Source organism: Amphiprion ocellaris, chromosome 19 (assembly GCF_022539595.1).
Source record: "Amphiprion ocellaris isolate individual 3 ecotype Okinawa chromosome 19, ASM2253959v1, whole genome shotgun sequence".
Taxonomy (NCBI): Eukaryota; Metazoa; Chordata; class Actinopteri; family Pomacentridae; genus Amphiprion; species Amphiprion ocellaris.
This window is the reverse complement of record NC_072784.1, coordinates 25,290,568-25,362,656: the sequence shown is the minus strand read 5'-3', so window position 1 is coordinate 25,362,656 and position 72,089 is coordinate 25,290,568. Positions and strand designations below refer to the sequence as shown.

The following is a 72,089-nucleotide window of genomic DNA, read 5'->3' as shown; positions in this document are numbered from 1 at the left end:
AGTTTTCAAGCACAGTGTCACTATGGTACTGTAACATGAAAGACGTAGTTTACATAAACAGAGTTTGCTGTTGGTTTGGTCTCACTTCATTGTTCTTGTTTCTTGTATTTTCCACTGACAGCTCATTCAAGCGTCCCTCCATCCATCCATGTGGAGACTCCCAGCTTCAAGACTGTAATTTCAACATCTGAGGTGACAGCAACATGTTTGGTTCACACTGTTTTTGATGCCAAGGTCACCTGGATGTTGGATGGAAGAGCCTCAAGTAGCAACACAGTGAGCAAGGACAGAAACACAACTCATGTCACCAGTAATGTGAGGGTTTCCTCCAATCAGTGGAAGCAACTGAGGCATGTGACCTGCAAAGCAGAACATAAGTGCTTCTCTCCCACTGAGAAGACAGTAAATGTTGCAGGTAGGACAACTATATGACTTGACAATCACACACCTTGTGTGCACAAAGGACATAAATGAATGAACTGTGTTGTGTTTCCTGCTGTGATCATCCAGGACCTGAAGTTGCAACTCCATCTGTGGAGATCAGGAGATCTCTTCCAGATTTGTTGAAGGGAGACGGTGCTGTTCTCCAGTGTGACATCACAAATCTCTCCTCACGTGACCTCTACGTCACCTTTCAGGCCAATGATGTCGACATCTCTGACAAACAATATGTAGAACTTCCTGAAGGCCCAGGCCTCCAGTCAGTCAGCAGACGCTTCACTGTCCCTCAGAGTCACCAGAGGAAAGACAAAAGTTTCACCTGCAAAGTCAATCAAGGCTTCGTCAGAAGCTTTAAGTCTGATTCCACTGGCAATATTTTTGGTGAGAGGACAAACTCTTCTGTCTCTGATGTTTCAACCTTTATTTTACTGTTAAAAATCAAGCTAATGTTTCACTGATGCACTGATTCATCTCTCTTCAGTGGACCCATCAGTGGAACTTCTTCTGGCTCCCAGTGAAGATTCAGAACCTCAGACACTCTTGTGCTCTGGATGGGGCTTCAACCCTCAAATTAAATGGGTTTCTGAATCACGGCAAAGATCTCCATCAACTCATGATATCAGCATGTCTGCAGATGGACGTGTGGCAGTAACCAGTCAACTCCACATCCCTCAGGCAGAGTGGACATCAGGGAAGGTCTTCACTTGTGAAGTGTCTGACAGGTCTCTGAACAAAAAAGTCCAAAAGGAAATCAACTTCTGCTCAGGTAAGTTTCTAACAAAACAACAACAAAACAAACATCTGCTTTCAAAATACTAAATTTACTTGTTGAACCACAAGTTACTCTGTTTGAATTTAAAGTCATATTAGTCAGTTTATGTCAACTAGGAGGCTACTTAAAATTGTGTTTCTGTCCACCTGGTGAATGTAAATCCTTTATTCATGGTCCAACTAATCATAGAATGATTTCAATCTTTTGCTAGATCTTTCACTGTTCCCCAGACACTCAGTAACATCGTCTCTCTCTGACGTTTATTTCTGGGTTTGGTCAGATGTGCCTTCACTCACCTGTATAATGGATGTGCATGTTGTACAGGCTACTCTATCAATAAGTGGACAAAAACCTCTGTAGAAACCCAAAGTAATATTCCTCCATGATGTTGTCATAAGTGACTCTAAATTAATCTGATTCAGGTTGAAGACAGAAACTATTGAATGATGCAGTTTTCAAGCACAGTGTCACTATGGTACTGTAACATGAAAGACGTAGTTTACATAAACAGAGTTTGCTGTTGGTTTGGTCTCACTTCATTGTTCTTGTTTCTTGTATTTTCCACTGACAGCTCATTCAAGCGTCCCTCCATCCATCCATGTGGAGACTCCCAGCTTCAAGACTGTAATTTCAACATCTGAGGTGACAGCAACATGTTTGGTTCACACTGTTTTTGATGCCAAGGTCACCTGGATGTTGGATGGAAGAGCCTCAAGTAGCAACACAGTGAGCAAGGACAGAAACACAACTCATATCACCAGTAATGTGAGGGTTTCCTCCAATCAGTGGAAGCAACTGAGGCATGTGACCTGCAAAGCAGAACATAAGTGCTTCTCTCCCACTGAGAAGACAGTAAATGTTGCAGGTAGGACAACTATATGACTTGACAATCACACACCTTGTGTGCACAAAGGACATAAATGAATGAACTGTGTTGTGTTTCCTGCTGTGATCATCCAGGACCTGAAGTTGCAACTCCATCTGTGGAGATCAGGAGATCTCTTCCAGATTTGTTGAAGGGAGACGGTGCTGTTCTCCAGTGTGACATCACAAATCTCTCCTCACGTGACCTCTACGTCACCTTTCAGGCCAATGATGTCGACATCTCTGACAAACAATATGTAGAACTTCCTGAAGGCCCAGGCCTCCAGTCAGTCAGCAGACGCTTCACTGTCCCTCAGAATCACCAGAAGAAAGACAAAAGTTTCACCTGCAAAGTCAATCAAGGCTTCGTCAGAAGCTTTAAGTCTGATTCCACTGGCAATATTTTTGGTGAGAGGACAAACTCTTCTGTCTCTGATGTTTCAACCTTTATTTTACTGTTAAAAATCAAGCTAATGTTTCACTGATGCACTGATTCATCTCTCTTCAGTGGACCCATCAGTGGAACTTCTTCTGGCTCCCAGTGAAGATTCAGGACCTCAGACACTCTTGTGCTCTGGATGGGGCTTCAACCCTCAAATTAAATGGGTTTCTGAATCACGGCAAAGATCTCCATCAACTCATGATATCAGCATGTCTGCAGATGGACGTGTGGCAGTAACCAGTCAACTCCACATCCCTCAGGCAGAGTGGACATCAGGGAAGGTCTTCACTTGTGAAGTGTCTGACAGGTCTCTGAACAAAAAAGTCCAAAAGGAAATCAACTTCTGCTCAGGTAAAAGAAAAACACAATCCATCATGAAATATCAATAGATGTGGAATAAATGTATTAAATGAGTATTTTTCATTCTTTTACTGTTGTGTTTGTTCCTCAGTAACACCAGCATCCTCTCAGATAGTTGGCGTCTATGTTCAGGGACCAACACTACAGCAGCTTCTAAACAAGGCACAGGTGACTGTTACCTGTCTCCTGGTCGGCTCTCGTCTTAATGATTTCTCTGTCACCTGGAAAGTAGGTGGTAATAAAAACTTCCCCCATAAAGTCCATACGGAGTCACCGGTGAGTCACAGCAATGGAACAGAGACTTTGCAGAGCTTCCTCAACGTGTCAGCAGAGGACTGGCATGCATATAAACAAGTTTCTTGTGAAGGAAAGCATCAATGTGCCAACCAGGGCTATGAAGACCATATCAGCAAAAGCAGAGGTAATGTTAAAAATAAAAGTTGTCCACTCAGAAACTCACTCTTCCAACATTATTATTCTGCATAATGGCTGTTTGCCAAAATGGTAGGATAATATGAACCTTTGTTTAATGTTTTCTTCTCTGTCTGTTCTTCCAGACATGTTTCCGCCAACGGTGAAAATAGTGCAACCAACTGCATCTGAGCTGTCCATGTCTGACGTCCTCACACTGGTTTGCCTGGTTTCTGGATTTTTCCCATCTAACATCATAGTGTATTGGGTGGAGGATGGTCAGAAACTCCTGTCGTCTCGTTACATCAACAGTCCTGCCTGGAAACACACAGAGAGCAACTCTTATTCAATGAGCAGCCGACTGAATGTACCCAGAAGTGTGGACAAAAGGTCGACGTATTCTTGTGTTGTCAGACATGAGTCATCTGAATCAGCGTTTGAAAGCACTATAGATGATGTGTTTGGTGAGTTGATTTGCCTTTTCTTTCTTCTCAAATTCATAAAATTCACCAAAAAATTTACTTTAATGACTTTTTCTGCAGCCTCAGTGACCTACAGCGAACCTTCAGCCTTTTTGCTCCAGGGCTCCAATGAACTCGTGTGCCTGGTCTCTGGCTTCAGCCCAGCGTCCATTAACATCACCTGGTTACGTGATAATAACACAGAGCTGTGGAACTATGACACCAGCGAGCCCCACAGAGGCCCAGATGGAAAGTTCAGCGTCCAAAGCCACCTTCGTCTGTCCCAAGTCGACTCCTTACCTGGAGTGGTTCTCACCTGCAGGGTGACACATGGAAACACCAGCCTGTCCCTGAATATATCCAAACCAGGTACCACAGCATCCATATTCTCTTGCATATTAAAGATTGTGCATGAAATGTTTACAAATTTTACACAATAAGTCAATTTAGTTACCTCATCATTTTTTTAAAATTCAAATCTTTGCAATTCCTCTCGGTGTAGCAAAGTCAGTGTAATAAATGACTGAATTCTACTTCTTTCACAGACACATTGGAACACAATGATTTCTTAGATGACGCCCTGCGTGGTGATATATACGATGGTACTGGTGTGGAAAGCTGGTATATGGCTTTTATTTTCAGTCTTTTATTCCTCCTCTCCGTCATCTATGGTGTCATAGTGACCTTAATTAAGGTAAGATACAGCATTAATCATTCTGCAGTTTTAACATAATCTTCCAGGCCAGTTTATCATGTCACTTGTTTGGTTTTATTATATATCTACAGCTTAATATTAACAATATTCTAAAATAATATAATCATTTGGGATTACATTAATTTAATCATATTTTTATGTTTTTACTTGACACAACAATGTCAACTAACGCTGACACATTCTCTGTTTTTTTTTCCCTTTTAGACAAAATGATGATGACCACAGGAAAGATCCCATTTTACGACCCAAATACTGGCTTTTAATGATTTATTTTAAAGCATAATGACTTGCATTATTATGTTTTATGTTACAGGTTTATAATATCCATTTCTTTTGGGGGTTTATTTCTGCATTTTGTGTGTATGTAAGAGGAAGTGCAACAAAAATAAATTTAAAAAAATGAATAAATATAAGAATTAAAATTGTAATTCTGTGTAATGACTGTATTTTATCTCACTACACTGATTGTTGCTGCAAAAACATACATAAAAATTGAAATGAGGTAAACAAACAAAGGTTGTCATAATTTGACTCACTGATTATGATTTATTTGAAGATGATATAATGTATGGATTCTTCCTGAATAAACTCAACACTCCTGCATTACTCTGATTGTCCATAAGAGTGAGACGTAGCTCCATGTGCAGCAGCTGTAGCACCACCTCCATGTGAAATACTACCTATACAGTCATTTAAAGATCTTATTGTTGAAGAAACAAACAGGATTAACAGCAATAAATCCACCAATATATAGTCTTCAAACACCATAATGACTAGAAACCCCCCATGAAGAGACCAAACACACGGTCCAACCATGACAGCTACATCCCTCCAGAGACTGTCCTTGGAAAAGGTTATTTGAGGAAACGGCTTACTGCGGCTCATGTTGTTTCATTGTAACAGCGCCCTCTAGTGGCTGCAGTAATTATTAGAGAAGGACAGCAGCAGATAGAGGAGCAAAGTGAGGAGATGCTGCAAGGAGCCACCATGTCCACATAGGGAGGAGGTCAGGGTGGATGGTGGGTGTCAACAAAACATACTTTGGATTTTAACACAGGAGACAACGGTTAATTCTTCTTTTTGATATAATAATAGCTTTGAAACAGAACTGTTCCATAACTTTAAGCTCGTTTTAACCTCAACCCTGAAACAGCTCTTAACCAAATATGGTCGACTCCTGGATAGTACAGAGACCAAAAAAATGTACATGTTTCATACTGCGAGTCGACTGATGCTCTGATGAATCTGTATACGTCACGATCAAATCAGTGCTTAGAAATATCAGCTCTGACATCAAGCAGATATGCAGAGGATGAAAGTGAAAAGACACAGACACAAAACACACGCATTGCTTTAGCATATGACCTCAAAGACATGACAAATAAGATCTCAGAGGAACATTTCGGCCTACAGAGTCCTTTCTGGCAAAAAAACAAAAAAACATGTCTGAAGGAGAACAAAAATGATTCTAAATGGGGGGGACAAAATCACAAATGCATCATAAATACTTACAGAGAAAAACATGAAGAATCAGAGTATGAAATCAACCATTTTCTGCCATTTATGCTGTGAATTTTTATATTGAGGTAATTTTTGAGAGCTTTGGAATCCCTGATTATATATTAATTATAAAATTAGTTGTTGTATATCAGATATTGGTGTGTTGCCTCAGGGCTGTAAGGACACAAAAACACCAATGTCTTCTATAGAATATATGGTAAATGGAACACGTTGAAAACATACAGTATATACTTTAAAAACATACATAACAAACAAACTACAACTATCACTTGACATATACTTTTGTTTTTTTACACATTTCATTTAAACATGTAAACAGGTGGAAGGATAATAGACCAAGCTTTTCAAAAATATTTAACCATACAAAATGAGAGTTGCAGTATTTGTTTTTATGGTTTGCATCACAACTTTTACAGAATTTCTCCAGAATTTAAGAGAAGGCATAAATTCATGTATGTATGTATGTATGTGTGTATGTATGTATGTATGTATGTATGTATGTATGTATGTATGTATGTATGTATGTGTTCATGCATGTATGTATATTTTTGTAATGTCCAATAATCAATAACATCCATCTAACAGTAGTGTAGCACTAAAGGCACTGATGTTACTTAGTTCCATCTAATCATGCAGATATTACTAAATGATAAACCAGGGAAGCTTCTTGAACTGTGGGAATGAATAATTTCACATCACTGCTCTTCTTGACGCTGCAGGAGGCAAATCATGGCAGCACATGTGGTGTCTTTGGTGACCTTAAAATTATAGAATAAATCCTAATTCCTCTTTCCAGACAGTCGCTGTAGCTGCTTGACTAATGATGCTTGTTGGGTTTGTTTTGCATTTTCTGGTGAGATAGTTAAACTTAGGCAGGTTGTGATACTGAAATTCAGTACAGGCTGAATCTCTGAATAATTTATCATTGCTTTGCTCAGAAAAATATTACCAACTAGTGAGTAAAACAATCTAAAATCATTTGAATTGTTTAATGTTCTTGCACTGTGAATCATTTGATGTGCAGCTCTTTATTATATTTCTGATCTCCTACTGCCCCCTGGTGATTTCTGTGAAAATAAGTAGCTGTTGTAGTGTTATTTTAAAGCTAATAAATGAATGAATGAATGAATTACAACAACAAGAAACAGGATTCTGGATCCTTTTTCTCTTGCGGAACACCTGGTTGGATTCTTGGTCAACATAAAAATATGTATGTACATGATTATTTCTCAAAACTTTCTTACATATCATTCAATTACAAACATATTGTGAACAATCACCTTAAATCTGTCTAATTGTACATCATTAACAATAGATTAGTTACATATCAAGTTTTCTTTGGTCTCTTTAAAGCAGTTTCAAATCAGTTCGTATTACTCCTTCGTCATATGCAGAGAAATATAGAAATTTGCATGAGAAAAGTCTCAAGCAGTTGTGAACCACCAGCTGGATTTCAGTATCACAACCTGCTTAAGTTGAACTATCTCACCAGAAAATGCAAAACAAACCCAACAGGCATCATTAGTCAAGCAGCTACAGCGACTGTCTGGAAAGAGGAATTAGGATTTATTCTATAATTCTAAGGTCACCAAAGACACCACATGTGCTGCCATGATTTGCCTCCTGCAGCGTCAAGAAGAGCAGTGATGTGAAATTATTCATTCCCACAGTTCAAGAAGCTTCCCTGGTTTATCATTTAGTAATAGCTGCATGATTAGATGGAACTCTTAACCTGTAAATTGGGGTTTCAGGCTCATCATTGTTCAGTTGTTACCAAAAACAAATGTTAAGACCAACACCGAAGCATAAATGTTCACAAAAAATCCAAGTTCAATGTTGATCAACTTAAAACCTGCAGTATTATTTTATGTGTAAACAGGTGGTAAACAAAGGTTATTAAATAAACTGAAAACCACTGAAATACCTGTTTGTAGCTCTTGTGGTGATTTTCATTTTCGACAGCAGGGGGCGTAATGTTGTTGTTGTATTGATACTGTAGTGTTGAGGTGTGTTTTGGGGTCAAAGTGCAAAATACAGGAAGTTGTTCTAATGGAGATGGTAAGAGAATGCAATTAATTCTATGCTATGAAAGGCTTGATTTATGGAATATAGTGTCAGAGTGGTAAATGTTTATATTATTTGCATTAAAACTCACTTTTTGTTTGTTTGCTATGCTTAGGAGTGCAGATGGTCAGAGAATGACAACACTGCACGTGTGCCAGGTATGAGACTTCCGGTCATTGATTTTACGTTTTTATTTCCATGAAATATGAATGTATGCATTCAGTTTTTTTCTTCAGTTAAAGATGAGATATTTGTAACAGTTTTTTTTTTTTTTTGGTTACTGCAGTATGTGTTTAGCACAGAAGATTATACAAGGCAGTGTGGTGATTGTGTGTTTTATTTGCCTGCTAGGTGCCACTGCTGTATGTTTGTTGTACTTATTACTCCGCCAAGGAGCACAGCAGAGTTATGTGATGATCAGTGCTGGTTTGTCTGTCTGTCTGTCTGTCTGTCTGTTTGCAGCATTACTCCAAAATTGACTAACAGTTGTGTTGTAGGCAGTACTGAAGCAAATGTGCAGCCAAAATGACAATCTCATACAATTATTGTTATTATTGTTATTATTGTTGTTGTTGTTGTTATGTGGTGTCTTGTATGGCCTGAAATTCTGACTTTTACATGACGATTAATAAAATATTTTATTTTGCTTTTATTTTGAAAGTAACTCACAGGATGTGTTCGTATACGAGTGTAACGGTGACGTGACAGATGTGTGTCATAGTAAATCTAAATTAAGTGTGAAGTCGGTGGAAAGAAATACCTATAAAATGACACTAAATGAAGACTAGGAATTAAATGTAACAGCGGTTATTAACGATTTCTCTCAGTTTGTTTCTCATTGTCACATTTTATTAGTCTATTTCAGAAACTGTTTAAAGTGCTAGCATGCTAATGTTTGTCTTCATGTTAGCATGAATGTCTACGAGGAACAGCAGCCTCACCTCCTGAAAACTTTTACTAAAACACATTTTAATTTACAATATTCAGCAAAGATGATCAATGCAAATGTTGACTGCATCATTTTAGCTCATAATGAGTTTTGAACATTGATGTTAATAACGATCTATACTGACGATTAATAATGAGTGTTGTACTCGAACTTAATGTAGTGCTGCAGTTCCTCACTGTGGTCACGGGAGGGCAGCAAAGCTCGTTATTGTAAATACACTCGGGTCAATTCGTATTAGAAATAATAACATCAGGACAACACTTCCTGCCTGAGAAAATAAAGCTGAGCTGACAATAGAGAACTGACAACGGAAAATAATATTTTAAATGGATATAGACTGAAAAGTGAAAATTTAATAATAACAGACTGTTCCTGATTGGTTATGAAAACGTCCTCCTTCATTATTTCATTATTTTACTGTCCAACAGGGATGACAAGCATATAAATGTTCAGTTCATTCTGCATTTTTCATCTTTTGAATAGTTTTTTTAGGGAAGCCAAGCTAATATTATGAATTCATAATCACAGATTAAAAACACAAAGGAGCAGAAAATACATGACATGATGGAGGCAGAGAGAATCAAGCTGTAGCTGGAAGCATTTTAAAGATGTAATAATTCCAGTACTGTTGAAGGCAATACTAAAATCAAATCTACAGCCAAAATGACAATCTCATACAACCAGCCTTATTATTATTATTATTATTATTATTATTATTATTATTTTATGTGGTGTTTTGTATGGCCTCAAATTCTTACTTTTTCATAACGATGAATAAAATATTTTATTTTGCTGTTTTTCTTTTGAAAGTGACTGACAGGATGACGTAGTATACAATTGTGGCAGTGACTTGACAGATGTGTGTTGCAGTTCCCCACTGTGGCCACCAGAGGGCACCAGAGCTCTTTATTGTAAAAGCATTCGTGTCGACTCAAGTTAGAAGTAATAACGTCAGGATAACACTTCCGGTCTGAGCTGTAAAAATAAAGCTGAACTGAGTTCACAAATGACGATGGAAATCACTGTTTTTAAAATAGATATTCCTGCTGTTCCTTATTGGTTTTGAAAATGTCCTCCTTGATTGTTTCAATATTTTACTGTCCAACAGGGATGACAAGCATAGAAATGTTCGATGTTGAGTTCATTCTACACTTTTCTTTTATTCAATAGATGTTTTGAGGGAAACCAAGCCAATATTATGAATTTGTAGTCCCACATTAAAAACACAAAGGAGCACAAAATACATGACATGATGGAGGCACTGTTGCTTTTAATGTAATAATGTGGTGTTTTGTGTGGCCTGAAATTCTAGTTACTACGTAACGATTAATAGAATATTTTGTTTTGTTTTTATTTTGAAAGTAACTCACAGGATGAGTCAGTACATGATTGTGACGGTGACTTGACGGAAGTATAAAGTCGGTTGGTAGAAATATCTATAAAATGACATTAATTGAAGTAACTACTAGGAATTAAATATAACAGCGGTTGTTGACGATTTCTCTCAGTTTGTTTCTCATTGTCACATTTTATTAGTCTATTTCAGAAACTGTTTAAAGTGCTAGCATGCTAATGTCTGTCTTGATGTTAGCATGAATGTGTCTAGGAGGAACAGCAGCCTCACCGCCTGAAAACTTTTACCAAAACACATTTAATTTACAGTATTCAGCAAAGATAATCAATGCAAATGTTGACTGAATCATTTTAGCTAATTACGAGTTTTGAAACTTTATGTTAATGATCTATACTGACGATTAATGACGAGTGTTGAACCTGAATTTAATGTAGTGCTGTACTTCTTCACTGTGGCCACCGGAGGGCAGCAAAGGTCGTTATTGTAAATACACTCGGATTAAGTAAAGTTAGAAATGACAATGTCAGGATAACACTTCCGGTCTGAACTGTAAAAATAAAGCTGAGCTGAGTGACTGCAGAAGAGATAGAAATGATTGTTTTTAAATGAATGTAAAGATAGTTCATAATTGTCTGTACTTGATTGATTTAAAAAAATACAATCCTTTATGACTTCATTTTATTGTACGACAGTAACAATAGGCAAAGAGACATTAAGTTTACTCCACATTTCATCATTTCAATAGTTTTCTCGGGTGTTATCACCTTTACATCCTCACACACCAAAGACATGGCTGCAGACTTTTAATTTCTCTCATGACAGTGATTCTTAATTTCCTTTCTGCCCTTACCCTCCCCTCCTCTCCTCTCAGCCTTTGTCCCATAGATCTGGATGAACGGTGGGCCCAGCGCTTCTTGACCACCATAGACAAGTTTTCCTGACCCTCATGTGGGACTTGATGCTGTTGGACAGCTAGGAGGTGAGATCTGAATGAGGACGACTGACGAAGGAGGAGGAAGTCTGGACAGGAGGTTTGATGGGTCAAAGTGCCCTGATGTGATTCAGATGAACTGACAGTGCTGGACGCTGGCAGAGAAACTGACAATCACTTCATTTGAAATGTTTCCTTCTAACTGCAGTCGGTCTCTAAATGTTCCGAGACAGACCACACACACAAGAGGAAGACGTCTTAAAGTTGAGGTTTCTCTCATATTTGGTCCTCACAGCAGAGATGTTCCTTTGAAATGCAGTAAATTGTATTTTTCAAGAACTTCTGGATTTACCTTTTTTTTCTAAACACGGGGATGAATCCTTTTAACACAGGGATGAATCTTATTTGCTTTAATATCAGGCCAGCAGCTCCACAAATGTTTAGACTGAATTTAAAATAATTTCACATTATATTCCTCAAAACCTGAATGAAGACAGTAAATATGGACACTTTTCAGGTTATTAGTGAACAGAAAATATTAAATAATAGAACAAAGATGAAAAATCAGGGAGGGTACATGAAAAAATGAAGTGGGACAGGGATGGTTTTATTTAGCATCCTGGTGTTTTCCATTTCTAACTGAAGCACAAACTTTCTCTGACGCTTCAACTCTCCGATGCACCGGACTCATCTATTGTTTGCTGTTCCAACAGGAAAAAGAAAACTTTGATGCAACCGATGTTTTCAGGTGGTCACTGAGCCTGACTATTTATTTTGGACGAACAGGTCTTAAGCTAAATGTTGTTTTGCATTTGCTGAAACTGAAATCCAGCTGGTGGTTCACAACTGCTTGAGACTTTTCTCATGCAAATTTCTGTATTACTCTGTATTTGACGACAGAGTAACAAGAACTGGTTTGAAACTGCTGTAAAGAGGAAACAAAAATGCTGAAAATGTCACTAATCTATTGTTAATAATACACTATTAGACAGATTGAAGGTAATTGTTCACAATATCTCAATAATTTAATGATATGTAAGAAGCTTTTGAGACATAATCATGCATTTATTTTTATGTTGACCAAGAATCCAACCAGGTGACACGACAGGAGAATAAACTGGCTGAAATTTTACATCCAAAAACTCATCAAAAATTAAAATCCACCATAACTCAATTCAGAATTGTGCTCCAGAAGAAGAAAAAAAGATCCAGAATCCTGCTTCTTGCTGTTTTTATTCATTCATTAGCTTTACAAAAAGCTGCAGCAGCTACTTATATTCACAGAAATCACCAGGAGGCAGTAGGAGATCAGAAATATGAAGAGCTGGACAGTGCAACAACATTATACAATGCAAATGATTTTGTCTTGTTTTACTCCCTGGTTGTAATATTACTCTGAGCAAAGCAACAGTAAATTACTCAGAAAATTTCCCCCCTACATGTATTTGTCTTTCTACAGGTTCCCACACCTTGTAAAAGATATTATTTGAAATATTTATCACATTCTTCCCATTCGGTAGTAACTGATAAAAGGGTTTTTGATATCAAATAGGAAATTAAAGTCAGTGTCCAAACTGAAGTGCTGCAGTAAAGAATATAAATCAACCTTTCTGACCGATAGGCTCAGACCTGAATTTTTGCACCCAGACTAAAAATCACAAAATCTACCCAAAAGGAACAATTACATATTTTACCTTCCAAAGAAACAAATCCTTCAGTGATGAAGTAGGACTCCAGATCTGAGCCAAACACATGTCTGAAACTCACCAGTCAAAGCGTTTATCGTCTGTAACTGGCACACTGCCGGCTTGGGTTTACCATTACCTGCACACCGTCTATTCTTACCTTTAAAAGCAAAGCAGTCCCTCCTCCACTGCCCTCGTCTGTGACAGTAATTACAAGTTTTGTCAGACTCATGAGCACCCTGTTCATATTTTTGCTGATTCTAAAGACGTCCTCCTTGACGACCAGAGGATGAACTCAGAATAGTTATCCCTGTATCCCCTGCCACCATGGACACCACCAGACCAACTATCTTCACCATGAGTCAACCCATAATCGTGAGCAAGTGCAGCAGCTTCTGATAGGCGGTAATGTGCTCTGGAACACAATTTTTAAATTGTTCCCAAATCATCAGGTCATGCAGAGCTTCAAATCTGTCAACCTCAGCTGCAGCACACCAGCGATCAAACTGAGCTGATATATCACGAGCAAACTCCAAATGTGACTTGTTGCCTTTCCTCCACCTCCTAAACCGCTGACGATAAACTTCAGGGACAAACTCATACGCTATAAGAACATCATCTCATATGATAAACCATCCCTTTTTGTCAACGAGGAATAAGCCTTTGCAACATTACCGTGCAAAGTGGAGTCAGACCACCCACATGTCTCAGCTAGACGCTCAAACAGGAGGAAAAAAAAGACGAAACTTCAGGATGTTTCATCCACTCTTTCTGGGGAACAGCTTGGACCAGAGATATCATCAGTCAGCAGAACATCAGCTGCAACCTTTCCCTCTGAATGGAGACTGATTTTGTCTTTCAAGATCAAGCTTTGCATTTTCACCTTCCTGGCTCAACTTCTTAATTGACAGTGCTTTTTCTAACTCAACACCTCGCCTCATTTTCTCCACTGCAAATCCCCTCTGTTTCCAATTCCATCCATAACAAAAGCAACTCTTTCTGTTGTTCAAAGGTTCATCTGACACTAGGAGTCATTGATGATGGTGAAGAAACTCTCAGAGACAGGAACAACTTTTTCTGTGTTCAACACTTTCGTTTTCATTAAATTTCCCTTTACAGTTTATTTCTTTTATCACCAACATCAACATTACAGTAATCAGCATATTTTTTAAATCAACTGATCCTTTGTACACTCATTTATAAAATGCCTCCACAAAAGCTTTTATGTCCTCCATGCTTCAGATTAGCGTCACCACATGAGGCAGCAAGATAAAGTGCTGAGGCCTAACTGTGCACCAAGGCCTAAACAGCCACTACAAAGGAAAGTTCCCTTCTATCAAACTGCTAATTAACTCACCCTAGTCTTCATGAGGCGTGGCGATGGGTATTTAAGCACCAACAGCCCCTTGAGAAAGGCGACCAGAAAACTGACAACCCTCCCATAACCACCGATGTGCTCCTGAGCAGCTTTAGGGAAGGGAAAAGGGATGCTCCAACCACTGTAGCTCAACACTACAAGTCACCCCCTCAGCAAAACCCAAAGGGGAAACGCTGCTAAACCGCTTCTACAATTATGCACACCTGACTCAACACTTACCTCTTTATGCCTGTGATCCAAAACTATCAAAGGACACTCAAACAGTCTCCTCAGCCACCAACAACAAGAAAACCTGCACTGAAACACAAACACCTCGAAGTACAATTCCAAGAGCACAATCAAATAACTTTCTAAGGTTTCCCAAAAGCTGAGACAAAAGAGATACTCACATGTATCATTATGCTGAATTTACCTGTCCACAGTCCACAAACTGCAACAGTCCATGCTGCTGTGCTCACAAAGTGCTCAATTCAAATTAGGTTTCTTACAAAACTTACTCCCAGAGAAAGAAGCATACCAAACAGCAGGCCATACCTCACAACGGACGAGATTCCAGTTTGTTACAACTGGCTCTTAGGCTGCAACAAAAGATTATTTATTAAGAAAAACATGATAATGAGGTGCGGTTGTAGCATCAGTAGTGTGTGAGGGTGCATGTTGTCAGTGTAAAAAAGAACAAAACACAACAAAGGACAGCATGGGTGGCTCATTGTGAGGTGGAATGGAGAGAGCAGAGCAGAGAGAAGGAGCTCTGGCTCAGCAGGTTGGCTTATATAGCCAGGTACACTCGCCAGGTGTACCAGGTCAGGAGATTACAGGCTCCGCCCAGCCAGAGACCTGCAACAGAAGAGCAACAGGGAAGACAAAGGCTCTGGGGCCGTAACATGGTAAACATACTTACTGCATAAAAATACATTTTCCTTTACCTTAATATAAAAATTAAACCAGAAAGAGACAGGTGATAATCCTTTTACAGCCCGTCAGACTTCTTTTCATGCAAAGTGAACTCCCTCAAACTGATATAAAAACTTGAGCATCATGCAGTCAGTGCGATCAGATCAGCTTCAGGACCAACATGTTCTCTGAAGCTCTGCTGCTGGATCCTGTGAGTCTCACTGACTGTAAGATCACAACACACTGACTGTTCACTGTGATCACACTGATCCAATGTTCAACATGTTTCCTTTAAGTTACGCCCCTGAAAAAGGGGACAAATGATCACAGCAGTGATTCAGTGTCAAGTTTCCTCAACACGCACGTCACTGTGATGAAATTATACACACAAATTCAAACATTCTTAGAGACACATTCTCAATACTCACATTTTACATCTGCATCATAAAAGTATTTAAACTCAAGCAACACAAAAACAACTGTACTAAAATATCATTCATAAATGTCCACATATATGTTCACCAGACACAAAAACACGTGGCGGCTAAGTGCTGCACTTGCTAGCTACCAAGGCTATGTTCGCACATGCGCTCAATTTCACTCAACAAAACTGGAATTTCATTTATTCGGAATACAACAAAAACACGTTCCTGATACTCTAAACATATTAGCAATGCACCATGAAAACACTACTTTAGTCCTGAACCTTACCAACCTGAAAAAGGGGAGAAATGATCACAGCAGTGATTCAGTATGTAGTTTCCTGAACACTAACTTTACTGTAATGAGGAAAATTCTGATTCCTGGGAAAGTTCGAGGAGACAAAAGCAATCGATCTCAGACTAAGCCATTGAGGTGCGTGTGTAGAGCCTAGATGTCCTGATCATGGCATAACTTAAACAATAAAGCACACAATGTGAAATTCAACAATGCTCTTGATTAAAACTGCTTAAGTTTAACTATCTCACCGACAAATGCAAAACAAACCCAACAAGCATCATTAGTCAAGCAGCTACCACTGAAATACCTGTTTGTAGCTCTTGTGCTGATTTTCATTTTAGACAGCAGGGGGCGTAATGTTGTTGTTGTATTGATACTGTAGTGTTGAGGTGTGTTTTGGGGTCAAAGTGCAAAATACAAGAAGCTGTTCTAATAGAGATGATAAGAGAATGTAATTAATTCCATGCTATGAAAGGCTTGATTTATGAAATATAGTGACAGAGTGGTCTGTTATTTGCTTTAAAAACCCACTTTCTGTTTGTTTACAGTAACCCTGTGTTTGCATGTGCATGTCTGGAAAAGGGAAGATATACAGAAACAGTCTCTGTGCTGTCAAGTCAGTGCACCTCTGTATTCTACCTCCACCATAGTGAATCCAGTGCACATCTGTCAGCATCTTTAAGTGACTGTATAGGTAGTATTTAACATGGAGGTGGTGCTACAGCTGCTGCACATGGAGCTTTGTCTCACTCTTACGGACAATCAGAGTAATGCAGGAGTGTTGAGTATATTCAGGAAGAATCCATACACTATATCGTCTTCAAATAAATCATAATCAATGAGGCAAGTTATGACAACCTTTGTTTTGTTTACCATATTTTTATTTTTATGTATGTTTTTACAGCAAGAATCAGTGAAGTGAGACAAAATTCAGTCATTACATGGAATTCCAGTTATATTTCTTATATTTACTGTTTTTTTAAATTTATTTTTGTTACATTTCCTCTTACATGCACACTAAATATGGAACTTAAACCCCAAAAATAAATGGTTATTATAAACCTATTACATAAAACATTATAATGCAAGTCATTATACTTTCAAAAATCCTTAAAAGTCGATATTTGGTTTGTAAATTGGGCTCTTTCCTGTGGTCATCATCATTTAGTCTAAAAGGGGGGAAGAAAAAGAGAATGAGTCAGCATCAGTTGACAGTTTTGTGTAGTGTAAAAATATAGAAAAATATGATTCAATAATCCCAAATGATTATATTATTTTAGAATATTCTTAATATTAAGCTGTAGATATATAATAAAACCAAACAAGTGACATGATAAACCGGACTGGAAGATTATGTTAAAACTGCAAAATGATTAATGCTGTATCTTACCTTAATTATGGTTGCTATGACACCATAGATGACGGAGAGGAGGAATAAAAGACTGAAAATAAAAGCCATATACCAGCTTTCCACAACAGTACCGTCGTATATATCACCACGCAGGACGTCATCTAAGAAATCACAGTGTTCCAATGTGTCTGTGAAAGAAGTAAAATTCAGTCATTTATTACACTGACTTTGCTACACCGAGAGGAATTGCAAAGATTTGAAATTTTAAAAAATGATGAGGTAACTAAATTGACTTATTGTGTAAAATTTGTAAACATTTCATGGACAATCTTTAATATGCAAGAGAATATGGATGCTGTGGTACCTGGTTTGGATATATTCAGGGACAGGCTGGTGTTTCCATGTGTCACCCTGCAGGTGAGAACCACTCCAGGTAAGGAGTCGACTTGGGACAGACGAAGGTGGCTTTGGACGCTGAACTTTCCATCTGGGCCTCTGTGGGGCTCGCTGGTGTCATAGTTCCACAGCTCTGTGTTATTATCACGTAACCAGGTGATGTTAATGGACGCTGGGCTGAAGCCAGAGACCAGGCACACGAGTTCATTGGAGCCCTGGAGCAAAAAGGCTGAAGGTTCGCTGTAGGTCACTGAGGCTGCAGAAAAAGTCATTAAAGTTAATTTCTTGGTTAATTTTATGAATTTGAGAAGAAAGAAAAGGCAAATCAACTCACCAAACACATCATCTATAGTGCTTTCAAACGCTGATTCAGATGACTCATGTCTGACAACACAAGAATACGTCGACCTTTTGTCCACACTTCTGGGTACATTCAGTCGGCTGCTCACTGAATAAGAGTTGCTCTCTGTGTGTTTCCAGGCAGGACTGTTGATGTAACGAGACGACGGGAGTTTCTGACCATCCTCCACCCAATACACTATGATGTTAGATGGGAAAAATCCAGAAACCAGGCAAACCAGTGTGAGGACGTCAGACATGGACAGCTCAGATGCAGTTGGTTGCACTATTTTCACCGTTGGCGGAAACATGTCTGGAAGAACAGACAGAGAAGAAAACATTAAACAAAGGTTCATATTATCCTACCATTTTGGCAAACAGCCATTATGCAGAATAATAATGTTGGAAGAGTGAGTTTCTGAGTGGACAACTTTTATTTTTAACATTACCTCTGCTTTTGCTGATATGGTCTTCATAGCCCTGGTTGGCACATTGATGCTTTCCTTCACAAGAAACTTGTTTATATGCATGCCAGTCCTCTGCTGACACGTTGAGGAAGCTCTGCAAAGTCTCTGTTCCATTGCTGTGACTCACCGGTGACTCCGTATGGACTTTATGGGGGAAGTTTTTATTACCACCTACTTTCCAGGTGACAGAGAAATCATTAAGACGAGAGCCGACCAGGAGACAGGTAACAGTCACCTGTGCCTTGTTTAGAAGCTGCTGTAGTGTTGGTCCCTGAACATAGACGCCAACTATCTGAGAGGATGCTGGTGTTACTGAGGAACAAACACAACAGTAAAAGAATGAAAAATACTCATTTAATACATTTATTCCACATCTATTGATATTTCATGATGGATTGTGTTTTTCTTTTACCTGAGCAGAAGTTGATTTCCTTTTGGACTTTTTTGTTCAGAGACCTGTCAGACACTTCACAAGTGAAGACCTTCCCTGATGTCCACTCTGCCTGAGGGATGTGGAGTTGACTGGTTACTGCCACACGTCCATCTGCAGACATGCTGATATCATGAGTTGATGGAGATCTTTGCCGTGATTCAGAAACCCATTTAATTTGAGGGTTGAAGCCCCATCCAGAGCACAAGAGTGTCTGAGGTCCTGAATCTTCACTGGGAGCCAGAAGAAGTTCCACTGATGGGTCCACTGAAGAGAGATGAATCAGTGCATCAGTGAAACATTAGCTTGATTTTTAACAGTAAAATAAAGGTTGAAACATCAGAGACAGAAGAGTTTGTCCTCTCACCAAAAATATTGCCAGTGGAATCAGACTTAAAGCTTCTGACGAAGCCTTGATTGACTTTGCAGGTGAAACTTTTGTCTTTCCTCTGGTGACTCTGAGGGACAGTGAAGCGTCTGCTGACTGACTGGAGGCCTGGGCCTTCAGGAAGTTCTACATATTGTTTGTCAGAGATGTCGACATCATTGGCCTGAAAGGTGACGTAGAGGTCACGTGAGGAGAGATTTGTGATGTCACACTGGAGAACAGCACCGTCTCCCTTCAACAAATCTGGAAGAGATCTCCTGATCTCCACAGATGGAGATGCAACTTCAGGTCCTGGATGATCACAGCAGGAAACACAACACAGTTCATTCATTTATGTCCTTTGTGCACACAAGGTGTGATTGTCAAGTCATATAGTTGTCCTACCTGCAACATTTACTGTCTTCTCAGTGGGAGAGAAGCACTTATGTTCTGCTTTGCAGGTCACATGCCTCAGTTGCTTCCACTGATTGGAGGAAACCCTCACATTACTGGTGACATGAGTTGTGTTTCTGTCCTTGCTCACTGTGTTGCTACTTGAGGCTCTTCCATCCAACATCCAGGTGACCTTGGCATCAAAAACAGTCTGAACCAAACATGTTGCTGTCACCTCAGATGTTGAAATTACAGTCTTGAAGCTGGGAGTCTCCACATGGATGGATGGAGGGACGCTTGAATGAGCTGTCAGTGGAAAATACAAGAAACAAGAACAATGAAGTGAGACCAAACCAACAGCAAATTCTGTTTATGTAAACTACGTCTTTCATGTTACAGTACCATACTGACACTGTGCTTGAAAACTGCATCATTCAATAGTTTCTGTCTTCAACCTGAATCAGATTAATTTAGAGTCACTTATGACAACATCATGGAGGAATATTACTTTGGGTTTCTACAGAGGTTTTTGTCCACTTATTGATAGAGTAGCCTGTACAACATGCACATCCATTATACAGGTGAGTGAAGGCACATCTGACCAAACCCAGAAATAAATGTCAGAGAGAGACGATGTTACTGAGTGTCTGGAGAACAGTGAAAGATCTAGCAAAAGATTGAAATCATTCTATGATTAGTTGGACCATGAATAAAGGATTTACATTCACCAGGTGGACAGAAACACAATTTTAAGTAGCCTCCTAGTTGACATAAACTGACTAATATGACTTTAAATTCAGACAGAGTAACTTGTGGTTCAATGAGTAAATTTAGTATTTTGAAAGCAGATGTTGGTTTTGTTGTTGTTTTGTTAGAAACTTACCTGAGCAGAAGTTGATTTCCTTTTGGACTTTTTTGTTGTGAGACCTGTCAGACACTTCACAAGTGAAGACCTTCCCTGATGTCCACTCTGCCTGAGGGATGTGGAGTTGACTGGTTACTGCCACACGTCCATCTGCAGACATGCTGATATCATGAGTTGATGGAGATCTTTGCCGTGATTCAGAAACCCATTTAATTTGAGGGTTGAAGCCCCATCCAGAGCACAAGAGTGTCTGAGGTTCTGAATCTTCACTGGGAGCCAGAAGAAGTTCCACTGATGGGTCCACTGAAGAGAGATGAATCAGTGCATCAGTGAAACATTAGCTTGATTTTTAACAGTAAAATAAAGGTTGAAACATCAGAAACAGAAGAGTTTGTCCTCTCACCAAAAATATTGCCAGTGGAATCAGACTTAAAGCTTCTGACGAAGCCTTGATTGACTTTGCAGGTGAAACTTTTGTCTTTCTTCTGGTGATTCTGAGGGACAGTGAAGCGTCTGCTGACTGACTGGAGGCCTGGGCCTTCAGGAAGTTCTACATATTGTTTGTCAGAGATGTCGACATCATTGGCCTGAAAGGTGACGTAGAGGTCACGTGAGGAGAGATTTGTGATGTCACACTGGAGAACAGCACCGTCTCCCTTCAACAAATCTGGAAGAGATCTCCTGATCTCCACAGATGGAGTTGCAACTTCAGGTCCTGGATGATCACAGCAGGAAACACAGCACAGTTCATTCATTTATGTCCTTTGTGCACACAAGGTGTGTGATTGTCAAGTCATATAGTTGTCCTACCTGCAACATTTACTGTCTTCTCAGTGGGAGAGAAGCACTTATGTTCTGCTTTGCAGGTCACATGCCTCAGTTGCTTCCACTGATTGGAGGAAACCCTCACATTACTGGTGACATGAGTTGTGTTTCTGTCCTTGCTCATTGTGTTGCTACTTGAGGCTCTTCCATCCAACATCCAGGTGACCTTGGCATCAAAAACAGTGTGAACCAAACATGTTGTTGTCACCTCAGATGTTGAAATTACAGTCTTGAAGCTGGGAGTCTCCACATGGATGGATGGAGGGACGCTTGAATGAGCTGTCAGTGGAAAATCCAAGAAACAAGAACAATGAAGTGAGACCAAACCAACAGCAAACTCTATTTATGTAAACTATGTCTTTTATGTTACAGTACCATAGTGACACTTTGCTTTAAAACTGCATTATTCAATAGTTTCTGTCTTCAACCTGAATCAGATTAATTTAGAGTCACTTATGACAACATCATGGAGGAATATTACTTTGGGTTTCTCCAGAGGTTTTTGTCCACTTATTGATAGAGTAGCCTGTACAACATGCACATCCATTATACAGGTGAGTGAAGGCACATCTGACCAAACCCGGAAATAAACGTCAGAGAGATGATGTTACTGAGTGTCTGGAGAACAGTGAAAGATCTAGCAAAAGATTGAAATCATTCTTTGATTAGCTGGACCATGAATAAAGGATTTACATTCACCAGGTGGACAGAGACACAATTTTAAGTAGCCTCCTAGTTGACATAAACTGACTAATATGACTTTAAATTCAAACAGAGTAACTTGTGGTTCAACAAGTAAATTTAGTATTTTGAAAGCCGATGTTTGTTTTGTTGTTGTTTTGTTAGAAATTTACCTGAGCAGAAGTTGATTTCCTTTTGGACTTTTTTGTTCAGAGACCTGTCAGACACTTCACAAGTGAAGACCTTCCCTGATGTCCACTCTGCCTGAGGGATGTGGAGTTGACTGGTTACTGCCACACGTCCATCTGCAGACATGCTGATATCATGAGTTGATGGAGATCTTTGCTGTGATTCAGAAACCCATTTAATTTGAGGGTTGAAGCCCCATCCAGAGCACAAGAGTGTCTGAGGTCCTGAATCTTCACTGGGAGCCAGAAGAAGTTCCACTGATGGGTCCACTGAAGAGAGATGAATCAGTGCATCAGTGAAACATTAGCTTGATTTTTAACAGTAAAATAAAGGTTGAAACATCAGAGACAGAAGAGTTTGTCCTCTCACCAAAAATATTGCCAGTGGAATCAGACTTAAAGCTTCTGATGAAGCCTTGATTGACTTTGCAGGTGAAACTTTTGTCTTTCCTCTGGTGACTCTGAGGGACAGTGAAGCGTCTGCTGACTGACTGGAGGCCTGGGCCTTCAGGAAGTTCTACATATTGTTTGTCAGAGATGTCGACATCATTGGCCTGAAAGGTGACGTAGAGGTCACGTGAGGAGAGATTTGTGATGTCACACTGGAGAACAGCACCGTCTCCCTTCAACAAATCTGGAAGAGATCTCCTGATCTCCACAGATGGAGTTGCAACTTCAGGTCCTGGATGATCACAGCAGGAAACACAACACAGTTCATTCATTTATGTCCTTTGTGCACACAAGGTGTGTGATTGTCAAGTCATATAGTTGTCCTACCTGCAACATTTACTGTCTTCTCAGTGGGAGAGAAGCACTTATGTTCTGCTTTGCAGGTCACATGCCTCAGTTGCTTCCACTGATTGGAGGAAACCCTCACATTACTGGTGATATGAGTTGTGTTTCTGTCCTTGCTCACTGTGTTGCTACTTGAGGCTCTTCCATCCAACATCCAGGTGATCTTGGCATCAAAAACAGTGTGAACCAAACATGTTGCTGTCACCTCAGATGTTGAAATTACAGTCTTGAAGCTGGGAGTCTCCACATGGATGGATGGAGGGATGCTTGAATGAGCTGTCAGTGGAAAACGATGTTAGTTGTTCCATGTTAATCTGATCCAGTCTACTAAATATATTTCAAAATCTACTTTTAATTTTAATGCTTTTCACTGCAATGTGCTGTGAGACAGAAGCTGCTCATACTTACTTTGACAGATACTGAATGTTTTGCTGAATTCCTGTTCTTTGTGCGTGGACTTGCATGTGAAACTAGAGCCTTTCTCCCATTCTTTCGTATTTGGCTCAATCTCGCTGGTCAAAGTGTAGGTTTTCTCGCCTGCCTCCACACTCTGCAGCTTCTTTGAGACAGGTGTAATGTTGATACGTTGACTGTCCCTTTGCCACTCCACACTCACTTTGTCTGGAAAGAAGTCACTTAAGGTGCAGATGAGTCGGACTTGTGAGTTCCCAACTTCACCTTCCCAAACAGGCTGCAGTGTGATTTTTGGTGGGACAATCCGTGGAGCTGAGATAGAGCAGAGATTATTTAGTCTTTCTGAGTGCTAGATATGAACATTTAAAAAAAGACTGTGTTGATCTCAGCTATACGTACCTTCAGAATCTGGTAAGTAATCAACCATTTAGTCTCATGTCTAAGTGCAGTGTGTTTGTATTTAGGCTAGGTGGCAGAGTTGTCTATTTGTTTGTGTTGCAGAGCTGCAGTCAGGTGGAGATGTGGTTTAAAAGTTTGTTGCACAGATGCTGAGCATGATAGGGCAGAGTGATCAGGACCAGCAGCAAGCGGAAGCATTGAGTAACACCCAGGTCTCAAAAAAGTACCAAAATACAGAAGTGAAACGATGCAATGAGCAACGGAGCGTCACAGACACCAGGTGTGAGGTGTGGTTAGGCCAGTAAGAGAAACAGAGCACACATTTAAATATCTCATATCACTTTACATACATTATCACATGACTTCTCAGGACTTTGGCGAAGGTTTTAGTTCTCAAGTCTGGTAATAATAGACTCAGAAAGTAACCGACTGTAAAATGTCCCAATTTACATATTGAGTTGAACATGGGCTGCTGACTCCAGGTGCTGGGGAGTGTGATGAACATAACAGCATGCTACACAGTAAAAAAGACAAAATGTTCAGTAAAATCAAGAATATATTTGTGCAAATTCTGTATTAAAGCAGGTACAGTTTCAAAATAATGCAAGACAGAAAGAAGTTGAAGGAGCAACATCAATCTAAACTTCATTTCAACATTTATTTTCAAAAAGACATAAACCTTCTGTGATCAAAATGAGAGAAAAAAGATAAACATGATTACTTACATGGCATTATGAGTATATATGAAAAATGTGTGAAAAATACTTTTTTTTTGCTTTACAGAAAGTTCCCCTCATATTCTCCTTGTTTCATTTGACCTAAAAGAAGAGGAAGATAAAAAGGAATGCAATGAAAACATTCTAAACTATACAGTTTGCTACCACTTACATGAGTTAGATTTCTTATTTTGTTTTCACATTACAGTCCAACACTGCTTTTTCACAAATTATCATTGTTTTATGAAGATGACAGGCAAAATAAATGGATCAATATGTGGCACAACCAATATGTTAAAGTGGCTAGTTTGGTAATCAGCTGAATTATTTTTAGCTTAATGATCTTATCAGAAACAGTACCTAATATTGTAAATATTACAACATCATTACCTGCAAAGTATTACTACATTCAATACAGTGGAGTGGCCACAAAATTTGATGTAAAACTGCAGATTTATGGCCCTCAGGGATAATATTTGCTTTACAAATATGATTTAAAATGTCTATAAAAATCACATATTTGGGCATTGTATTGCATGAACATATGTGTTTTTTAAATAACTGTACATTTAACATGACTAACTGACATTTCTAGAAATTAGATGATTTTAGAATTAGAATAAAATGACATAAAAGATTGTGGTCACATGCGATTGGTGTAGAGAATATTTTAATTGTTGCTTAGATTGGTTAAACTATTTGTAATTGCAGTAAGATGTTGTCAAAAACGATCATTTCACTGGTGTTACCATGTTTTTCACAGTAAAATAAATAAATCCATTTTTAAAAAATGCATTTAAAAAATCTAATTTTATGGAAAATAACTCAGCATTTCAGTTTTTTGTGGTTTTTTTTTGTTGTTGTTTAAAAGTCAGAGATTATCTGTAATTTGAGAACCCAACAATTATTTCAAGCAATATGCTAACATTTATCTATCTATCTTTTATTAATGACTATGTATTCATACGCTATTTGTTCTGCTTTCTTAAAATACTGTACACATTTGCATAAAATGACAATTATCTCTAATTAAATGTGTATTTCCGTCTATAAAAGTTTATCTCAAAAATATAAATTTAAGGGTCTTTTCTTCATATTTTTCAAAATTCTGAAGAAAATTCTATACACTTTTTCCTCTCTGTTTTTCTACAGAAAATTGACTATAATATTTCTACTGTATTTTTTCACGTTTCTTTAATTGAACACACAAACTTACATAAAATGACATCGATTATCTATCATTACACATGTAGCTCTTTCTATAAAGGTTCATGAACATGATTTTTATTATTTGTGAATAATTGGTTGATACTGCAAATTGTCAGTGAAGTGTCTTAATTCAGGTGAAATCTGTAAAATTAAACTGTCACTGTAGAATGTTATGTCTATCAGGTTATTAAAGGTGTTTGAGCATAATATACATTTTTTAAAATCTGCAAAAATAACCGTGTTTCTCTGCAAAGCATCCAATGAAAATGTAAATAAATGTATTGTGTTTGCACTATATTTGAATTAGGATAATTTTCTGTAATTTTAAAGTTTTTTTTTTTTTTTTTTTAAATCTTTAAAATAAATTATCTACTCTGTTGACTCCTTCTGGATGAGTTAAAACCAGATCTGTACACAACATATATAAATGGATCATTACCTTGATAGCAGTGGCTCCAATGGTGAAGAGCAGAGTGATGAGGAAGAGGAGGATGAAGGTGAGAGCTGTCTTGGCCATGGTGTCTTCTTCTGCCTCCATGGCTGCGTTCCATTCATTGTTAACTTCAAACATGAGCTCTGGATGTGGTGCACAGTAATTATCCGGTTAATACTTGCAGCAATCCACATCCAACACAACACACTGTCAAGTTAAATCATAAATGTTATAATCTCTGAGGTGAGAATGAATTTTATCCATCAATTAGCTTGTCAGAAGATATTCACAAAAATGTGGCTTGATTGTTTTGCATGTCATTAAAAAAAAAAAGTCCTCCAGCGACCCTGACTTGCTCTTGATGGACCCCATCATTAGTGTTGTGTCAACAACTTGGCTTGTGAATTACTGCATTCATTGTTTGACCACAGAACAATCATCTGTGCAAGACCCAGTGGAAGAAATAGTCGCACAAAGACAAGTCACAGAAGCAGTGTTAATGCGCTCTCTGCAAATAAATTAAACAACTTATTTCATTCAACTGCTGCCTGAAGTTAGCACGGTGGTGCAACTCTACAGAATATGATGGTGAAAGTGTATAGAGCTGGAAAATGCTGATATCTACTCCTAAGTTGTGTTGCATTAGAACGGCACTGTGACTGTACACTCACAACAGACATGTAGCTGTCAACAGACATCAAATAAAGACATGAATTACATGTGACAAACAACAACAGAGTTGCAAAGTTTTTTTTTATTTTGATTTTGAATCTGCATTAAAAAACACACAAACACAACATCATATCACAAACAACAAACAGTAAACAACAAAGAACAGGAGACACTGCGACATGACATAACATCTACTGGGCCTTGCACGTTTCGGGGACGTTCATGTTGAGGTTGACCAGGTTGGTTTTGTCACCTGTTCTGTATCCAATGGACCTGACGATGGTTTTGGTTGTGTTGCCCAGGGATTCGTGGTAAACTACACAGCTATACACCGCATCAGGCTTTGCCCACTGCTCGAGGGTGAGGGTTAAGTGGCCATAAGCAGAATAGGATCCGTTGCTTTCTACTGAGCTTGTGGTATTGAACTCAAAATCTGAGTTTGCTTCCTCGTCATCAACAAGCCAAGACACAAAAACGTCCTGAGGGTAGAAGTCTTTCACATAGCAAGTCAGGGTCACCTTTTCTTTTCTAGTTTGTTCTACAGGAGGCAGCATAAACACTGAAGGACGCTGAGGTTTTGCTCCTGCAAGCATGAGAGAACAATTAGATCTCATCCACACATTAAGTGGATAAAGTACCAGAGAAAAAGTAAACAGAGAAAAATGCATTTGATTAGACAGTTACTGAGTAGTTTTCTTACCAATATTCCTCTGATAGAGTTTTGTCAGGGGGTCAAAAAAGTCTTCACTTTCAACAACGCAGTAGCGCTTTTTCCCTTCGGCCCATTCATCATATGTGATTTCAAGTTCAAGGTTGAATGTGCCTTTCTTTCCTTTAGGTGGGACCTTAAATGCACCAGCCATGTCAGTTTTATTCTCATCCTGCCACAATATTTTCTCAACTCTTCCCCTGTTTATCTGGACTTGACATGTTATAGTTCCTTTTCTTTTGAGAAACATGTCCTCGACTGTGGGGTGTAAGATATTTACATCCACATCTGCTTCCCTACATCCTTCAGGTCCTGCATGAAGAAATAATGAACAATCATTGAGCAAAAAGACCTGATAAACCATGCAAACATGAATTAATTCACATGCTAAGAATTTACTCACCCGTTTGTGTATATTTGTAGGTCACAGAAGCATTCTTGAATACTTCAACATTGTTTTCCCCTTTCCCCTTAAACACACATGTGAATGTTGTTCCATCACTCCACTCTGTGGTCTGTACTGAGAGAAAACTTGACGCACTGTACAAGGTGTTACCATTGCTGTCTTTTCTTTCTCCAAAAGGTGCTGTGATCTCGTCTTTTTGGCCAGTGACTTCATTTCCGTTTTTCAACCATTTGATCTCATAACTTTTTGGTGAAAAATCTTTGGCAATGCAGGAGAAGGAAACTTCCTCTCCCTCATCAGAGGAACACACTTTTATAGTTGGCAGCTGATAAACCACCGCTGAAAAACAAACACATACACAAATATATATATATGCAGAAGCAGGGAATAATATATATATATGCAGAAGCTGAGGTGAACGAGGAGCTACAATATTCACATAATCTCGATTTACTTACAATAAACATGATTTTATGTTTGTTCTGCAACTGAACTCTTCTAATTATTACTAAAGTGTGCAACAAAAGTCCAAAGGAAATTTTTATGGTCATAAAATTACATTACAGCAGATCTTTAATGCTCACTTCTGCATATACATTGACTGGCAAGCAAACACAGACTATTAATTCTGTTAATTATCAATGTACAGCGAAAGTGGAGGCAAGCAAAGATCAGGGAGGACTAGAATTAAGCGACAAAAGAGAATCAAACAGTGAAACAAACCACAGCAGTCTTTTCTCAGACAGCTGCAGAGGACACAGTACATTAGTGAGGAATTAATCATGAGCAAGCTTTAACCTTTTCATTCCACCTCACTGTGGCTTTTTCACAAAGCCTAATATGAATTTAGAAATGTTTCAGCTGCTATTTAATTCTGTGAAAGTTGAATTTGCTGCTTGATGTTTGTTTTGGATCAAATTAAAGTATGTTCATGTCAAAAACAGTTAAACAAGTTATTGTAATATGTTCACCTGATTAAAAAAAACAGCTGGGGATAAATTTGTATATATTATTATTATTATTATTATTATTATTATTATTATTATTATTATTATTATTATTATTATTATTATTATTAATAATTAATTAATTAATTAATTTAGAAATTTAACTGTATTGAAGTCTGTCCTGAAAAAAACAATAAAACAAGTAATAGTGATTTATTTCTTGTTGACATATTGCAGTTAGATTAGCAGTTGAAGTTTCTACACTTATCAGAAGCAGTGACTACAGGTAGCCACTTAGAATTTATTATCTGGAATACATTTATTTACTCCATATTAAATCTAAAAATTACATTGACTAATGGTTATATGTTTGACATATTAAATCTTGCATTCAGTTATTTTTTAAAATAAATTACACCATTTTGCAAAAAAAAAAAACAAAAATCCTGCAATTTGTGTGATTTTAAAATATGTGTACAACTCTGTGGTGTAACACCTTTCAGAACTGAAATCAGCTACTAAAAAGTATTAATTTATGACATAGCATGGGGCTTACGTTTTGGCTTCACGATAGGAGCCTCTGCATTCCCAGCAGCATGAGTCACCATGCATTTGACCATTTCACTTTGGTTCCAGTCCTGTCTTCTCACTTGGATTTGACTGACTTCCGAGTACAAGTTGTTTTTCTGCACTGGAGGATACTGGATGAAGTTGGTCAAGGCTGCGTTGTTTTTGGTCCATGAGAAAGTCAGTGAGGAGGGAGTGAAGCCGGTGGCCAGGCAGCCAAGTGTGATCATTTCTGCATCTTCGGCACCACATTGTATCAGAGGAAACACGGTTGGCTTTGTTGAAGTGGCTGAGAAAAGGAACACAAGCATAAAATGACAGTATTAAAATAGAATGAAAATCATGCAACACACTTTTTTCCCCAATAATTAGTTAAACAGAAACCACTTTAAGAGATTCAAGTGTAACAAAGCCCAACATGACAGACATCACTTTTAAAAAGTTGAATTCACAAACACATCTTTTCATCAGCCTCCTTCAATAATGTTATTTGTTCAAGTATTTTAGTTATTCTATATACAAACCAGAAGATACTTCACTAAATGCACAATTTACAGAACAACCGTTTGTTTGAAACTGGATGAAGAAAAAATCCAAGAACAAAGCCCAACACGACAGACATCACCTTTAAAAAGTTGATTTCACAAACACGTCTTTACATCAGCCTCCTTCAATAATATTATTTGGTCAAGTATTTTAGTTACTCTATATACAAACTCTTTAAATACTTTACTAAAAGCAGAATTCACACAACAACCATTTGTTGAAACTGTACGAAGAAAAATGTAAAGTCCACACTGACAAAATTTAGGACATTTTTTTTACAAATACTCACTTTCATTCAATATCAATGGGTACATATGAGAATTAATGTTTTTCTTACCTGATTAAAATAGAATTAAAAGAATGTAACACACATTTGCCAAATATTTAGCTAAAGAGAAACCACTTAAAGAGAATCAAGTGGAACAAAACCCAACATGAGAGACATCAGTTTTAAACAGTTAATTTCACAAACACATCTTTACATCAGCCTCCTTCAATAATATTATTTGTTCTAGTATTTTAGTTATTCTACACACACATTAGTAGAATATTTTACTAAAAGCACAATTCACACAACAACCATTTGTTTAAAACTGGATGAAGAAAAATGTAAAGTCCACATTAACAGAATTGAGGACATTTTCTTACAAAAAATATGAATTTCTATTCAATTTTATCGGTTATTTATGAGAATGAATGTTTTTCTTACCTGATGTTACAGTTACAGTTGTACCTTTTCCCCAGTAGTCAAAAACACCGTAGCACAGTGATCAATCTACTTAGATGTTAGTATAAAAACCCTGATCTACTGCTGTCTACTAGCCAACACGAAAAGTCTCCTTTAACATTTAAATAATCCTTCTGTGTTCTAAAAACCTCTTCAGTGACCCACAACATGCCTCAGTATGAGAATATTACATTTTAGAATAAAGATATTGACTTTTAAAACCGACTTGACATAAAAGATGACCTTCTAAAATCTAAAATATACCATAAAGTGGATTTAAAAGGTGCAATTCTTACCTGATGACACCGTTACCATAGTTCCTTTTCCCCAGTAGTCGAAAGCCCAGTTATCACAGTTAAACGAGTCTATTCACACTTGTCACAAAAACCCAACACTGACACATCCTGATCCTTTTTTTGGTTTGGAAGAATTTAAATCAATCTAAAATAAAAACCTATTTCTGGAGTTATCTTTCAACAGAATTAAACAGTCACAAGGTTGGAATTTTTACTGAATTTGACGTCAAGTTACCAAATACTGTTGACTGTTTTAACACTGCCAAATGGTTATGACCACATTAAAAATGACAATTATGTAATTTAGTGATGTAATTGCAAATTTCTTCCTCTGTTTAGATGGAATAAAAGTTCATACCTGAGGTGACGGTGACTGTTGTTCCTTTTCCCCAGTAGTCAAAAGCGTAGTCACAGTGCTAGAAATTATTACCCACCACATACAAAAACCTGCTCCCACATTCAGACACTGTCCATGATTGGTTATTTCATCATAATCTACCCTCTGCTATATTTTTCTTGGCTTTTACAAAATCAGAGACTCAGAAAATTGAACTAAACATGATTTTCATCATTAGAATTTAAACTGGGACTGCAGATTATAATACATTTGACATTCCATAAATTAAAGGACTGCACGGTTTCACATTTATGTGTCTTTAAAATATGAAAAAAATCTGAATATACACATGTAGAGTGGAAAAATTAGATGACTTACCTGATGTAACTGTAACCGTTGTTCCTTTTCCCCAGTAGTCAAAAGCATCGTCACAGTGTAATAAGTCAGTACATTCAACATACAAAAACCTTAAAGATGCCGCTGATTCACTGACATCTAAATACGCCACCTTAGAAACGTCAATTAATACATTTTCAATTAGAGTGAAGACAAAGAGCTTGTTTTACCTGATGTGACAGTCACCATTGTTCCTTTTCCCCAGTAGTCAAAAGCAGCGTCACAGTGTAACATATCAACACATCCAACATACAAAAACCTTAAAGATGCCTAAATATGTTGCATAAAGCAAAGTAAATCATATATTTCCAACATAAGGGAGAAAAAGCTTTGTTTTTACCTGATGTGACAGTAACCGTTGTTCCTTTCCCCCAGTAGTCAAAGTAGTCGTCACAGTGACAGATTTCAATAGCACTCAGTACAAAAAGTGTCAGAATATCTTGTCATCCTAATATTCATCCTATTTAATCAATAAACACTTGAATATAACTAAAATATACCCAGATGTTTGTTTTTGCTGCAGATTTCACCCAAGTTTGTGTAGAGAATGAAATATATTTCATGATAAATCAGAAAAGTGTTGAATTTTCTTCACTGTAGATATTTTAAAATCTCACTTACCAGAAGTTATTGTGACTTGTGTTCCTTTCCCCCAGTAGTCAAAGTAACCGTCACAGTGAGAAATTACAAGCTGACTCTAATACAAATACTTAAAGTGCTTAAACCAAGAGAAGCATACAGGTTTCACTGACGAAGGAATTCCCATTACGCCATGTAATATCAATTTCCCTGGAGAAATTCTTTTCCTGTGGTTATATTAAACTAAACTGGTGCCAACAGTTGGTGAACACTTCCTCTTTATCAGCTCCAGTTCCTGCTGCATGAAGCTCACACAACCAGATAGACGAGATTCAGCTGATACTGTGCTGCACGGCTGCTTTAAGGAGGAAAAGTAAAGATTTAGTGGGATTTAGGTTTGCTTCTCATCCACTTTTAGTTGTGCCTGTTGGCCAGTTTGACCCTTTGAGTGCAAAAGAGGCCTGAACCAGAAGTCAAATAATTCACTTTGAAAAGCTCTAAGAGCAACGAAAAGCCCAGAAAAACTGACCCCCGGTCTTCTTTTTTCTTTCCTCTGGGGAAAGCATGAGAGACATTTACCTTTACAACAGTGCTTTGATTTTAGCCCTGCATTTGAACAACTAGTAATAAAACCCTTCATCATCTCTTTCCCCTGTCATATCTGCAGAGTGTTTAATTCAACCTGAACTTTAACTTCAATTTTAAGCAATTGAAAGAATTGCAAAGGTCATTGTGAGGAAACACAAAAAGTACTTGGAGACAATGCAAATCCAAAAATGTGTGCCATGACCCTTACTGAGCTCCGTAACTATTGTTGAGTCATTAACCACACTTGTTTCAGCAACAACTTTGTTTACTGCCATCCATTACACACCACAGAATACAGCACTCGTAAAAACACCTTGGGCGCGCGACCATCTGTGTGATCCCGCGGTACTTCCAGGACCTCTCGCACATGCGCCGTAGGGAAAACATAACTTAACAATCTCCCCCTTTTTTTTTCTTTTTAAAAGTGAATAACTGTAACAGGCAGAATTGTAAACATATGTAACATAACATAGAATAAACTATACAAAGAATGTATAGCTGAAGGGAACTTAACAGAATAAGCAAAGCATTGCAAAGTCAGCTAGAATTTAAGTTTGCAAACACCTTCACTGAGAACTCTTAGAAGGCCGAGAGCAGATGCCCCCTTTTTGGTTAGACAGTTTGCAAGTTGCTCTTTGGTGGCTGACCAGATGATCTGCTGAATGGTCCCAGAGTGTATCAGTTCCTTCATACCACTGATCTCAAGACGCAGTCTTTTCTCGGTGACTGACTTTGTGGATTTTACTGCATCCAGTAGTGAATGATTGTCAGTTACACACACAATGGGTACATTTTTGCATGAACAGCTCCCAGTTGTGATTTCAGAATATAGTGATGCAAGAAAAACTGCACTGTCTATCCCATCTGCAAGTGCTAGAGTCTCTCCTGCTAATGTGCTCCGCACAACTCTTCTGATGCGTTTGGACTGCCAGGAGATGGGTGAAAATTTCCCATTTTCACCCATGAGCATGATAAAATGTCCACCCTGTGTGCCACCATCCGAAAGGTTTCCCATGGAAGAATCACTGAACACCACAAGTTTGAGGGAGCTGTTTTCTCCCAGATATTGAAACCGCAACATGACATCCTCTGATTTTAGTTTTCTAATGAGCTTGTTTGCAGAATGCAGTGTCTGAATAGTAGCATGTTTGGTGCTAGAGGCTAAGATAGAAATATCACACATCATGTCTGGTCGACTCTGCCTTGCTACCCACAAAATTTGTCCAATCTTGGACTTTAACATGTCTGCTTCACTGTCTGTTAAGGGCGCGTCACGCTGTGTCGCTCTTACAGGATCAATGGGAATGCCTTGCAGATTGTTAATGTATGTGCTTTGTTTTACCTGAATTTCATCCTGCATAGAATGTACTTCCATTCCTATGTACCTGAAGTTACTGTGCTCTTCTCTACCAACCTGAAAAGCAGTTTTTAACTGAGGGATGATCATAGCAGAAAATGCATCTGTACCTCCCCAGATAAAGTCATCTACATGAGATGCAAGGATCCCCATCACCTTGCCACACTGATCTAACCAGAAAAATACAGCTGGATCTACTTTTGACACAGTGGCTCCTAACTGTTGCATGGTGTCTCTGACTCTGTTGTACCAGTACAAAGAAGCATCTGTTAGACCATAAACACATTTCTTTAACTTCCACACAGTCCCTTTGCTCTGTGTCTCCTGAGGAGGGCGAATGTAAATGTCTCTAGTCAGTGTTTTACCTTGTAGAAAGGCGGCTTTAATATCAATCGTGTTCAGCTGCCACTTGTTTTGACATATGACTGCCATGATCATTTTCAGAGACTCTGTAGCACACGTTGGTGAGTCCTTTGGAAGGTCTTGAGTATTAAGCTCTTCAAAACCTCTTGCTACAAGTCTAGCCTTTGGCACAACTCCATCTGCGGTTTCTTTTAGTGTGCACACCCACCTGGTTGAGAGACATTTCTGACCTTCATCTTCGACTTCATCAAACACATTGTTCTTTTTCCAGCTGACAAGCTCTGCATGTTTGGCGGGCAGAAAGATGTCTTCATTAACCACTAACACATCCTCATTGTTAGTGCTGACGTTCTCTCGTTCTGCAGGAACCACCTCAACGCTGTCCATTGCACCAAGGTTGACCGAGCCTGTTGTGCCAGCTATTTCCTCAGGCTGGCTGAACTGTATATTGTACCAGTCTTTGTTTTTTCCAGTAGCCTTTCCTGCTCGGCCAAGAATTGTCCCAGTATGGTGTCGTCCACTTTGAATGTCTTTGTACTTTACCGCTTGGCCAGTTTTCATCTTTTGGCCACCATGTGTTGATGGGGCTTGTGGCATTTGAGACTGATCAAGACTGCTCCCTGTAGTTGACTCTGATGTATCAGGGGGTTCATTATCATCAGCATCATTAGTTCCATTGTTTGTCTCTGACATCTCCTCATTGTCACTTTCAGCTTCACTGAAATCTGCTGCTGGTGTAACTGTGTGATTCTCAACAGTGTCAATTTCTTGTTTCTCTTGTTCTGTTTTTACAATGTCATCTTTGGTTTGAGGATCGTCCACTTTTCTGAGTCTTGTCTGATGTACTCGCACATATACTCCTCCATGTCTTACAAATACAACAGCTCCATCTTGGCCTATTACCACCCCTGGCCCTTTCCACTCATTACAGTCCACCCTCTTATAGTAGACTTTGTCTCCGGTGTCATATCTGTCGTCAACTGGCTGCAGTTGTTTGCGTAAAGCTCTTCGGATTCTCTCAGAGCATTCAGCCTCTGTGAATGCCTTTCTCATATCATGTAGGGTTGCGATGTGTTGAGCTACCCAAGAGCTTACAGTAGTTTCCAGTGCTGGGGGTTTATCAGTGAGCACTGAGGGCAGGTTTGGGTTCTGGCCAAACACTAGTTGATAGGGGCTATAACCATGTACGTTGTGCATGGAGTTCTTTGCCATGAGTGCCCAATCAAGTGCCATCTTCCAGTCGCAGTTATTGTCTTTCTTAACTTTCAGCAACATTTGAGTTAGAGTTTGATTGTGCCTTTCCAAAAGGCCATTACTCCATGGACTGTAAGCTGCAGTAGTTTTAATCTCAATATTAAACTTCTCAGCCATGTCTTTTACTTCCTCGTTGTTGAATTCACCTCCATTGTCACTAAACAGCCTGCGCGGAGGGCCATGAACACTGATCCAACAGTGTATGAACTGCTTCACAATCTCTTGAGGTTTCTTTGTTGTGATGATACTCCCTGCACTGAAACGAGTGAAGTGGTCAATAGCATGTAAATACCACACATTTGGTTGAAGCTCATGTAGGTCAACAGCCACGGTCTCATTGTAGGTTGAAGCCATAGGAAGACCTACAACTGGCTTGTGCTTTGGCTTACTGTACCTGCTGCATGTTTCACAGTGTTTGACAATATTCCTGAGAATAGCACTGCTTTCTTTGTCCTTAGTACCTGAGCAGGCCAGTAGCTTTTGCAGTCTCTCAACTGAAGCATGTCCAAACTGTCTGTGTAGTTTCAGTAGTATTTTCTCCTTTTCTTTGGTGCTCATGTTTTCTTTTACAATGAGTATCTCATCTTCAACTTGGGTTTCAGTTTCACTTGTCTCTTCTTTGTCTTGACACTTGTCTCTTAAGTTCACGCAGTAGTGTCCTGAAGATGTTAGCTCAAGCTTAACCGGTTGTTTAAACATTGTTGCTTTGTCATGTGCTATATCTAACACAGCGTTGGCCCTTTTTAACGAAGCTTTACTTAAAAGCATTGGTATGTTTGCTGGGACAACTTCAGTTTCTATTTTGCATCTGGTCTGCCCTATCTTTGCTGGTAGGGTCACTCTTCTTGTGGAATGAACTACTTTGCCATCACCAAATCTGAATGGCCTTGCACTTACTTCATCCACAATTTTGTGTAACTCACTTTGTGGCAGTCCACTTGTATACTCCTCAAGCCATTTTTCCCCACACACTGTTCTTGTGCAGGCTGTGTCAATCACTGCTGACCCTAGAGCTTCCACCATGAAGATTTCTGCATGAGACAAAGTTTCATCAGAGAGCAAAGTGATATTACATTGCTCATATTCACTTTTTTGCTCTTCATCCTTTGTCAGTTTGACATTTTCTCTTTTGTTTGGACAGTCCTTTGCCCAGTGAAATGTGCTCTGACAAACTGCACATCGTGATCTTCTACCACGTTTATCAAGGGGATTTGTGCCATGTGCCACTGTTTGCACTTGTGGGCTGTTAGATTTTCCTTCTCTTCTCCCTGTATATCTCGTGTAATAGGCGCAGTCATTGTCTGTACTCATCTGCAGCGCGTTACTGCCCTCTCGTGGTGAAGTGGCGTCACCGAAGATTCTTTTCAAAGCTGATTTCATATTAGCAAAGGAAACCGTGGGGCATGCAGTCAGCGCTAGCTGTTTGTCTTTTATGTCGAGAACGGCCGTATCCAGTAGTTTGAAGGCTTGGACAGCATCTGGGAGCTCCATTTTAAACGAGCGTAGCTTGTTGTACCGCCTTTCAAATTCGACAATGTAATCCACCATTGACACGCCGCTCTCTCTAGTGACCCTGTCAAAGTCTGTGTATGCTTCATATTGCCGATCCTTCTCTTCTTTTAAAAACACAGAGTCTAGCTTTGTCAAGAGTGTGGCCATGCCAGTGTCTGCATTCAAGTCATCAGCGGAGATTTCCAGCGCACTTTCCTTCGCTCTGCCGGCCAGTGACAAGGTAACCGCTAGCGCTTGCTTCTTTTTATCCAGATCAGTGACTCGTTTCCAGATTTCAATCTCATTTTTCCAAGTTTCGTACGACGTCTTCTCGTCAAAAGACGGGGGGATCTTGTAGTTACCAGCAGCAGCCATCCTCTGCTACCAATGTTGAGTCATTAACCACACTTGTTTCAGCAACAACTTTGTTTACTGCCATCCATTACACACCACAGAATACAGCACTCGTAAAAACACCTTGGGCGCGCGACCATCTGTGTGATCCCGCGGTACTTCCAGGACCTCTCGCACATGCGCCGTAGGGAAAACATAACTTAACAACTATAAAACTGTAGTGCTGCAGATTTAGTTTATTAGGTGAGATTTAGGACAAAGGCAGAAACTGCAGCTGAAACTGAAAATCTCAGCCAAAGGTGTCTCTCCCAGGAACTTGAAAAGAAAAAAAACAATAACAGTCTTATAACAGTGAAAGATCTAACAGTTCATTTAGCTTGAATGCCTTCTTAAAAGAACATTTAAATTTCTTTTGAGGTAACAGAAGGAAACATTTAGGGGTAACATCAGAGATAACCTTGTTTCTCATAACTGAAATAATGTTTGTGTAGCTCTGCAGTGTTCTAAAAGTGAACCTCAACAAACTGAATCCCACTTAGGGAATAACAATGTAAAAATGCACTGTATTACTTTTTATATGTGTCCAGTTATATTTATGTGAAAAGAAAATATTGTACAGCAGAGCATTAGGTTGGTAAAATCTCTTAATAATCAGTTGCCATCACAGTGTTTTGTCATATTTAAACAGTAAAGAACTACATTTGCCTTTTTGTTTCCACAGCATTTTGAAAAAAAAAAGAAAAAAATAGCCATTTTGAATATACACTCACCAGCCGCTTTATTAGGTAAAACTGTTTAGCTGCTTGTTAACACAAATAGCTAATCAGTCAATCACATGGCTGCAACTCAATGCATTTATTCATGTAGACCTGGTCACAGGTTTGAACTTTCTGAAGTTCAAGCCGAGCATCAGAATGGAGAAGAAAGGGGATTTAAATGACTTTGAACGTGGAATGATTGTTGGTGCCAGACAGACTGGTCTGAGTATTTCAGAAACTGCTGATCTAATGGGATTTTCACACACAGCCATCTCTAGGGTTTACAGATTATGGTCAGAAAAAGAGAAAATATCAAGGGAGTTGTGTGGACCAAACTGCCTTGTTGATGTGAAAGGTCAGAGGAGAATGGGCTGGTTGGAGATGATAGAAAGGCAACAGGAACTCAAATAACCACTGGATACAACCAAGGAATACAGAATACCATCTCTGAATGAACAACACAACCAACTTGGAAGAAGATGAGCTACAGCAGCAGAAGACCACACCAGGTGCCTCTCCTGTCAGCTAAGAACAGGAAACTGAGGCTACAATTCACACAGACTCACCAAATCTGGACAATAGAAGATTGGAAAAACATTGCCTGGTCTGATGAGTCTCCATTTCAGCTGCTACATTCAGATGGTCAGAATTTGGCGTAAACAACATGAATCCATTCTGTCTTGTATCAATGGTTCAGGCTTCTGCTGATGATGTAATAGTGTGGGGGATATTTTCTCTGCACCCTTAGTACCAACTGAGCATAATTTAAACACCACAGCCTTTCTGTGAGTATTATTGCTAACCATGTCCATGCCTTTATGACCACAGTGGACCATCTTTCTGATGCTACTTCCAGCAGGATAATGCACCGTGTCACAAAGTTCAAATGATCTCAAACTGGGTTCTTGAACATGACAATGAGTTCATTGTACTCCCAACAACCTCCACAGTCATCAGATCCCAGTCCAGTAGAACCTTTGGGATGTGGTGGAACGGGAGATTGGCATCATGGATCAAATCTGCAGAAACTGCATGATCCTATCATGTCAATATGGACCAAAATCTCTGAGGAATGTTTCCAACACCTTGTTGAAAGTATGCCATGAAGAATTAAAGCAGTTTTGAAGGAAAAAGGGGGTACAGCTTTTTACTAGCAAGGTGTACCTAATTAGGAAGAAAGTAGAAAGTTGTGTCAGTCAAGTTTTCTTACCTCATAACTACTTGTGAGTGATGACGATTGACTACAGCTGCTGACTCCTGAGCCAATGTAAATAGGGCCGATTTGATAGATTTGTTACACTCAGCCACAAACATTAAAGTAGGAAAGTCTGAGGAGCTCAGCAAAGATCTGAAAAAGCAAATCATTGACTTGAACACATCTTGAAAGTTACTTGTAGCCATGTTAAAGCAGCTTCTCATCCTAAAATCATCTGTTTCCAGGATAAAGTTCATGGTCCAGTTGTGTTACTGCTACGACCAGGAAGAAAACACAAACTATTAGGACGGTCAAGATTCAGCCAAGAATCAGCAAAAAGCAGGTGTGAATGAATGATAAGCTGCTGGAACACAACTGTCCATGTCCACAGTGTTTTACATCAACATGAGTTGAGAGGCTCCATGAAGAAGGAAGTTCTTCCTCTAGAAGCAGAACCTTAAAGCTCCACTCAAGTTTGCTGCTGATCACATGGACAAAGAAAAGGCCGTCCGGAGGGAAGTTCTGTGGTCACATGCAATGAAAACTGAGCAGAAATATGTTTGGAGGAGAGAAGGTGAGGCCTTTAACCCCAAGAACACCAAACCTACCATCAAACAGGGTGGTGGCAGCATCATGCTCTGTGGAACTGAAGTTTTACACCAAGCAAATGGAATAATGAAGAAGAAAGATAAGCTCCACATTCTTCAGGAAAACCTAAAATCATCAGTCAGAAGGTTGATCTTGGACACATTTGGATGTTGCAACAAGACAATGACCACAAACACACATCAGAAATAGTAAAGAAATGTTTAAATCAGGCTAGAATGAAGGTTTCTGACTGGTCTCCCCAAAGTGCTGACATAAACCCCATCAGGAACCTGGACTGTGATGAAAAAACAAGTGTGAGTCAGAAAGACCACAAATTTAGTTGAAGTGCACTAATTCTGCCAACAGGAGTGGTGTTTGTGCAGCACACTTATTTCACTGCACAGCTGATGGTAAAATCACAGCTCTCTCAACACCTTCCCTCTCCCAGTCGTATTATATCCTGAACTAAACATGCAGCAAGTAGTAACTATACAGAATCTGTCACTTTTTTTTAGCCTTAATCGAAGAAAAATTTTCTATGATCAGTACTTTTATTAGAATTTCTTCATGCAATCCAACAAATGTACTTCTAAATGTACAAAAGCACGAAAAATCTCCATTGCTTTTTATCCGAATGTTATGTGGAAACAGATTAGAGGTCATGTATTTCTTGTTTTCATGGAAGAATTGAATGGAAGGGGCTTTTATTATGACCAGACGTAAAATATATCAGGTTTTACTACTTTCTAATGTAACCCTAAACCCAAACTCTGTGAAAGTCTCACTCTTTTCAGTTAGCTGTCTTGTATTTGCTGTATGAAACTGTGACTGACTCAGAGACTAGAATCCTTCTTTGAAGTCACAGAATGGATGGTTTATTATTCAGTCAGTAATTGTTTCAGTACCAGCTACTAACAGAGGAAACATATGAAACACAGTGAATCTGCTGTTTGAGGATAATTGAAACTGCAAAACCTTCAATCAAAACATGTCAGCTTTTACAAACCAACATCTGCAGTTGTTAAAATCCTCAAATGAAAAAGCTGAGAGACAAAAAGTCACACAGTAAATGTTGAAATATGCTGTCTTGTCTTTTTTTCAGCTACTTTAAAAGACCATGCTTGATAGATGAGATGACCAAAAAAGTTTGATGTTACAGAGTATGAGTCCACTGTTGTATGTTTGTTCATCTTTATGATTAATTTGTTGAGTGTTCCTCATTTTGTTGGTTCAGAAATCTGTATTTAGTTTAGCTGTATGTCCAGACACCAAAGAAATGGTGGTCATTCTTTCGGACCCTCAAGAAGAGGGCCGATGTCTCCAAAGAGGCCAGCAGAGTCTTTGAATACCACATTTCAAGACATCACTAACATTAATTTTAACTGGCACTTCGTTGTACCATCTGTTTTATGTGTTTTCTCTCCAGCTGGCCATGCTGGAAACAGTGCATGGTCTTGATCTCATTGGCATTTTTCAGTTTTTTGAGTACTTTGAACACAATCGATATACGTGTATAGCATTGGAAAGGTTAGTGGGTTTCCACATGAGCTGCTCAAAGAAAAAATTTAGTAAACAACTGATAACTGCACAATGGGTTTGACCATTTTATGAGCAATCAGTAATAACAAAACCTATCCATTGATTGAAATAGCCTGCTCACTTTCACATACGTTTATGGAAATATTAGACCACATAACATAAAGCTGGAGAATCCCAAAGATCAACCCTTTAGTGTCAAACTAGTTAACTTTGGCTCAGCTGGAATTGTGATGCATGTGTGTTTATCTTAGTCATTTGTTATCTGATATAATTATATGAGAAATTACTATAATGTAAAACTGTGCACAAAGTCATTCTGCTTATTCATTCCTGTCTTACAACCTTATGTCTTCCGATGTTGTCCTGGACTTTACCATGTCAGAGGCACCAGATATGTGGTTCTTTCAACCATGGACCTCAGCAACACAACTGTCACTTATGTTTGTCACCTAATGTACTTCCATGTAATTGTACAGCTTTTCTTTCAAAACCAAAATAGAAGTTTGAGTATCTTTTGGCTGATTTTTGAGCACATCCTCTCTCTGCAGACTCTGTGTTGGGATCATCAGCAATTCCTGCATTTCTCATAAAAAAAAAGAAAAAGAAAACAAGCATTATTTTTTTTCAGCTTTTTCAGACGCTTGAATGCTTCTTTTATCTACTATGGTTATTATTGCTTGTTCTTTTTATTCTACATTGTTAAATTTTGATTTATCAGATAATTTTGAAAATGCAGTTTTAATGTTTTGTGATGTAAATTAGTGTATAGTATTTTTTAGGGAAGGAAGACCTCACACTCACTGAGTAATGGAGACTGTATTCTAGAGAGAGTAGCTAAGGTACGGTGGCCGAGAGGTGCAAACCAAATTTACATAATGCAAAACACTTTTACAACCTCCAAGACAAATTTACAAGAGGTAAAACACTTTTACAAGTCCAAAAACACTTTTACAAATCCAAAATCCAAATTTACATAATGCAAAACACTTTTACAACCTCCAAGACAAATTTACAAGCGACAAAACACTTATACAACCTCCAAGACAAATTTACAAGCGACAAAACACTTTTACAAGTCCGAAAACACTTTTACAAATCCTCCTCGTTGCCACTTCCGGTTATACCCCGGAGTTGGGACATTCCCTTTCCGGTTAAATTTGGATTTGTAAAAGTGTTGTCGGACTTGTAAAAGTGTTTTGTCGCTTGTAAATTTGTCTTGGAGGTTGTATAAGTGTTTTGTCGCTTGTAAATTTGTCTTGGAGGTTGTATAAGTGTTTTGTCGCTTGTAAATTTGTCTTGGAGGTTGTAAAAGTGTTTTGCATTATGTAAATTTGGATTTTGGATTTGTAAAAGTGTTTTTGGACTTGCAAAAGTGTTTTATCGCTTGTAAATTTGTCTTGGAGGTTGTAAAAGTGTTTTGCATTATGTAAATTTGGTTTGCACCTCTCGGCCACCGTACTACGGTGCTGTTTAGAGAAAAAATGCGGCACTGAATTTGTGAAGAGTGAAATGTTTGTCCTCCACATGGCTCACCTATCAACCTGCACCATGTTTTCTGAGGCTGTGGACCAGGCTTCAGCTGTAGCCATCCACCACCAATTCAGCTACCACCAGACCCAGGCTTCATCTGTAGCCATCCACCACCAATTCAGCTACCACCAGACCCAGGCTTCAGCTGTAGCCATCCACCACCAATTCAGCTACCACCAGACCCAGGCTTCAGCTGTAGCCATCCACTGCTAGCAGCCTGGATCTCAGGCCCACTGGGCCTCTACTTCCACTACCACTGCTGCACCTGGTCTGTTGGTTCCCCTGCCTGCCTACCTGCCTGCCTGTAGGGTATCATTTTGAGTTATTTTTTCCTGCTGCTGTCATGGTTTTCCCTCTAATTCTCTGCTCTGTCATGGCACTGTTTCTCAGTGGCTGTGGTGTTGACTATCCAGATGCTCTACATCCACGGTTGATAACTACAAGTTGTGTAGCATCCTCACTAAGAAATGGGCATAACGGATGGTCTTTACATGCTAGTATTGCTCAAACTGACTCTCATTGTCATCTGTACTGCCTGTGCTGTTCTCACAGTGTTTCTTCTCAGATGATCTACACCAAGGCCCTTTGCCATAAGACTAAATCTTGTAGTAATTTGTCTGTCATAAAAATTACTCAGTAATGTTTGGTAGTTATGCTTCTACTGCTGTCTGGTATCCAGCCTAATCCTGATCCTTTGATTACATGTCGTACACCAGCTGATTTTAAGAATCTGTCTGGGCTAAATATCTTGCATATAAATGCTCGCAGCATGCTTCCTAAATGGACATGTTGCGTATCTGGGCTTGTTCAACTGGGGCTGATGTTATTGTCATTTCTGAGACCTGGCTTTCCACATCTATATTATATAGAGATGTGGCAATTGATGTTTTTAATATGTGTTACTCACACCGTCCTAGGAAAAGCAGTAATGTGGCAGTTTATGTTTAACCTGGTCTTCCTGCACAAATTTTGTCTCAATGATGTAGTTGTACCTGTATAAATAAAGGTTAAAAAAAAAAAAAAAAAAAAAGTATAATAATGTGTCTTACATTCAAACATTTCTGGTTACATGATTGCTAATGTTTGGTGGGATCTGAATTGTTTCTGCTGCTACTTTCTTTGCCTTGCCTGGTTGTAATATATTATCATGTGTTCATGTTGTTGGAGCTTTTAGCTTTCAGTCCAGAGTTTCAGTCTGTTAAGTGGATGAGGAAGCACCTGCTGTGGTGAGAATTGTTTCCTGTGTGTTGCATAAATATTAACCAGTCAGGATGTTGACAACCACAAGTCCAAGATGTGAACATGAATTCATCTTTTAAAAGTGTTGCTGCCAGCATGAAGGTGAACTCTGTTAGTGCCTTAACACAGAAGAACATTTAAAGTTATGTGTAACTAATAGTGGTTAGTTAAAGAAGCATCGGATCCTTCATTTGTGATCATTAACCAAATGATAAAATCAAATCAAAAATTTAGTGACAAAAATATAGTTTTTTTTGTGTGAAATATGTTGTATCTGCAGATTTAAAGCATTTAAAAGCTACCACTTTTCTGATGTGTTATATTTAGGTTTGTCAAAGGTGGAAGTAACAAAACTATACATAATATGCATAATCAATAAATGTCATTTACCTTTCCACTGTTTTACTTAATATTATCTTTCTAGTGTTAGAATGACACACTGTCATACAGTAACCTTTATCTGTTGTGGTGCATCGTCAGTTCTACAGTTATCATTTATTTATTTCTCCATTTGCATGATCATTTGTTGCTTTTTGTTCCATATGTTCGTACTGAAATAGGTAAGAAGGCTTTTGTTTACTCTGCACTTTTTGCATGAAATATGTTGCAGAAAAACTGGAAACTAACCGAGTTAATCTCATTGAGCATCTTTCAATCCAAACTGCGAGTTCTTGAGGTCGACTCCACAACATGCACTTGTTTTTCATAACTTCATTGTATATTAAATCTTTTGATTTGTTTATGTTTTAACATAATCAAGACACTTGGCCAGGAATCTCTTGCAAAAGAGGTTGTAAATCTCAATGGGATTTCTCCTGGTTAAATAAAGGTTAATAATAATAATAATAATTTTTAAAAAAACAATTTACATTTATATATTTATACTTTTAGTTCATACAATTGTAAGAATGTGCTTCAGTGTAGTTTAAATTCGACCAATAGAAACATTAATTATTACTGCATCACCTTCCTGAGGTTTTTGTCACAGGATTTATCACTGTGGTTGCCATAGTTTCCACTGTGGTTCAACTCATGACAAAAACTTCCTCCTGTTGACACTTGCTGCTACTTTTACTATAAAGTGTTTTGTTCATTATTAGTTTCATATTTTTGATATTTCTATGGTAACATTGAAAAAGAGCAATTTTCAGTTTCTGAGGCTATTTCCTGATGATCGTCTCTTTTTCTAGAGATTCAGTGACAGGTTTTTGTGCTGCCATATATCACTGTGGGTTCCACTGTCCACAGTAGCACACAGCCGTACAAAAACCTTTACATGATGTTCACTGATTGTTGTGGTTTCTAGTACTGAAAGTAGTCTGTGTTTTCTCCAACTGATATTTAATTTGACCTCCTGTAACTTAATTATTCTGTCACAGTTTGATCATTGTTAGACGATACAACTTGTTGGTTAGAAATGTCTCAGCAACTAATTTGTGGATTAAAATTAAATTTTGCACCAACATTCATGGTCACCAGAGGAAGAATCCTCAGGGCTGGACATTTCTACTAGTGCATGGTGACATTTTTACTTCTGGTCGAATTATTCTTTCAATAAATACAAGTTCATTTACTCTATTAACTCAGACATACAAAACAAAGAAAAATATACATACTTTGACATTTCCACCTTGATGCTTTAGTTCCTGAGTGCAGTCTGGTTGGAGTTTTTTTTTCTGCTTCCTCCTCAAAAATCTTTCTACCTTCATTGAAGTCATGTGAACATAACACATCTCCAGAAGCTGCTGTCTTCTTCTCTTTGAGTTATTGAAGGTTTCTGCTGATTCTCACTGATACAATCCTCTCTGCTGTCTCTCTGGTCTTACTGGATCTGTCTTTCTTGAACATTTTGATGAGGTAACCAACTGTGCATGATAGAACGTTGATTTTTTCCTGATAAATAGGTGGCCTCCTTAAAGATGCTTCACATGTTTTTGGGCTTTATTTGTTTTCTTTGATTTTAACAAACAAACTCCAAGGAAATTTATACTGAATGTTTTGATCCCTAAGTTCAGACAGTTGCATGAAGCTACGTTGTTTTCTCAAGTGACAGTCTAATATTTCTTTTAGTCGAAAATGTGGGTTTAGAGTTGAGCAAAATGTGTTTTTCCATTGATCAAATGTACGTTTATGCAACATTTTATGAAATACCTGAATGAATCTAATTGAAATTAACTGACAGTTTTACTTTCCCCAGACTTCTTGGACCTGCTACACATGTACAACAACGTTAGTGTTTTAGTGTTTAAATGCTAATGTTAACATTTATTTCAAAGCTCCACTGTACATACGTACAACTCCTCCTATCCCTAAGACTTGCTGCAAACTCTTTTACCTCATGCATATTTACATGATCCTTACTTTATCGTATTTTTGAACTCATCTTGCCTGCAGCCTTGTTGTCAATCTTTATCATCTCTGGTTTTCATACGAAAGTTTTGTTGCACGCACGTCTCAGCATCCTGTTTTCTGTCGCAGCATCACATATCTTCCCAGTGGAAGGAGGTTTTTGTCACAGGATGTATCACTGTGGCCGCTACTCTGCACAGTGATTCAACCTTGTACAAAAACTCCACCCTGCACACTGTGCACATGCCTTAAAGTTTAGTTTTTAGTTCACCTTTTAGGCCACAGACATGTCGGAGAATTTTGAAATACTAAAAACCTCCGTGTCTCATTACTGGACCACAGTAAAATTATAAAAATTCCAGCAGAATCATAATATACTGTTGTAATTAGTGGATATAAAATGTCAATTTTTTACTTCCTCCCAATTACAAGAGTCAATTTATACAATTAACAGCAATAATACAGTGAATCATTGGCACTGATGTTACTAAACCTGCTCTAATATTTGCGTTTGTGTCAGTTTGATGCAGCATAAATGAAGCACTCTGCATCCTATTGTACTCATAGCAGTACTAGACATCTTCACTGAATGCAGGTTGTGTTTTAACACCACATACAGTCTGGTTCTGGTACAGGGACATCATTTATCAAGAGGACTGTTGTGTTTTCAGGTTTGTTTTCCAGCAACTTTCTTAAACTCACTGTAAATTAAATGTTGGACATATTCCTAAAAATGGCTTCATTATAGAAGAAATAAAACTATAAATGCTTCTATTTATGTGCTTAGTTCAGCATAAAACTGCAACATGGACAAAACATATTGACATGATTTAATTGTGATAAAAAAAAATTGACATGCAAAAAGTTGGCTAAACCTTGATTTGGTTGAAGGTGGTACTTTGTTGCCTTATTGACAACAACATAACATTATATTGTTGTTTTTTTGTGTTGGTTTAATGAAGGCTCAGAATCCAGTATGTCCCACATACACTGTAGTTACAGCTTTTATTTACAGTACAAATAGCCTCTATTGCCATTCTCTTCATTGCATTTACAAAAGGAACATTTTTCCTGTTATTTAATGAATTAAAGGTTAAATTAAACACCTTATGGGATTGTAATAACCAAGGTTTGTACCATTTCTTAATGAATTTATTTAGAATAGGTTATGTTTTCTATGTTTTAAAGATTAAATCAGGTAAAAAGAAAAAACTACAACATACGCACTATTTATTTATCCCTCCACCAACTGTCATGTTTCTTTATTTTCTAATAGATCTGAGAGGTTTTGTGAAATATTCTCTTTTTTATAAGGTGCAGACACTGTGGGGATGTGGCAAAGGTTTTTGTATTGCTGTGTAACACTGTGGCTGCCACCCCACACAGTGACTCACACTGTGACAAAAACCTGTGAGGGAAGTAGAGCACGGTTTGTGTTCAGCAGGAATATTTAGACGTTTATATTTGTATGCTTCCTACTGGATTGTTGTTGAACTCACATCTGTGGAAAGTTTGGTGATTCTTTTATTTATTTTACTAATAACTAACTTATGTGCTCACGAAACTGTCACCTTTAAACTTGTATTCTAACACAAATCTTAATGTCAGAAATTCTATTTTCAACCTTTAAACATCTTTCTTTTTCCTCAGCACATTTTTGTTCAGCAGAGAAAAGTTTTCCTGACTTATTTTTCCGTGTTTCTCAGTGGAATGAGGTTTTTGTATTGGGACGTATCACTGTGGCCGCCGTAGTACACCGTGGTTCAACCTCATACAAAAACATCAGCCTGCACACTGGAGGTTATGATGCACAAATGCAGCAATTTTAGCTTGTAAACCTGCTCAAATGAGCCTGTGGAAGGAATCAGCAGTTCAATGATTATTGCTTATTAAATAATAATCTCACTCCTGAAAGAGGCTTCACAGGTACGATCATAGGAAACAAAAACAGAAAAAGTTTCAGGTCATTGTGCAGTAAAACCTTAATTTGCTCTAAATAAAAAAAAAATAAACTGCAGAGTAAAACAAGGTCAACTGGAATATGTGAGCTGCATATAGGAGCCTCAAATTTCACCTTCAGCTCAGTTAAAATACATTCATAGTAAATATTTTAGCAAGAAAAGAAACAGATGCTATGTTTTTTTCCCTGATTTTTTTAGTTTAAAATTGAAAAAAGGGCAATTTTTCATTGATTGTATTCTGCTGAATATAATGATTCTTTATGCATTTGGATAAATGACCTATTTTTTACCTTTTCCTTCAGACTTTGTGCTTCAGTTCAGGATCAGTTTTTGTATTGCTATTTATCATAGTGGTCCCAGTTGTACACTGTGGCACACCCTCATACAAAAACCTGAGCCTGAAATACTGCATCACTGTTTTATTTAGTCCTGTAGGCAGTCAGCAGACGCTGCCAGGAAACTGTATCTATTTGTTCTTAGTTTGAGTTTAATTTCAACCTTTGAATCCCAGTTATTCCTAATTCTAGAAACATACTTTTTTTTTCTTTTCATTATACAACCAAACGTCAAACCAAAGGATTTTTATTTTAAGAAAAGAAACCACAAAAACTCTTGTAAGGCCAGATAATACAAAAGAAGTAGGAACATTTGTTGGTTTTGGATTAAATGAAAAAAAGAATACAGTTCAAATATCTGAATTCTGACTTTTTTTCTTCGCTCCTCTTTGCCATTTTTGCAGGTGCTTTTCAATAACTACTTGCAAGGTTATTTTTAACAGATATGTACATTAAATTACTCCAAAGTTCACCTATAAAAATGCTTTGCAAAGAATGTTGTACATCTGTGTATGTTTGTTACATGATTTTCAGCAACACAGAATATTACAGCTTCAAAGAAAATTAAAATTAAAAATCAAACTGTGGAATAAATATGTGCAATTTATCACATTACCAGTTTAAATCTGACAGTCAGAACTTGTCTAGATTGATTTTCATTTCCATTTATAGGGGTTTGCTCGTGTTTTGTCCAGTGACAGTGAGGAGGTTTTTGTCACAGGATGTATCGCTGTGGTTGTTATAGTGCACTGTGATACAACTCTGCACAAAAACTCCTCCCTGCACTCAGACTAACAAGCTGCACACATGTCTTTACCTTAAACCTCAGTGTTTGTGTAGTTTAGTAATCTAGAGATCACATCATGTGGAAAGTAATAAAAATATTTGCTTTTTTGGGCTATTTATTTGTTTAGGAATCATCGTATAAATTACAGGGAAAAAATAGAAGAGAAAGTAACAATAAATGGAATAAAAGAAAAATAAATTAAAGATATTGTGTTCAAATTTGAATGTGACACAGTAATAGAGCTTTCAATAGATGTACCAGTAATAAAACCACTCATTCAGTCATTTATTTTGTAGATAAAATACAGTATTTTTACATCTCCAGATGTCCATAATGTTTACACAGCTTCAATTTATGGCATAAAAACCTTTTTTAGCACATAATCTTACATTTTTTAGGGTTTGTTAGATGCTATATGTTGCAGTCTGTCTGTGTATTACTAAAGGTCTGTGTCTTGCATATGTACATGTTGTATTTATAATTAAAAAGATGTTGTTTGACTCGAGAGGTTTTTGTAACTGTGTGAATCACTGTGGCTGTAGCCGCTATAGACACAGTGAAACATCACAGTACAAAAACCCACAGCAGAGTTAGGATCCTTCCCTTAAACAGCAGCCATTCATCTCCTCAGTGAAGAAAAAATAAGGTACTGTAGAAACAGTCTTTAACTTTTTTTCATGTTTTCACATATTTGTTTTTAAAAATATGCAACATATGGAAAAGTCTTTTAGTAACTTGACTGATAATAATTCATATTTGTGTGCTTCTTTGCAGTTTTGTTTGTCAGGTTTTGTTCAGTGCTACATCATATGCTGGACTCTTAGCATCCATCATTTAACTGTGTATTAAAATCATTAACCAACATTAACCTTAGTGATCTATTTGAATTCATTTTACATAATTGGAAATGAAGAATTTAATAGTATTTAAGAGTTTTTGTTTTACAATTGGGGCTGCACAGTGGCGTAGTGGTTAGCACTTTCGCCTTGCAGCAAGAAGGTCCCTGGTTCGCGTCCCGGCTTTCCCGGGATCTTTCTGCATGGAGTTTGCATGTTCTCCCTGTGCATGCGTGGGTTCTCTCCGGGTACTCCGGCTTCCTCCCACAGTCCAAAAATATGCTGAGGTTAATTGATTACTCTAAATTGCCCGTAGGTGTGAATGTGAGAGTGATTGTTTGTCTATATATGTAGCCCTGCGACAGACTGGCGACCTGTCTAGGGTGTCCCCTGCCTTCGCCCGAGTCAGCTGGGATAGGCTCCAGCACCCCCCCGCGACCCTAGTGAGGATTAAGCGGTGTATAGATAATGGATGGATGGATGTTTTACAATTAGCAGGAAAATTCTGATGAGATGAATTTTAAAACATTGCTTCTTTTTTACTGTGTTTAACTCCATCTATCAGAGGCCACATGAACCAAAACCTCACTGCACTATTATCTGACAAAAAGATGAATTTAAAAAACAAAAAATGGGGAGAAATTCCCTGTAAGGCTTTTTTTTTGTTGTTAAATTGTTTTAATTAATAGGAAGGATTTGATTACATTTATTAAAACCTCTGATGAAACTGACAGCAATTATGAGCACAAAATGTGAACATTTCTAAACATCATAGTAATAGAGAGATTCCCTAAACCCCTGAAACTGCTTTATGACAAGCAAAATATCTTTTTGTTGAAAAAATAAAATAAATAAAAAATCAGCACAAATATGACACAGAGACTGTCATCTTGTAGTTTCAGTGTTGGGTTTGTGCTTTTTAATGCCATATTATTATATTTTTGCCATATTATTATTATTCAATGCCAATTAATGTCATAATTATTAATGTGAAGAGAAATAAATGCATATTTCATTTTTTCTTTTTTGCTATTGTTGCTATTAGTTCTGGCTGAATCATGTATTCAGTAAATATTCTTGAACTTATTTGTGCATTTTTTATTTCAGCATCAGAGTGAATCTTCTCTGTTAATCCCTCACAAATCCCAGAAATGAAGCTCTTTAAAATACCAACAGCAAACCTTACATGAAATAAAAACATGACAACACTGACCCCTATAAGAAGGCCCAGAAATACACCCATCAGGGATAACATTAATACTGTGTTGGTCTCCTTTGTGCTGCTAAACCTCCTCTGACCCAGTGGGACGTGGACTCAGGACCTCTGGAGATGTCCTGTAGCACCAGGATGGTGGCAGTGAATTCTGTGGATCCTGTGGGTTGCAGGATGGGATCTACCTAGATCAGGCTGATCCTGGCACATCCAGCAGATTCTCAGTAAGATCTGGATCTGGGGAGTGTGGAACTTGAACACTTTACCTCTGTCATGTTCCCCAGGTCACTCCTGAGCAGTTTTTGTGGTGTGTCGGGGTGCATTGACCTGCTGAGGGAGGAAACTGGCATCAAGGACTGCTGTTGCCATGAAGGGTGGGGGGTTGCTTGACCTGCAATGTTTAGGTGGGTGGAACATGTCAAACATCCACATAAATGTCAAAACTCAAGGTTTCCCAGCAGAGCGTTGCGTTATAACAAGATGATCGATGTTCTTCACCTGTCAGTGATCATCCATCTGCTATCTGTACAAGGTTTAATCCTTATTAGGGTCGCAGGGGGCTGGAGTCTGTCCCAGCTGACTTATACACCCTGGACAGGTCACCAGTCTATCATAGGGCTACATGTACAGACAATCACAATCAAACAATCACACCTACGGACAATTTCGAATCACCAATTAACCTCAGCATGTTTTCTGACTGTGGGAGGAAGCTGGAGAACCCGGAGAAAACCCACACATGAACAGGGAGAACATGCAAACTCCATGCAGAAAGATCCCAGGAAAGCCAGCATGCAAACTGGGGATTTTCTAGCTACAAGGTGAAACTGCTAACCACCAAGCCACCGTCCAGCCTGATTATCATACAGCTCCACACAATGCTGTGCTGTGATGTCTCAATAAAGTCCTGCAGAGGGCAGCACAAACTCAGATTTCCAGCTTGTTTAGTCCATCTTCAAGCTCACATTCACTCACTGCAGAACCAGAAGGCCTCTGGTGCTGCAGAAGTTTATCAGTTTGTCAGACATGAAGCAGGCTGTAAATGCAAATACAGTCTAAGAAAGAATTTACATGTCTTAAAAAGTTCTTGTTTGTATTCATTGCTTCCATGGTCTGCCACAAAACTGGTGATTCATCACTTCATCTTCACAAAGCTGCTAGAAACCACCAGATGGGAGTATGATGTGACTTTTCTGACTTGTGTTGGGTTGAGTCTGGTATGTCTGCAGAGCAGGAGGCTGCACTCTCAGGACCAACACATGTTGAACAGAAGCACCACATGCTGCTAAAACTACCACTGACCATTGTGGTGCTCAACTTTGTTAAAACTGTTTAAAATAAAATATAGTTTGTAGAGTTTATCAGATGTATCAAAGCCATGTCTATTCACACATGTTAATGTCTGTCACTGTGTGTTTCTCAGGAGGCAAAGAGATCAGAGATACACTAGACTAATGTACGTTTTTGTGTGTGGAGGAAGGAGTGTTGTTGCTTTGACTTATTATTGTATTAAATAAATATATCTGCCTCCAAAGTTATCCTTGTGTTTTGCCTCTTTCCAACCTTTCAAACCGTCCTGTTTGAGATCTAGAGACCACAGAGGCCACAACAGATGACTCCATTATGATTTTACCTGATAATGACATAAGTATGATAATTACACAATATGTCTGAATGCAAGTCTTAGCAACCAAGTTATCATTATTATTGTAATAAATTGTATTTTGGGTGGAATAAACCTTTAAAACCCTAACTTGTTAGTTAAAAATGAGCAAAAAAAATTGACATTAAAAAAAAGGTATTGTAATTATAGAAGATGGATTATTGTTTTGCCATGTTTATGAAGAAGTGATCATGGTAAGATCATTGTTTGATTTATTGTTGATAAACTCTTTACAATAAGACAGATTTAATATGATGAAATGGAGAAAATGCGAACATATGATGAATTATTGTGGGATCAGACCAATGTAGGATTTTGTACAGCTGCCCAAAAAGTTGCAGTTAATGTGAGCGTTACATGCAATAATAAACAGCACCAACTTCTGTAATCATTGATTTTAATATTAAAAATAAACTTTATTGATGAAATTGTATAGAGTGATAAAATATAAATGAATACATCCATGTAAATTAAAATGCAAAATCAGGTAAAATATTACTATAAAAGTAAACTAAAATATACAATAAGAAAAAATGACAAAAAATGTTTAAAAATATGTTTAGATAAAGATTTAAACATAAAAATATGTTAACTTATCAAGAGACGACTACTGGAGGTTTTTGTGCAGCTGCTAACACAACTTCAGTCACTGTGTGTCTCGAGCACAATAATAAACAGCAGAATCTTCAGTCTTCAAACTGTTCATCTGAAGATACAGCTGCTGTACGTTGTTGTCTCTGGAGATGGTGAACCTGCCTTGAACTGACTGAGAGTAATATTTGCTGCTACCACTGCCGCTATCTATCCATGCGATCCACTCCAGTCCTTTACCAGGAGTCTGTCTGATCCAGTTCATCCAGTAGCTGCTGAATGTGAATCCAGATCCTGTACAGGTCAGTTTGTGGGATTCTCCAGGTCTTTTAATGACTGATTCAGATTGAGTCAGAGTCTGACCATCAACACCTGCAGAGACAAACAAGAAAACAGCCACTTGTTGTAAACTGGTAACTTTGTGAAGACGGATGATCAAACTAACATCAGTGAAAGTCTTCACCTGCCCACAAAATGGTCAGAATCAACAATGGTGTCCTCAAGTCCATCATGTTAAACTGTGTGTCCACTAGTCTGTCATCCTCTCTGCAGTCACATAAGTAGGATGAAGATGCTTTGCATTGACTCCTCCTCACAGGAAGAATAGAGTTGGAGTGGGTTTGGCCTTCATTTTTGTCATATATGTTGAACTTGAACAGTTACAGTAGTTCAGGTCAAGGTTGGATTCCTGCAAAATACATTTGATTCTCCAAGTTTATTTTAACTGAGGTTTAATTTGGCAACATACTAGGAATTTGGTTTTGTCTGTTTGTTTCATTCTAGGAATAAGGAAAAGACAATATAAAAATCAATTCAATTCAAATCAAAATAAACACAGGAAATATACCACACACACAATACATCCAACATACCAGCAATAGTATATAAAAAGATAAAAAGTATATGTTATCCTTACAAAAGTGCAAGGTGCCAGTTCCATAGATAACTAAAAGATCCTGAAGAGGCATTAATTAAATGGAACAGCAGCCATGAGTCTTTTGGTCCTAAAAGTGAGTGACTTGTGTCAGTGTTGATTTAACTTTAAAATTGAATTGAACTGGTTAGCACTTTCGCCTTGCAGCGAGAAGATCCCTGGTTCGCGCCCCGGCTTTCCCAGGATCTTTCTGCATGGAGTTTGCATGTTCTCCCTGTGCATGCGTGGGTTTTCTCCGGGTACTCCGGCTTCCTCCCACAGTCCAAAAATATGCTGAGGTTAATTGATCATTCTAAATTGCCCGTAGGTGTGAATGTGAGAGTGATTGTTTGTCTTTGTATGTAGCCCTGCGACAGACTGGTGACCTGTCTAGGGTGTTCCCTGCCTTCACCTGAGTCAGCTGGGATAGACTCCAGCCCCCCCCACCCCCCGCGACCCTAGTGAGGATTAAGCGGTGTATAGATAATGGATGGATGGATGCATTTTTCATCTGTCTACTACATTCACAGATTACTGCAAAGTCTAAGTGCAATTATATCGATTATATTCAACATTTTAAGACTTTTTGTAAACTCAAAACTGAATTCTTTTAGCTTGTTTTGTTTTCAGGAGTCGGAGTTTGTGCTGGATTTTCGCAGCAATGGATTTTTGTTCTAAAAGACATAAAAAATTATATGGTGTTAAAAAAAATCTATCCCCACAAGAAAACCAGAGCAGACAACAGAGAATTCAACAAAACATAAAACATTAAAGTCCAGATTCTACAACTTTTGGCGCCTCCGCTCTTCCATATATGAAACATAATATAAACTTCAATATTACATTACAATAGTGTGATCTCTTCTTTCCCTTTTCCATCATTCACACATTAACCCATCTTATTTGTTTTGTTTTGTTGTTTGTCTTAACGTGTGATGTTGTTATGTCATAGTTAGTTGTTATTGTTTAGTTTTATAAACGTACCTAAATATAAGTTCAGTGCCTCAGTTGTTTGTTGTTCACATTTTGGTCCCTAATTTGTACTGATTCCAGCTACCAAAATTCAATGCATAACCCTACTGAGCAAAACTAATTCCCTTGATCACCTTATGAGGCTTTTCTTGTCTGCAGCAAGAGACATTTCAGGTCCTGCTTTATTATATTTAGCCCAACTTAGATATTTCACTGGTTGAATACCAGTTAGACTATTTAATAATTCTGCACAAAGTAACATTAATCCCATTGATTGTATATTTCATAATTTGGTGGAGAAAATGATTTAAACTTGACAAATATTAATTAAGAAATAATAAAACACCCACAGTGAGTGAAGCCAAATGAAACTAATCAGCTAGCTAGACTACAAGATTGTCTTAAGGAAATAAAGACCTGGATGACCTATAATTTCCTACAACTAAATTCAGACAAGACTGAAGTCATTGTATTTGGCCCCAAACATCTTAGAGAATTGCTTTCAAAGCATATAGTTACTCTGGATGGCATTACACTGGCCTCCAGTACTACTGTGAGGAACCTCGGTGTTATCTTAGACAAGGACATGTCCTTTAACTCACACATAAAACAAATCTGTAGGACTTCCTTTTTCCACCTGAGAAATATTGTGAAAATCAAGAACATCCTGTCTCAGAGTGATGCAGAAAAACTAGTCCATGCATTTGTTACTTCTAGGCTTGACTACTGTAATTCCTTATTATCAGGTTGTCCCAATAGCTCTCTGAAACATCTACAGCTGATCCAAAACGCTGCAGCCAGAGTACTGACAGGAGTTAGCAAGAGAGATCATATTTCTCCTATACTGGTTTCTCTTAATTGGCTTCCTGTTAAATCTAGAATAGAATTCAAAATCCTTCTTCTGACATATAAAGCTCTTAACAACCAATCTCCATCATATCTTAAAGACCTGATAGTACCATATTATCCTAGCAGAACTCTTCACTCTCAGACTGCAGGCTTACTTGTTGTTCCTAGAATCTCTAAAAGTAGAATGGGAGGCAGAGCCTTCAGTTATCAGGCACCTCTCCTGTGGAACCAGCTCCCAGTTTGGGTTCGGGAGGCAGACACCCTCTCTATTTTTAAGACCAGGCTTAAAACCTTCCTTTTTGACAAAGCTTATAGTTAGGGCTGACTGGGTGACCCTGACGGGGTGAGCTGGTGTTTTCATTTGCAAAACTGACTTCCCCTCTTGACGTCCCTTTAGTTTGCCCCTAGTTATGCTGCTATAGGCCTAGGCTGCTGGGGAACCTCTCTGGATGCACTGAGCCCTTCTCTAACTACCTATGTATTTACTATATATACCATTATTGCATTACATTCACTCTGTTTCTTTCTGTGTCCTTTCTCCGAGTGTCCCTGGTCCCAGAGCTGGATGCTGGATGCTTCAGATGTGTGGCTGTGTTATGGTCCTTGTGTCCCACCCCCCCACCTCTCTATCTCTACCCCTCTATCTGTATCCCTCTATCTCTACCGCTACCCCTCTACCTCCACCTTTCTACCTCTTCTGTCCCTCTCAACCCGCCCGGCCAGCAGGCAGATGGGTCCCCCCACATTAGAGCCGGGTTCTGCTCGAGGTTTTTTTTCCCTGTTAAAAGGGTGTTTTCCTTGCCACTGTCGCCTTTTGGCTTGCTCTGGGGGTCAGGCATATGGGTTCTGTAAAGCATCTCGAGACAATTTGACTGTAATTGGTGCTATATAAATAAACTTGAATTGAATTGAATTGAAGTTTGTTGAACAGCTGTACAAAAGCCTACAGTCCTCATCAGACATGAAAAACATCCTCTGTTTAGATAATTCTCTCACACTTAGAGTATTTTTAGCTGCTTTTCGAAAATGATCACATTTTCTCAATGAAGGTTTTTAAAAAACTGTAACACAGGAAAAATATGTGTTCATTAATACACAACAAAAATTTATGTGGATAAAAAATGCATTTACTTTATTGCTGGGGCCTGTGAATGTAATAAGAAGGAGTCAGTAGGTTTTTGTACAGCTGTTCAACAAACTTCAGTCACTGTGTGTCTCGAGCACAATAATAAACAGCAGAATCTTCAGTCTTCAAACTGTTCATCTGCAGATACAGCTGCTGTACGTTGTTGTCTCTGGAGATGGTGAACCTGCCTTGAACTGACTGAGAGTAATATTTGCTGCTACCACTGCCGCTATCTATCCATGCGATCCACTCCAGTCCATTTCCAGGAGTCTGTCTGATCCAGTTCATCCAGTAGCTGCTGAATGTGAATCCAGAACCTGTACAGGTAAGTTTGTGGGATTCTCCAGGTCTTTTAATGACTGATTCAGATTGAGTCAGAGTCTGACCATCAACACCTGCAGAGACAAACAAGAAAACAGCCACTTGTTGTAAACTGGTAACTTTGTGAGGACAGATGATCAAACCAACATCAGTGAAAGTCTTCACCTGCCCACAAAATGGTCAGAATCAACAATGGTGTCCTCAAGTCCATCATGTTAAACTGTGTGTCCACTAGTCTCTGTCATCCTCTCTGCAGTCACATAAGTAGGATGAAGATGCTTTGCATTGACTCCTCCTCACAGGAAGAATAGTGACTAGTGAATAGTAGAAAAGTGAGTGGGTTTGGCCTTCATTTTTGTCATATATGTTGAACAGTTACAGTCACAGTTACAGTAGTTCAGTTCAAGATTTTGCTTCCTGCCAAATACATTTGATTCATAATCTAATAATTTTTCACAGTTCATATTGTTAACTGAGGTTTAATTTGGCATCTTCTCCTCTTTCTTGCATTAGAAAAACTGGAGAAAAAACTGTCAACATCCACAGAATTACAACAAACAACACAAAACTATCAAATATGCAGATTTTTTATTGTTTTCTGCAGTCAACTCTTCCTTAATGGATGTCAGAACTTTCAAGCAGTAATAGTTTTTGCATCACCTTTGACATGATAAACTGACTCTGTACTCATCTCATTCTAAGTCAAACATGTGATTGTAAATATCTGTGGACACAGAAGTTACTATTATCTCCATCATTCATGTGATTATTTCCTGAGTCTGTGTGAAAGAGTCTCACAGGATCCAGCTGACAGCAGCAGTTTCTGTTCTTGTTCAACATTATATGACATCATATTAAATGAAACAGTAAATGCTGCTGGAATTAGATTTAAAATTCTTGCTTATGATAAACAAATTCACAAACTGACTTTTTCCTGATGGAGGGTCTTTGAAAGATATTGCTTTGCTATTTGAATAAATATGAGAGTGGATTTTTGTTTTTTGAAAGTCCTGTGAGCTGCTAATGGTGCAAAGATTGACAGCAAAGAGAGTTTTACTGAGTGAACTGGTCTGAATTCATTCCTGGTCTGAGGGCTCCTCCTCTGGTGGCTTCATGTTACAGTGTTCAGGCTCTGAGGGGTTTTTGTTCAGGTCTACTGATCATTTGTGTCACTGTGTGTCTCTGGCACAGTAATACACAGCAGAGTCTTCAGGCTGCATATTCTGTCCATTTAGAGTCACTGTGTTGCTGGAAGAGTCTTTGTTGCCACTGAACTTGTTCTTCAGTGAATCTTTAAAGGTTGTGTCATAACCAATCCACTCCAGTCCTTTTCCTGCAGGTTGTCTGATCCAAGCTGTCCAGTAGCTGCTAACAGAATAAGAGACCTGACAGGTGATGGAGAGACGTTGACCTGGCTGCACAGTCACAGATTCTGGCTGAGTCAACTGTTCACACTTCACACCTGTTAAAAAATGAACATATTGTTGACAAATGATCCAGTTGGACTCCAAAAGAAGAAGAACAAGTGACTGAGAGACTCACGGTTTCCAGCTGCCATCAGCAGCAGCAGCAGCAGAGCTACAGGAAACATAGTTTCTGTTGAAGGTGTAGAGATGAGAGCTTCTGATCCTCTCTAACCTCCTGTCCAAGTGAAGCCTTTATAACTGTGAGGAAGGAAGACCACTGAGTTTGCATAGAGAGCTGAGAAGTGGAGGTCATGTGAAGAACAACAAACATGTCAGTCAGATGAAATCAGTTATTCTGTGCTTATGATAAACTGTTCTTCTGTTATTCAGAAACAATTTTTTAACTTTAGGATAATGTCCTGAGAATAAAGCATATTTACTGACATCAACATTTGAATTAAAATGCCATCAGTCTCTATATATTCTCTCCCTCACTGTGTATCTGTAGATAGATTCTACTAGTGAGGTCATATCTGGTGATGGGACTGAAATAGAAGCTTGTAAAATCAAGTGGAAAAAGTCCCAACAGCTGCTATAGAAAATGGTTTTATAGGAGTTAAACTGGAGCCCTGTGAGGATTTGTTAACAGTCATCTCCTCCTGCATCATCCATCTTTGAAGTCCAATTCAATGACAGGAACACAGCAGAATGATCCCACTGAAGGATGATGTTTATTTATTCAGTTAAAATATGACCAAGTTTAGATGCTAAATGGCCTCACTTCCTCAGATTCTTTTAGAAACAGTTTATTCAGAAATCAGAAGAACATGTAAATTAGATGACATGGATTTCTCAGACATGTAAAAGCTTCATTATTCAAATCGTGTTTTAACCACAGACATTAAGGGAAACTCTGGGCTTCAGAGGAAATGATCTAATCAGGAACTGAAATCTGTGTGACTATATGCAAATCTTAAATTGCTACGGAGCAGAGAAAAGATGGCAAATGGAGATAAAACAAAATCATACAAAATCTCCACAGTCTTGAGTTTTCTCACAGTTCTTCTGAAGATACACCTGCCACCAGACTTTGTAAACTATTGTTCAGATTCTATCAGAGTCTGACTGCAAACACCTGAAGAGAAAAGATGAGTGAGATTTAAAGTGTGTGTGTCCACTGTTCTGTCTTGCTTTCAATACAGTCAGATAAGAAGAGGTGGAGAATATTAGTATTGAATGGACTGGAAAGATCTGTGATCACACAACAATCATCTGCATTTCAGTGACATCTGACACATTAATGAATAAGATTTGTTCAACTATAGAACCTGTTTCTCATGAGTCACTTTCAGCATAACTGGCAGAGTATTTATAATATTATAAATAATTTACAGTATTATTGAGTTCAGCCATGATGTCTCAGATGTCTCTCTGCTGTCTGACATCTGTGGAGGTTTTTGTGCAGCTGCTTCACTGACTTCAGTCACTGTGGTTGTCGAGCACAATAATAAACAGCAGAATCTTCTGCTGTCAGACTCTTGATCTGGAGGTACTGAGTGCTGCTGGACACATCTTCAGTCATCGGGAAACGATTCTGGAAGGCGCTGGCATAGCTGGCAGCGTTGTTGCCTGTATTCATCCAACCAATCCACTCCAGAGCTTGTCCTGGTCTCTGTCGTATCCAGTGAATATTGTAGCTTGTCATGCTATAACCAGATGTGATACAAGACATCTTCACTGTCTCTCCAGGTCTTTTCACCTCAGATGGAGACTGGTCCAGTCTGATCTCACTCCAGACTCCTGGAAGCAAAGAAACTCTGATCATCATCATCAATCACATTTCTGTTAACCACATAAAAAATCTCCAGTGTTTTCAAGCAGAAATGATTTTCTCACCATGAACACTAATTAGAAAGAATAAAGTCCAGGGAATCATATCTTCTATTCTCAAACAACAACTCTATGAATGTTTATGGGTCCCAATTGTTCCGTCACAAATGACATGAGAATTGCAGATGGTGACTTTATAAAGGAGCAAATCTTTGCATAGACCTCCCTCTGCAGGTTTAAAAAGGGAATTTTCTGTAATTCAAACTTCTGTTGCATGTTAGTCCCTGCAAGCATGTTGAGGAGCAGATGAGAAAAACTAAACATATAAATATTCTGCTCTTACTCTGACCCACAACATTCTACTGAGCTTAATAATCTGAAGTCATACACAAACACTGTAAGGAGCTATTTTTTAAAATTACTTTTTCTACCATGTAGCTGACAAATATATTCTAGCTTCAGGTACATTTTTCAACAATTATTTCCTCAAGTCACTTCAACCATCTTGATCAAAACAAAGTAAATGTTTTGTGTACCTCTGCTATTATCTGGTACATTTACTTTCTATGCCTATTAAATTCTATTATTATATTCTTTATTTCATTCATTTGTAAAATAAAAAAAAATAATGTAAATACAAACTTCTCCAAACTAGAATGAAAGGGAGCAGAAAGAAGACAAGTCTTATTTTAAATTATCAGTCTTCTGAATTGTAAATTCAGACTAGATGTTTTCCAAACTATTTAAGAGCACAAGTTGTGTTTAGAGTTTATTAGTCACATTCAAGGAAGGAGTTTCAATAAATCCTCTAACACATTTACTAAGAACCACTGTTACACATGATAATGTACAAGGCAGACATCACAGAGGATCTACAGGTCGTCATGTATAATATCTCTACATATCTTATAGAACAGAATTTGTGTAAATATCTACAGTTCATCAAAGCATTTGGATAGTTGCACATTTTCTGTTCTTCATGCTCTGTGCTGCTGGTTTTGGAAAATCAACTACTGAAAGATATTTGGATGTTTTTGGACCCTTGTTATTATCATCTTCCTACATGACCACCTTTATATGCCTCTTATTAACAGACAAATCTGTGTCTATGTAAAGGAAACTCTTAACTCTGAGCCATGTTTCAGCTCTTTAAAACACGAACTAATGCTGATACATAAGACACAAAGCTTTATGTTGAATCCCTGTAATTTGGGCATGATGGGTTCATAAAAACAGATCTGTATCGCTCAAATATTTCTTTCTATTCTAATGTAAAGTGATGCAGCAAGCATGCAGCCTTTTACTGCAGGTAAATATCAGTATCACACCTGAAACTGCTTGAAAGATGGTCAGGAATTCAAACTGAAGTCACGAAATTTAGCCCAAAATATGTAAGGAGTGTTTGGAATGTTAGTGTCATTATTATTTTTTTCGCACCATGATAATTCACTTAACATCAATATTGCCTTCCAGAAGTTCCTGTTCAGGTAGACGCAAAAAAAAAAAATGAAATGAAATGAAATTAAACATTAGGACCCCATTATGCTGGAGACTGTTTTTTTTGTTGTTGTTTGTTTGTTGTTTTTATGTTACAAATACTGCATTCAAGCTGAGAGGCAGCAGCCGCAAAAGTTCCAATGATAAGATGTTAAGATATTATGTAGAATATGTGCTTAAAATCAATGTTGAGTAACAATTATTTCTCAGATATGCCTATAACAACCAACTAAAATGTCACTAGTTATAAAAAAGATGTTTATATATGAGAGAATTATCTAAACTGAGGATATTTTTCATGTCTGATGAGGACTGTAGGTTTTTGTACAGCTGTTCAACCAACTTCAGTCACTGTGTGTCTCGAGCACAATAATAAACAGCAGAATCTTCAGTCTTCAGGCTGTTCATCTGCAGATACAGCTGCTCTTTGCTGTTGTCTCTGGAGATGGTGAACCTGCCTTGAACTGACTGAGAGTAGTAGATTCTATCACTGTCATATTCGATAATAGCGATCCACTCCAGTCCTTTACCAGGAGTCTGTCTGATCCAGTTCATCCAGTAGCTACTAAATGATATTCCAGATGTTGTACAGGTGAGTCTGTGGGACTCTCCAGGTCTTTTCACTGCTGGTTCAGACTCTCTTATGCTCCAACCTTCAGCACCACTCCAAACAAACACAGCAACCACCAACAGTGTGAGCTGTCTGTCAGCCATGTTCACAATGTGACTAACATGTCTTCAAGTCTGGAAATTTCCTTTAAATAAACTGAATCCACATGAAAATGCTTCCATGAGGCTCCTCCTGCATCAGTCAAATCAGAGGGCAGGTCTATAAACAGCACAACATGAGATTTAGCATCATTTCAACAATTTGGCAGCTAAAAAACATCTGTTTCCTCCATGACATTAGAGTCACGTAAATTTTCATTTTTGATGTCTCATCCAGTAGATTCTCTTAAATATTGATTTTTTGTGTTACACTGTAACTTTTTGTTATGTCCTAAAATACAAAGATAACTAGAAACAGTATAAGCATACATGTAAAATGTGTATTTCTTAAGAAATAGAGTGTAAGTATACAGCTAGCATGTAAATATGGTAATGAACACATTTGAATCTTTTGAATCCTTTGAATTTTTAACAACACGTTTCCGACCATATACACACGTGGACAAAATTGTTGGTATCCCTCGGTTAATGAAAGAAAAACCCACAATGGTAACAGAAATAATTTGAATATGAAAAAAGTAATAAATAAAAATTCTATGAAAATTAACTACTGAAAATCAGACATCCTTTTGAACCGTGGTTTAACAGAATTATTTAAAAAAATAAACTCATGAAACAGGCCTGGACAGAAACGATGGTAACCCTAGAAAAGACTGAAAAATATGTGACCATAGGGACATGTTCAATCAAGGTGTGGCCTCTAATTAGCATCACAGGTGTCTACAAACTTGTAATCAGTCAGTCGTCCTATTTATAGGGTTACAGTAGTCACTGTGCTGTTTAGTGACATCGTGTGTACCACACTAAACATGGACCAGAGGAAGCCAAGGAGAGAGTTGTCTCAGGAGATTAGAAAGAAAATTATAGACCAGCATGTTAAAGGTAAAGGCTATAAGACCATCTCCAAGTAGCTTGATGTTCCTGTGAATACAGTTGCACATATTATTCAGTAATTTAAGATCCATGGGACTGTAGCCAACCTCCCTGGACATGGAAAATTGATGACAAATGGAAGAGATGGATAATACGAATGGTAACAAAAGAGCCCAGAACAACCTCTAAAGACATTAAAGGTGAACTCCAAGGTCAAGATACATCAGTGTCAGATCACACCATCCGTCGATGTTTGAGCCAAAGTGGACTTCATGGGAGACGAACAAGGAGGACACCATTGTTGAAAACAAATCATAAAAAGCCAGACTGGAATTTGCCAAACTGCATGTTGACAAGCCACAAAGCTTTTGGGAGAATGTCCTATGGACAGACGAGACAAAACTGGAACTTTTTGGCACATCAGCTCTATGTTCACAGATGCAAAAATGAAGCATATCAAGAAAAGAACACTGTCCCTACTGTGAAACATGGAGGAGGTTCTGTTATGTTCTGGGGCTGCTTTGCTGCATCTGTCACAGGGTGTCTGGAATCTGTGCAGGTACAATGAAATCTCATGACTATCAAGGTATTCTAGAGAGAAATGTGCTGCCCAGTGTCAGAAAGCTTGGTCTCAGTCGCAGGTCATGGGTCTTGCAACAGGATAATGACCCAAAACACACAGCTAAAAACAGCCAAGAATGGTTAAGAGGAAAACATTGGACTATTCTGAAGTGGCCTTCTATGAGCCCTGATCTAAATCCTATTGAACATCTGTGGAAGGAGCTGAAACATGGCGTCTGGAGAAGGAACCCTTCAAACCTGAGACAACTGGAGCAGTCTGCTGATGAGGAGTGGACCAGAATACCTGCTGAGAGGTGCAGAAGTCTCACTGACAGTTACAGAAATAGTTTGATTGCAGTGATTGCAACAAAATATTAAATTAAGGGTACCATCATTTTTGTCCAGGCCTGTTTTTTGAGTTTTTATTTTTAAATAGTTCTGTTGAACCACGGTTCAAAAGCAATGTGTGATTTTCATTGGTTAATTTTCATAAAATTTTTATTTATTATTACTTTTCGACGTACACAGTAATAAACTGCTGTGTCCTCAGACTGCAGGTTCTGTCCTGTTATTGTCACTGTTCCTGCAGACATGTCTCTGCTGTAACTGAACTTGTTCTTCAGAGCATTATTTTGGTAAAAGCTGCCACCACTTCCTCCCCACTGATAGAAAATCCAGTCCATTGGTTTTCCTTCACGCTGTCTGATCCAACCTGTTCCATAGCTGCTATCAGTCACAGAATAACCAGACAGTAGACAGGTGATGGTCAGAGTCTGTCCAGGCTGCACAAGCATTGAGTCTGGCTGGATGAGATCAATACTGTTGATCAACATTATTCATCGAACTATTCAGTGCTTTATTATCAGTGTATTATCCAGTGAAAGCTCCTCACAGGATCCAGCAGCCAGCAGCAGAATCAGAGCTGCAGAGAACATGTTGATGTTGGCGCTCAACTGATGTGAGCTTCTTCTGACACACAGATACACACTTCACTTCCTGAATAAGGCATCACACAAGAAGGACTATTTACATATGAGTGAGAGTGTATCGGCAAAGTAGGCTAAATTTAAATTACATCAAAATTAACATGGGATGTTCAGGAATTCATCGTACAGAAAGAAGGTGAAAAGCTGAAGAGCACTTTTCTAACATAATTTGAATATATCTGGATAAACATCGATAGGTCAGTTAACGTAGTGATGTTGTTTAATCTGAGCACATTTAAATATATCAAAAACGAGAATTAAATGTCCTGGTATTATTTATTCCTCATCGAAAAAATAAAGTGGAACTACAATCCCCTAAAAATGGTCACTCTAAGTACCAATATAGTTTGGTATTTAGAGAATCCCCTGTGTTTGTTACAGTTGTAATGTGGAAATTAAAATAATTTCTTGTATTTTTAAAGCAAAGTTGTAAACTGATTCTATTTGATTGTATTACTTGCCAGGCTGTATGTTTATTAAAGTTAAAAATAAACACACAAACAAGAAAAAAAGAGCAATGAACTAGTCTAGAATTCACTCCTGGTCTGAGGGCTCCTCCTCTGGTGGCTTCATGTTACAGTGTTCAGGCACTGAGGGGTTTTTGTTCAGGTCTACTGATCATTTGTGTCACTGTGTGTATCTGGCACAGTAATACACAGCAGAGTCTTCAGGCTGCATATTCTGTCCATTTAGAGTCACTGTTTTGCTGGAAGAGTCTAAACTGATACTGAACTTGTTCTTTTGTGAATCTTTATAGTATGAGGTGTATCCAACACGTGCACTACTGATCCATTCCAGTGCTTTTCCTGCAGGTTGTCTGATCCAGTGTGTTCTCCAGCTGCTCACAGAATAAGAGACCTGACAGGTGATGGAGAGACGTTGACCTGGCTGCACAGTCACAGATTCTGGCTGAGTCAACTGTTCACACTTCACACCTGTCAACAGAAAAACAGATTTTATGACAAATGATTAAGTTGCTGCTAAAGAAGAACTGTTGACTACGACACATCAGAAGAGACTCACAGGATCCAGCTGCCAACAGCAGCAGCAGAGTTACAGACAACATGGTTTCTGTTGAGACAGATGTTCAGTTAAATTCACTCCACATCCTGGTGTGAGGTTTTTATAGCTGAGTAGGAAGGAAGCTCAGTGAGTTTGCATAGAATCAAACACATGAAGCCTGAATGTTGGACTAACTGGAGACGATAGAAGAGTTTGACTTTATCTGTTCTCTGTCTTCGTCTCCCTCACATTTGATGCTTTTTATTTCAAAGTCACTCAACTGAGGCTGTTTTTTCTGCAAACATTTACTGAAAATTTGTGTTAAATAAATATTATCACAAAGAATCAATGAACAACAAGTTTGCAACCATGAAAGCTAAAAGACCAACCACCATTAATATTCTGTAACCCATGTTTATCGTGCAGTTAGCATGTTTTCAGATGATTAGGAACTACTTTTGATGCTATATGTGCTTTTTACCTGAGAAAAACTGATTTACTCTTTTCTCAGTCACAGAAACAGTGTATAGGATGTTTCTGAATGCAGCAATTTTTTAGAAATTATTTCGTGCACACAAGGAAGTGACACCATCCAGTATCATGTAAATAACACCTACATTAAAAAAAGGTTTAGCAAGTGTTTGCATGAACTCATTTTAATGGTTTCAGTCTTTGCAGATATTTACAGACTCAGATAAACTTGAAGGTTGCAGAGAAGAACTGCAGCTTGTGAACTGAATGTGCAACAAATCCCAGAAAAACATGTATTAGCTGATATGAAGCAACATATTTCACATTAATCAGTGTGTGGTTGTCTTAGAAATTAAATTATTTATTTATTTCTGACATATTGTTCAAATTAAATGTCTATTTGTAATATTTCTCTTTTTGTATTATTCTTATTATTTGGTAGTATGTTAATATGAACACAACATTTGTCTTTGTTTCTTAAATAAAACACACCGGTGGTTTGATTAATACATCAATACATTTTCTTCAGTCATGAAAAATCTTTTTACATTTAGCTCCATCCAAACAACATCAAGGTCAACATTCTTTTCACTCACATGTTATGATCTAATGTAGACAGCAGATATATTATAGACAATATTGTCATCAGTCAGTAGAAATGTGTTTACTGTCAGCAAACAGAGTCTGTTTTCAGACTTCTTTATGGACCAGTTGTTGGTCTTGTACATTGTTTATTAATAGGTTTAATGATTCAAATAAAATATCATTTACCTTTTTCTAAAGAACTTGTCTGCAAACACATACATATTTTAAAAAAGCTGTGTAAAGTGAAATATGAATGTTTTTTTAAATATCAGTGTAAAATGCATCATATTTATATAATAAAGAATAAAAAATATAGAAAGAATCCTTCATACATGAGCTGTATCACTCAAAGAGACGACTACTGCAGGTTTTTGTACAGCTGCTAACACAACTTCAGTCACTGTGTCTCTCGAGCACAATAATAAACAGCAGAATCTTCAGTCTTCAAACTGTTCATCTGCAGATACACCTGCAGGACGTTGTTGTTTCTGGAGCTGGTAAATCGACCTTGAACTGACTGAGAGTATTGAGTGCTGCCACCGCTGCTAATATAAGAGATCCACTCCAGTCCTTTTCCAGGAGTCTGTCTGATCCAGTGCATAGTAAAACCACTGATTGTGACTCCAGAGGCTGTACAGGTGAGTCTGTGAGATTCTCCAGGTCTTTTAACTGCTGATCCAGATTGTATCAGAGTCTGGGCTTCAACACCTGTCAAGACAAGAGAAAATAGTTGTGAGTTTGTGATTTGTTGAGGCCAGATTCAGATGTGTGAATAGTTTCTCACCGGCCCAGCAGAGAGTTAAAAGCAGCAGTCCAACGCTGTAGCTCATCTTGGTAAACTGTGAGTCCACTGCTCTGTCTCACTCTCTGCAGCCACATATGTAGAGCTGGAAATTAGATATACAAGTTTTGCATTGACTCCTCCTCACAGGATGCATCAAACTGGATATTAGACTTTATCATCAGACTAACTGTAAACCTTTAGAACGTGCAATGACAGTTTTGATTCAGACCAGATGAACTTGTGATTTGTGTTTGTCTGGAAATTTAATTGTCTGTGGAAGTTACATTTTCTGCTCCACATTGTGGTTATTTGTGACAGATATTTGTTCTGATTATAATGATTATAATGTGATGTATAAAGAGTTAACATTCAAACAACATCGATGGCAGGTCTACAGCACAACTCCTTCAAACAGGTTGAGATAACTTGCAGGTTTCCCTTTCAACCAGTTAAGACAGCAACAACTTTGTGAGCTGATATTCAAAATCATTTCAACTACACTTCAGAGTCAGAATGTTTGCTGGGCCTCTTAATGCACAGAATTTAAAACCCTGACAGCTTGATTACAATGCTTCAGCTTCACTCTTCAGAATGATGAAAAACCTTTCAATACACAATATGTTCACATGTTCATGGAATCTGAGGCTGCACACAAGAAGTTCTGATTGTATGTGACTGATGGTTAATGAGCAAACACGAAATGTTGATTTTAAATGAAACCAATATTAGAATAAATGTTCTGGCTTTACCACTTCAAAGAAAGAGAAGCTGGAAAGGTGTTGTAATATGAATTAAATGAAATTGAAAAAAAAATAATAGCAGTGTGTTGTTAAAATCATTCCTGGTCTGAGGGCTCCTCCTGTAGTGGCTTCATGCTACAAGGGTTCAGACACTTTTTACTATCTGCCTGTGAGACATTTAGCATTTAGGAGACAGTCACAACAGGCCAAGAAAAAAAATGTAGGGAGTGTTTGAAATGTTAGTTTCAGTATTATTTTATTGCATCATGATAATTCATTCAACAGTATTGCTTTTCAGACACTGCTGGACAGGTAGATACAAAAAGAACCCAATAAATTCAGACAGCATATACTGGAGACTGCATTTTTACTAAATGTTTGTTCAAGTTAAGAGGCAACAATTTGACAAGCAGCTTCAGTGACAAGAAATTGAATTTGTGATTAAAATTTATGTTTAGAAACAGTTATTTCTTAGATATGCCTTTAAAAAACAATTGAAATGTTACTGATTATTTTTTGAAAAAAAAGACGTTTATATATGAGAGAATTATCTAAACTGAGGATGTTTTTCATGTCTGATGAGGACTGTAGGTTTTTGTACAGCTGTTCAACAAACTTCAGTCACTGTGTGTCTTGAGCACAATAATAAACAGCAGAATCTTCAGTCTTCAGGCTGTTCATCTGCAGATACAGCTGCTCTTTGCTGTTGTCTCTGGAGATGATGAACCTGCCTTGGACTGACTGAGAGTAGAATTTGCCACTGCTGAGTGCATCAGTAGTGATCCACTCCAGTCCTTTTCCAGGAGTCTGTCTGATCCAGTTCATCCAGTTGCTACTAAATGATATTCCAGATGTTGTACAGGTGAGTCTGTGGGACTCTCCAGGTCTTTTCACTGCTGGTTCAGACTCTGTTATGCTCCAACCTTCAGCACCACTCCAAACAAACACAGCAACCACCAACAGTGTGAGCTGTCTGTCAGCCATGTTCACAATGTGACTAATATGTCTTCAAGTCTGGAAATTTCCTTTAAATACACTGAATCCACATGAAAATGCTTCCATGAGGCTCCTCCTGCATCAGTCAAATCAGAGGGCAGGTCTAGAAACAGCACAACATGAGATTCAACATCATTTCAAACACTTTGGCAGCTAAAAAACATCTGTTTCCTCCATGACATGAGAGTAGCTTAAAGTTTTATTATTTCATTTATCATTTTTGATGTCTCATCCAGCAGATTTTGCTAAATATTTATTGATTTAATTGAGTTACACTGTAGCCTTTCGTTGATTTATGTCATGAAGACAAAATGTATTTAATTAATGAAGTCTTAAAAACTAAAATAAAGCAGAAAAATAACAAAAACAACAAATGTACTGAGTATATTTCATTAATAATCTGAAAACTGACAGCATGAAAACCTAAATGACTGCTTGAGTTGGTTTCAGCTGGTTGAAGGACTGGATTCTTTAAGGCTTTCAAAGGTTTTAGTATTTAAACATAACTTCTGGACAAATCAGTTCATAATATTTTCCTGTTATTTTCCTCACAATGATCAGTTTTGAAGATGCCAGAGAACAGAAACAACCGCTGAGGACATTATTTTCTTTTTATTTTATTTACTTTCCATGGATGTTGTAATGACACAATTTGTGGGATTCTTCTTCTTCTTCTTCTTCTTCTTCTTCTTCTTCTTCTTCTTCTTCTTCTTCTTCTTCTTCTTCTTCTTCTTCTTCTTCTTCTTATTATTATTATTATTATTATTATTATTATCATTATTATTATTATTATATTATGTTAGCCAATTCAATTTAATGAGCTTTACTAAATTTTGAACTTGTGCCTAATTTTTGGCTTTGAGATGTAAAATTTTAAACCTAACTTTGAATGTTTGAATCTCAGAACAACCAGTTTTGAGAAAATCAAAGCTCAGCTACCAGGATGCTAAAATATGGACTTTGCTGACATGAGGGACTTATTAATGCTTTGTTTTCATCATTTTAATCTCAGTCCAGCTCAGTACTTTTGCATAAATACTGTGAG

At 38.1% G+C, this 72,089-nt stretch overlaps 2 protein-coding genes and 5 gene segments (V, D, J or C); 1 reads left to right on the top strand and 6 right to left on the bottom strand.

Annotated features, from left to right (window-relative positions):
- LOC111585982 (hemicentin-2-like) overlaps positions 1 to 4,894 on the top strand; it is an 11,136-nt gene extending 6,242 nt beyond the window's left edge. For 2 of the 3 annotated variants that reach the window (XM_035941709.2, XM_035941707.2), the window contains exons 12-22: positions 122 to 415; positions 511 to 822; positions 923 to 1,207; positions 1,785 to 2,078; positions 2,174 to 2,485; positions 2,586 to 2,870; positions 2,971 to 3,300; positions 3,437 to 3,754; positions 3,833 to 4,120; positions 4,297 to 4,445; positions 4,671 to 4,894. In XM_035941709.2, coding sequence (XP_035797602.2) covers positions 122 to 415; positions 511 to 822; positions 923 to 1,207; positions 1,785 to 2,078; positions 2,174 to 2,485; positions 2,586 to 2,870; positions 2,971 to 3,300; positions 3,437 to 3,754; positions 3,833 to 4,120; positions 4,297 to 4,445; positions 4,671 to 4,679 — 2,876 coding nt within the window. In that variant the 3' untranslated portion in view covers positions 4,680 to 4,894. Of the gene's footprint in view, positions 1 to 121; positions 416 to 510; positions 823 to 922; positions 1,208 to 1,784; positions 2,079 to 2,173; positions 2,486 to 2,585; positions 2,871 to 2,970; positions 3,301 to 3,436; positions 3,755 to 3,832; positions 4,121 to 4,296; positions 4,446 to 4,670 lie in introns of those variants that run through there. The other variant, XM_035941708.2, reaches the window with a different exon arrangement.
- Positions 4,895 to 16,829: 11,935 nt separating this feature from the next.
- LOC111585986 (hemicentin-2-like) lies at positions 16,830 to 24,686 on the bottom strand. Of its 2 annotated transcripts, XM_035941702.2 has the most exons (17): positions 24,598 to 24,655; positions 23,873 to 24,386; positions 23,468 to 23,785; positions 23,042 to 23,335; positions 22,635 to 22,946; positions 22,250 to 22,534; positions 21,381 to 21,674; positions 20,974 to 21,285; positions 20,589 to 20,873; positions 19,718 to 20,011; positions 19,313 to 19,624; positions 18,928 to 19,212; positions 18,498 to 18,827; positions 18,044 to 18,361; positions 17,678 to 17,965; positions 17,353 to 17,501; positions 16,830 to 17,131 (listed from the first exon to the last, which is right to left on the bottom strand). In XM_035941702.2, exons 2-17 carry the CDS (start codon positions 23,898 to 23,900, stop codon positions 17,123 to 17,125), a joined length of 4,113 nt encoding a protein of 1,370 aa, XP_035797595.2. In that variant the 5' UTR covers positions 23,901 to 24,386; positions 24,598 to 24,655; the 3' UTR covers positions 16,830 to 17,122. The 2 variants fall into 2 exon arrangements, with proteins under 2 accessions (XP_035797595.2, XP_023151404.2); XM_023295636.3 differs by having other exon boundaries at positions 23,873 to 24,686.
- Positions 24,687 to 26,966: 2,280 nt separating this feature from the next.
- LOC129347667 (immunoglobulin mu heavy chain-like) lies at positions 26,967 to 54,967 on the bottom strand. The segment is given in 7 exon segments: positions 26,967 to 27,485; positions 27,603 to 27,923; positions 28,015 to 28,356; positions 29,521 to 29,820; positions 31,816 to 31,873; positions 54,468 to 54,775; positions 54,867 to 54,967. Coding segments are annotated over 7 exon segments (1,770 nt in total).
- Positions 54,968 to 59,421: 4,454 nt separating this feature from the next.
- On the bottom strand, positions 59,422 to 60,203 carry LOC129347670 (Ig heavy chain V region 5A-like). The segment is given in 2 exon segments: positions 59,422 to 60,046; positions 60,127 to 60,203. Coding segments are annotated over 2 exon segments (342 nt in total).
- Positions 60,204 to 61,362: 1,159 nt separating this feature from the next.
- Positions 61,363 to 61,979, bottom strand: LOC129347669 (immunoglobulin heavy variable 1-3-like). The segment is given in 2 exon segments: positions 61,363 to 61,790; positions 61,887 to 61,979. Coding segments are annotated over 2 exon segments (357 nt in total).
- Positions 61,980 to 67,093: 5,114 nt separating this feature from the next.
- Positions 67,094 to 67,549, bottom strand: LOC118469280 (probable non-functional immunoglobulin heavy variable 3-38-3). The segment is given in 2 exon segments: positions 67,094 to 67,401; positions 67,490 to 67,549. Coding segments are annotated over 2 exon segments (351 nt in total).
- A 626-nt stretch (positions 67,550 to 68,175) lies between these two features.
- LOC129347668 (Ig heavy chain V region 914-like) lies at positions 68,176 to 69,414 on the bottom strand. The segment is given in 2 exon segments: positions 68,176 to 69,232; positions 69,309 to 69,414. Coding segments are annotated over 2 exon segments (357 nt in total).
- Positions 69,415 to 72,089: the final 2,675 nt, after the last annotated feature.

Coding starts and splice junctions, on each gene's coding strand:
- LOC111585986 (XM_023295636.3), bottom strand. CDS start 23,900: ATGGTTGATTACTTACCAGATTCTGAAG. Junction 23,336..23,467: donor AACATTCAGTATCTGTCAAA/GTAAGTATGAGC, acceptor TTCCACTGACAG/CTCATTCAAGCATCCCTCCA. Junction 18,362..18,497: donor CCATATCAGCAAAAGCAGAG/GTAATGTTAAAA, acceptor CTGTTCTTCCAG/ACATGTTTCCGCCAACGGTG.